The 72089-nt window shown below is 41.7% G+C and overlaps 2 protein-coding genes across 2 annotated transcripts; one reads left to right on the top strand and one right to left on the bottom strand.

The window, feature by feature from the left end:
- The first annotated feature begins 28256 nt into the window (after window positions 1–28256).
- Window positions 28257–41586, top strand: LOC131245771 (nuclear transport factor 2-like). The gene is made up of 9 exons (XM_058245457.1): window positions 28257–28416; window positions 28499–28633; window positions 33063–33369; window positions 34034–34317; window positions 34447–34636; window positions 36421–36542; window positions 36644–36709; window positions 38070–38148; window positions 41042–41586. Exons 1-9 carry the CDS (start codon window positions 28378–28380, stop codon window positions 41248–41250), a joined length of 1431 nt encoding a protein of 476 aa, XP_058101440.1. The 5' UTR covers window positions 28257–28377; the 3' UTR covers window positions 41251–41586.
- A 4822-nt stretch (window positions 41587–46408) lies between these two features.
- Window positions 46409–49835, bottom strand: LOC131245772 (uncharacterized). The gene is made up of 3 exons (XM_058245458.1): window positions 49015–49835; window positions 47150–47322; window positions 46409–46620 (listed from the first exon to the last, which is right to left on the bottom strand). Exons 1-3 carry the CDS (start codon window positions 49789–49791, stop codon window positions 46488–46490), a joined length of 1083 nt encoding a protein of 360 aa, XP_058101441.1. The 5' UTR covers window positions 49792–49835; the 3' UTR covers window positions 46409–46487.
- Between the last annotated feature and the right edge of the window lie 22254 nt (window positions 49836–72089).

A 72089-nucleotide genomic window follows, 5' to 3' on the forward strand; every position in this document is an offset into this window, starting at 1 on the left:
TATTATCAATGAATACCACCACGAACTAATCGAGGAACGGTCGAAAAACCTCGTTCATCAGCTGCATGAATATAGCGGGCGCATTGGTCAGTCCAAATGACATGACAGGAACTCGAAGTGACCATAACATGTTTGGAAAGCTATCATCGGAATGTCCTCCTCTCGGACCCGAATCTGATGGTAACCAGAACGTAAGTCTATCTTGGAAAAATACTGTGCACCCTCCAACTAATCGAACAAGTCATCAATACAGGGAAGCGGGTATCGGTTATTGATGGTGACTCTGTTGAGCTTGCGATAGTCCACACAAAGCCGCAACGAACCATCCTTTTTCTTTACAAATAATACAGGGGCTCCCCAAGGCGAACTGCTGGGATGAATGAAACCTAACTCCCGGAGCTCATCCAACTGCTCCTGCAGTTCTCTCAACTCCAACGGTGCCATTCGGTAGGGGGCCTTTGAGATAAACGCGGTACCGGGTACCAAATTAATCTGGAACACCACCTGCCGACGTGGCGGCAAATCCGGTATCTCCTGAAACACATCCGGGTACTCACAAACAACTGGCAGCTGCTCAATACTCTCTGCCACAGAATCCTCAACGACTGACGCCAAGAAACTAGATAATGGCTCTCCTCTGGGCTCGACAACAAACTGGAACACTGGCAAGCCTGGAATATGAAACGTAACCGTCCTCACGGCACAGTCTAAGACGACACCATACTCTACAAGCCAGTCCATACCCAGAATCACATCAAAACCTGACATCGGCATCACGAACAGATCGACATGAAGGAACATCTCGCCCACTAACACCGGGCAAGAAGGACAGCGACGGGTCAACATCATAGACTTCTCCATAGGAGTCGAAACGGTCAAAGCCTTAGACACGGACTCTGATGGAATACCGATCGATCGGTAAAACTGCTCGGTCACAAAAGAATGAGAGACACCAGAATCAAATAAAACATCAGCAATGCAGGAAGAAACAAGAAGAATACCCTCGACTACTCCACCGGTCGATGACTGCGGGTCCTGGCCTGGCGCCTGCTGCGCAGAATAAAAGCGGCCCTAAGCTGGTAGGGGAAGTAACCCGGAAGACTGAGGGTCCTGAGTCTATGCCTGCTGGGCTGCGATACATACTAGACCCAGGGACCGGACATACGGATATCCCCTCTGCTAGTGCTGCGGCTGCTGCTGCCTCTGCTGTTGTTGTCACTGATGAGGAGGTCTGCCTGGCTACCTCTGCTGCTGAGGAGGAGCCCTAGGAGCGGCGGGTGGAAGCTGAGCTCTCTGCTGCTGCTGAGGAGGACGAGGATGAGGTAACTGTGGTGGCCTCTACTGCTGAATGGGGAGAGGCACTCACGCCTCCGATGCCCGGCCCGTCCACAGCCGAAGCATACACTAAAAAAGGGGCCGAAAGATGGTATTGACGATGATGATGAAACTACTGTCTGAACCGTATGCTGCTAAAATCCTGACCTACCCCTCCATCTCTTCTGACGGTGCTGCCTGAAACTGCCAGCTGGTGCCCTCCTCTTCCAGTTTCCACCGGAACTCTGCTCTATCGACCTCTGGGTCATAGCCCAGTCCTCCTCATAAACCAGTGTCCGATGAACGACCTGGTCAAACGTCTCCAAACAATGCCCTACCACACGACTGCGAAGGGCAGGACGCAAACCAGTCACAAAATGACGAGCCCTCATCTTCTCATCGCTGGTAAGATGAGGAGCAAATCTAGACAAGGCCAAGAAACGGGTCTCATACTGAGATACAGTCATATCACCCTGCACTAGGGTCTCAAACTCGATCGCCCGCTGGACCTGAACGTGCTTAGGGAAGAACTTCTGGTCGAAACGGACCACGGACTCATCCCATGTTCAAACAAACTGAGGTCCAACCATCCTAGATACAGATGACCACCAATGACGGGCCACACCCTGAAGAAGATAGGTCGCAAGGGATACTCTTTGACCCGCAGGATACTGAATAGTGTCAAAAATCCTCTCAACCTCAGTGCACCAAGCCTTGGTGGCAGAAGGGTCAGGGTCACCACTAAACCTCGGGGGATCATGCTGCTGGAACTCTCGAGCTATCGCACTAGCTCGTGGTAAATTGGACTGCCCAGAAACCTCAACGATAGCTAGCTGACGGGTCTGCAATGCGATGGCAACAAGCTGCATGTAACGCCCTGAAATTCGGGGGTCGAGCATAACTCAGCTCCCGAGTTCCAAAACATCACTTATGCAACATAATTAATGAATGATGTATGTTGACTGTATTAGCACATAAACACGGGATAGATTAAGCCAAAACGCAGATATGATTCAGGGGTAAGTGAATAAAGCAAGCGGAAGACTTATAGTAAAATATGTGTACAAGTGTAAGTCCCTGAATTACATATACAACCAGATCGTGTAAAAGTGTTATTTATCAAAATTTATAAGTACAAGTTACATCATTTCAGTTCCCAAAAATAGTAATCCCATAGATCCCGCGCAATAGGATCGAGGCTCGCTAGAACCCGTCAAACCGCATATAGGAGAAGGCGGCCTCGTCGTCATCCGGCTCCCGCTCTCCTCAGACGTCACATCCACATCTGCAACATCAGGGCCTAAGACAGTCTGGTGGGTGTGAAACACCGCCCAAACGTGGGAGTGAGTGATCAACTCGGTGGAACAATAAGGCACTGGTTAACATGTTATCAGAGTTCAATCAAACAGTAATGATAAAGCCGGACAATTAAATAAATCCTAAGTACTCTTGTTAATGCAAGTATGAATGCAATATGATGCGTGCCCTCACGCGTACACCCTCGGCGTCTTCATCTTACGTTACGCATGACATCGCCTCAAAGTGCGCCACATCTACAAAGCACATGCAAATGCGGTGCATGGATATGATTACCAAGTTGTTATTAGTCCAATTCATACAGCAGGATTGGGAAGCTAAGATACCTTCCTCATATCATCATCCAAACAGTGATCCATACTAGGGTTGTCAATCCTAGACATCTCATACGATCATATAGTTGAGGTCGTAGCAAAGGGCTCGTCACCAATCAATGCACGCCTTTCATGCCCTTACTACCACAGATCGGCTCGTCACCTCCTTGCGGTATCCGGGTATGCTCGAGGTCACTACAAAGGGCTCGTCACCAATCAATGTAGGCCGACAGGACGAATATAGTGTCCCATACCACCATAATCGGCTCACGAGTTTAGTTGCTCACTGGTCACTACGGGAGGCTCGTCACCCCAGCGTAGGCCGACGGCTCGACCACGGTGTCCCATACCACCATGTCCGGCTCATGAGTCTTAGCGGATCGGTACCATGGTTATTAGGATTTCACTGGTAAGTTCGGTACCCTAGATTCAAGCAGTAGGCGTCCATACATGGTTAACATACACTGGACAATCGGGTTAGTTGACGAACTCGACTAGCACGAGCGCACGTTGAATTGAACGACATAGAGTGCGCAAACACTCCGCGTGGCCAAACCACGCGCCAACTCTAATACGACTCGGGTTCGTCTAATGCGTCTCACGTGGCGAAAGCAATCTCAACCACGACCAAAGGGTCAATTACCGATTTCTTGGACTAAGGCATAGTCCCAAACATCCTACACTACGACAGATATTCATATGGAATGTAAAACAATAATGGATCAACAACTCAAATCATGTTACATACACATCGAATAATATCAACTTAACATAAATGTAAGCATAGGAGATGCTTGAATTTAAATAACTTGGAATGTAAATGCATAAAGAAATCATGCGCATCCATAGGAGTATTGAGAATCACTTCTCAACGCCCACATTTAGTGTAATCAATTACACTTAGATCATTCATGCATTTCTACAAACACTTAGCATACATGGACCAACATACATGACGCATGTTGAAATACATGCACTTAGACAATTCCTTTTATCAAGGAGTTGTCATACATGCATCTAGCATACATACATGACCAATAATCATGGCAAACATAAGTGCATATTTTATGCGTATACGGTACTTTATAAATACACATAGAATACACAAATCTCAATATAGCACATGCATATCGGAAAGCAATGCAAACATAACATTTGACATGTGAAATCTCATCCATAACAAGAATAAATCACTAATCGGGATTGAAAGCCTTGAAAACCATAACCTATACACTTAAAGTCCGCACCTTAAGCGAAGAAAGAACCGACGAGTTGATTTAGACTTGTCTTCGTCAACGGCGCAAGAATACCCTAAAATAAGGATAGAAATGAGATACAACAACACCAAGTCTAATCTAAGCTCTAACACAAATTAGGGTTAGTTTAACTTACCCCAAAGGAACTCAGAATCGTCAGAGGAACGATTCAAAGTGAAGATTCAAAGGTGAAGAAGAACAAGGAAGAATCAAGATGATTCACCAACCAATCTCTCTCACTAACTCTCTCTTTTCCACTCTCTCCAAGCTAGGGTTAGAGAAAATTCGTATGGAAATGAGAGCTAGGGTTTAAGGACTATATATAGGCCTTAAAATGATGGAAATAACCCAGGGTCAAGGTATACTTAGGTAATAACCAAAGTACGCCTTTCTCGATCCAACGAAGCACTTCGGTGGGCCTATAACCACGAAAGGCTCGGACTTAAGCTCACCGACCATGGATCTAGGTCGCTGAGTTTTCGTACCGACCGGCTCTTCGATCACCGTGGCGGACCACACTCAATTCAACGGTCACGGAAACTCGATCAGTCCACAAGCACTAGGATATGCCTGGGCCAACCATCCCGATCGAGGGTGAAATTGGGTCGAAATCCAACGGTCCGATAGCTTAAAATCGTCGCGCAAGCGCCACGACTCAATTTCATAAAAAGCTTATTAAATTCCAACCGTTCTCACACTCTTCACTCCGAACTCAATCAAATCGACCGAGACATCCGATCGACTTGATTTTTGAGGTGAAGACCAAGCCCAACTCGGTGACCGCAATGCTAAGATCATCGCCATCGGACTTTCGATGCGCGGTCAAGGTCCGATCCACTTCCAAAAATTTCCCCGAACAACTGGATTTAGCGATGGATCCCGGATTCAGAGTGATGTAGCGCTCACTAATCTACACGTTTAGAGCCATGCAGATACAATTTAAAGTGATTGATGCGAATTTCACAAGCAATCAAGTAGCGCTAATTACCCCAAACACAACTACTTAAGGAAAGATTAGCACAGAAATTCCAAGGTCGTTACAATCTACCCCCTTAAAGAAAATTTCGTCCTCGAAATTCATACCTTCATATAAGCCTCAAGGATCAGAGGGTAGGTCTTCCTGACCTCAGCTTCAGATTCCCAAGTAGCCTCTTCTACGCCATGATGCGACCATAACACCTTCACGAGAGGGATAACCTTGCTACGCAGCACCTGCTCCTTTCTATCCAGAATACGTGTTGGTTGCAGTACATAAGTGGCATCCTCACTTAACTGCACTTGCTCCCAACTGATAATATGCGAAGGATCAGGAACGTACTACTTCAACATAGAGATATGAAATACGTTATGCACGCCCGCAAGAGGTGTGGGCAAAGCAAGGCGGTAAGCTACCGCTCCCACTCGATCGAACTTGAAATGGACCAATAAATCTCGGCGTCGGCTTCCCTTCTTACCGAACCGCAAAACTCCCTTCATAGGAGAGACCTTGAGAAAAACATGATCTCCCACTACGAACTCAAGCGGTCGACGCCTCGTATCGGCATAACTCTTCTCTCTGCTCTGCGCTGCTAGAAGTCGACGTCGAATGATGTCAACCTTCTCTGAAGTCACCTGCACCAACTCTGGGCCAAGCAAACTACGCTCACCAATTTCTGCCCAACAATGTGGTGCTCTGCACGGGCGACCATACAACGCCTCGAAGGGAGCCATACCGATACTCGCCTGGAAACTATTATTATACGCGAACTCTGCATACTGAAGACAATCATCCCAACTGTCTTTGAAATTCAAAACACAAGCTCGCAACATATCTTCCAGGACTTGATTCACGCGCTCCGTCTGCCCATCTGTTTGCGGATGAAACGCGGTGCTGAACTTCAGTTTCACACCCATTGCTTCCTGGATACGAGTCCAGAAGATAGATGTAAAACGCGTGTCTCTATCAGACACAATCTCCAGGGGAACTCCATGCAGACGCACTATCTCCTTGATATACAACCTAGCCAACTCGTCTGCAGAGTAAGTGACTCTGATCGGTAAGAAATGCGCCGACTTCGTTAATCGATCGACGATCACCCAAATAGAATCAAATCCCTTTCGCGTTAGTAACCCGAAATAAAATCCATAGAGATGAAATCCCACTTCCATTCAGCTATGGGCATGGGCTGCAGCAACCCAGGAGGTCGGCGATGCTCCGCCTTGACCTGCTGGCACGTGAGACAACGAGAAACAAATTCAGCAATCTGGACCTTCATATTATCCCACCAATATGATCTCCTCATATCCTGATACATCTTCGTGCTACTGGATGCATCGCAAGCTTAGAACTATGGGCTAACTCGAGAACCTCACGTCTCAAGTCGGGGATGTCAGGGAACACATAACCGCCACGCAAAACGTAGGCCCCCATCGTAACTAACACTCCGGTCGGAGTTCCCATCTGTACCAACCCATGCCTCATCTTCACCAAAAGCTCATCATCTGCATGAGCCGCAACGATCCTCTCGTCGATGACGGCTGTACACGAATGTGTGCGATAACCTCATACGGCTCAACCACCGTAAGCTTCGCTCAAAATCGCGCACGAACTCCAACATCTCCCACTCTGCTATCATCGGCGGAGCCGCAAACTCCAAAGCCTTCTTGCGACTCAACGCATCTGCCACAAGGTTCGCCTTACCAGGATGGTAAGAAACATCGAACTTGAAGTCCTTCAATGTTTCCATCCATCTGCTCGCCTCATATTCAAATCACGCTGCGTGAAAATATACTTAAGGCTCTTGTGGTCGCAAAGAGCTCGAACTCCTCACCATAAAGGTAATGTCTCCAAAGCTTTAATGCGAAGATGACAACTGCCAATTCCATGTCGTGCGTAGGGTAATTCTCTTCGTGTTTCCTTAATCGACGCGAAGCATAAGCAATCACCCCTGTCCTTCTGCATAAGGACACAACCTAGGCTAACGCGAGAGGCGTCGGTATATATAATATACTTAACCCCTTGCTCGCAATACTAGCACAGGGGCGGACGTCAACTTGTCCTTCGATTCCTGAAAGCTAACTCCGCCCGCTCACTCCAAGCAAACTTCAAATCCTTCCGTGTCACCGCGACAACGGTCCGGCAATCTTCGAGAAGTCCCGAATAAAGCGTCGATAATACCTGCAAGGCCAAGAAAACTCCTCACCTCGATAACCGAACCAGGTTCAGTCCTGCACTGCACCTACCTTGGCAAGGTCGACGGCTATACCTTCCTTGGACACCACATGTCCCGGGAACTTGACTTCCTCTTTCCGGAAATCACACTTCTTAACTGTGCGAAAAGCCGATGCTCCCTAAGAGTACCCAAAACCGCTCTTAAGTGCTCCTCGTGCTCGCGCTCGCCGAATAAATCAAGATGTCATCAATAAATACAATGACGAATCGAAACAGAAACGGCCGAAACACCCTGTTCATCGATCCATGAACACGGCCGGTGCGTTCGTACCGAACGACATCACAAGGAACTCATAATGACCGGAGCTGGTCCGGTCTTCTGCACCTCCCCATCCTTGACGCGCAATTGATATACCCCGACTGCAGATCAACCTTCGAAAAGTACCGTGCCCCCTTCAACCGATCAAATCAGATCATCAATCCCGGGCAAGGGGTACTTATTCTTCACGATTACCAGAAGTTCAACTGCGATAATCAATACACAATCGCAAGGAACCATCCTTCTTCTTCACAAACAAACAGTGCTCCCCAAGGAGACACACTGGGCCGAATAAAACCCAATTCTAGCAAACCATCTATCTGCTTCCTCAACTCCTCCATTTCACTCGGAGGCATCCGATAGGTGGGTAAAGAAATGGGCGCCGCACTAGGCATAAGATCGATAGCAAAATCAATCTCACGCTGAGGAGGTAATCCAGGAATCGACTCAAACACATCTTCAAACTCCTGAACTAACGGCGTACTAACCAACGCCGACTCGGCCGAACTCTCCAACAGAGAAGAATAAAAATCAATACGAATAGGGTAATTGACCTGAACTGGGAAAGTAACAGTCTCGCCCTCAGGTCCATGGATCGTCACTGATCTAGCTTCACAATCAATCTCAGCCCGCATCCTCGTGAGCCAATCCATACCCATAATAACATCGTAGTGATAAAGCGGTGCGACTAGCAAAACAACACGGATCGATCCACTTCCCGGATCGACCAAACAATCCATACAACGCTTGCCCAAGGCAGGAGGACATCCCCGTAGCGGTAGTAAGCGTCACTCTGTATAGGAACAGATCTCAAACCCAAACGCCTAAGCCGCATAAGAAATAAGAGAAGTAGTGGACCCTGTATCCACTAGACAGAAACGGGAATACCTTCCATATGCGCTGTCACCTCAAAGGACCTCGGCACCAAGTCAGACATAGGCGCTTCTGAAAGCGCATGAACACGAGCTCTGCCGACGATTTGAGGAACCATGGGCCGAGGTGGCTCAAGCCGAGAACGCAGTCCAAGGATGGATGAGCTGGCGCCGATCGAAGAGGAGGAGGAGAAATAACCGAGGCATCGGACGGCTAACCCTCTGCGGTGGAGTAAAACCACTCGCTCGCATACGGAAAACCGAAACGGTCCAAGTGCCCAACCTTCCCACAATAAGAACATCTCAGATCAGCTCTCATCGGCGGGCGGCGCTGAACGCCAAGGAGGAGAATCAACACGCGGCCTCTTGCCAAGGAAAGGTGCACCATGAAATCCGGTCTCGGCCTAGGAGGCATCGGTGCTCGCATGCGGGACGCTCTATCTCCGTCCTGCTCTGCTCGCAAGGACATGCTCACTAGCTCCGCATATGAAGAAATGCTGGGCACAGCAAATCTTCGATCGGATCTCAGGTCGCAGCCCCTCCGAAAAACGCCGCATCCTCATCGGCTGATCACCCAGGATCAAAGGAACATACCGCCCCAACTCAGAAAACCGGTTCTCATACTCCGTAACCGACAACCCTCCCTGGCGGAGGCGAAGGAACTCACTCTCCTTCTCATGTCGATACGTCACCGGGAAATACTTCTCGTGGAAGCGCGCCTCAACGCCTGCCACGACCACACGAAGTCCTCCTCGACAGTGCGAAGCACACTGTCCCACCACAAACCGGCCTCCTTCTCAAACATGAAGGTGGCAAGCTCAACTGCTCGACCTCAGAGCAGTACAGGCCTCGCATCTTAGAGATGCGGTCAATCCAATACTCGGCCTCCTCGGGTCCTGAGAACCCGCAAAGTAGGAGGTCTCAAGCGCTGGAATCGCTCGAATGTGCCGCCGGCACTCGCGCACTGGCACTCCCGGATGGAGGCATAGGTGAAACAGTTGGAGTCGCCCACCGACTGAGCAAAGATGCCGGCCATGGAGGAGAGGAACTCCTGCGGCTGCTGCTGCTGCTGGCCGAAATTAGGAGGAACCGCCATCAACAACATCATCTGCTCAAACCTATCAACAGTGGAGCATAAGAAGGTGCATGGCTCGGCTCAGAACCGAGGGTGTGACTGGAGGAGCCATAGGTGTCGACCCAACACAAAGGCATGAGATGGGCCCGTCTGTGGATCTGACCGGCTATCGCTCAAGGGAGGAACCCCAACAAGTGACTCGAGAAAGACGGGCCGAAGCCTTCGAACCCTTAGGAGGCATCCCTACATTAAATCAAAGGATGCAACCTGTCAGATTCTAAGTCACATAATCCATCCACACAACAACAACACAACAGCACAACACCAAAACAAACCACATGCATTCCATTAATCAAAATCGTCGCAATACAAGTAGTGCAGCAATACATGAATCACGACTAGGAAAGCATGAAAACAACAACATCTAACACTTCAAACAACCACAACAACTACAACCACTAACAGCTGCCACACTACAACAACTCCAACTACAAGCCAACAACGGCTACACACAGAAAGAAAAATACAAACAAAGCAAAGACGGCCACGACGATGCTACTCGTCGAAATCAGGAGATGGAGGCGGAGCACCCTTATCCTGCAAGCAACACAGGATAGACTTCAAAGTCCGGGACATCTTCTTGAACTTGTGCTTAACCAAGCCTCGAAGATCAACCATCTCCTGGCGTAAAGCAGCTTGCCCTTCTTCAAGCCGTGTAAGACGGGCATCTCTGGCAACCTGCTCTGCGCCCTCTGGCACCACAGGAGGAGAGCGATCACTCGAATCCTGTGCCTCAATCTCTTCCTCGTCTTGCTCTGCTTCTTCCTCAGACTCCGCACCACCTTCAGCATAACTCTCATCACCACTCTCAGACCCGGCCTCACCCTCAGAGGCAAGCCGACCAGAACCAACCTCCATCGGCTTAAGGGTCCTCAAGTTGAGATGACGAACAGGGACCGGTTTCTCAGCTCCAAGCCTATAGCCAAACTCATGTGCAATCTTGCAAATGAGGCGGCCAAAGGGAAGAGACTCGGTCCGTCTACTCGAACGAGCGATGAGAATAATCGGACGCAAGACGTACATCGGCACACACAACTTCGCATCCCGCCCCACCCGATATAGAAAATCTACCATCGGGCGCGTACACTCCTGCGGTTGCTCCACCTGGGATACACATTGAACGTAAAGATGTGGTGAAGCAAAGCGGAAGTCGTCCGTCATGTGAGAAGCCAAAAGACTCCTATTCGGCGCCATTCAACCACAGACTACCACACAAGGATCGGGTGCGACGATCCTTCTCGCGCACACTGTCCACATTCTTCTCGCGGGCATGCACTTCCCCAAGTGGCACCTTCAAGAGTCGGGATATCAAAGCAACATTGACAATTCCAACTCGACCGCTACCACAGGAATCTTGAACTGCAGAGGATCCAGTGAAGGCTCCAGAATGTTGGCATAGAAGGCCCGACAGTGCTAGCATTCGCGCGATACTCGCCTTCGAACAAGGGACCCCAACCAGCCCCTTCTAGGCGCTCCAACAAAAGGAACTCTCCAAAGAGCCGCGGATCAACATGAGCCTCAAAAAGGACTCTACGCCCCTCATAGACTCCATGCGACAATTCCGCCAACAAGGTCCTACTGACAGGAGCTCGAGGATCGAGGTCCCGCTTCGTCTGGAACTCGCGCGTGGCGGACGTGCTAGCGGCGGCACCTCTCGGCCTCCGTGCACGGGTTGGGCGGCTCGGCCCGGCTTCATCCACGGGCGCTCTCTTCTTCCCCATCAAGGAAAGAAGGGAAGAAATGGAAAAGATGGCCGTCACAATCTCAAAGAGGGCCATGAGAAATGAGAGAAAGAGAGAAATAGGAAGATGGTGAAGCTTCCACACAACTATGAGCCAAAAAGGGAATGAAAGGGCTCAAATGAGAGGGAAAGATGGAGAAATCAGCAATGGAATGGAAGATTTGAGAATGGGGTGATGGGTTTGCACGAAAATGGAAGGAAGATGAAGATTTGGGAGAGATTTGAGAGAGTTTGGAGAGGTTGTTGAAGAAAAGGAGAGCTTGGAAGAGGGTTTTGTGAAGGAAATAGATGAAAGGAAGGGTTTTAAAATGGAAACCGTGGAGGGGTGGGCCACACAAGCCTCATGGACGATCGGCCCGTGTCGGCCCGGCCCGAGCCCTCGCCGAACCGGCGATGGCATCGCCGGTCTCTGGACATATCGGCGATGCCTCGCCGATTTGGCGAGGTCCTCCTGGTCCTCCTTGGTCCAAATGATGTGGTCCCCCCCTGGGTCCCACAGAAAATGCCCCGATTGGCCCCTTGTGTAATTTGAAGCTTATCGGGTCATTCTGACAGAAATCTGATACAAACAGCGATTTCTGGAAGGTTTAAAAATGAATAATGGGAGGGTAGACCATCTACACTCATTAATAGAGGGTCTAGAACAGGTTTCGTGTCGCTGTGTGTGATCAGGTAAGGGTACAGACTCGATCTCGGTAAAGGTTTTCAGGAAACTTTCGCCGATAGAAACTACGGAGCACAAACACAAAGCGATGATAGACCCGCACCCAATTACACTATAGTGGTGACAACGTGCGGTGTGTGACCATAACCCAGGTCCGGTTTAATCCAGATCATGCTTTGATACCAACTTGTAACGCCCTGAAATTCAGGGGTCGAGCATAACTCAACTCCCGAGTTCCAAAACATCACTTATGCAACATAATTAATGAATGATGTATGTTGACTGTATTAGCACATAAACATGGGATAGATTAAGCCAAAACGCAGATATGATTCAGGGATAAGTGAATAAAGCAAGCGGAAGACTTATAGTAAAATATGTGTACAAGTGTAAGTCCCTGAATTACATATACAACCAGAGATCGTGTAAAAGTGTTATTTATCAAAATTTATAAGTACAAGTTACATCATTTCAGTTCCCAAAATAATAATCCCATAGATCCCGCGCAATGCACGAGGCTCGCTAGAACCCGTCTCAAAACTGCATATAGAGAAGGCAGCCTCGTCGTCATCCGGCTCGCTCTGCCTCAGAAGTCACATCCACATCCGCAACATCAGGAACTAAGACAGTCCGGTGGGTGTGAAACACCGCCCTGAAACGTGGGAGTGAGTGATCAACTCGGGAACAATAAGGCACGGTTAACATGTTATCATTCAATCAAACAATAAAGATAAAGCAGGACAAATAAATAAATCCTAAGTACTCTTGTTAATGCAAGTATGAATGCAATATGATGCGTGCCCTCACGCGTACACCCTCAGCGTCTTCATCTTACGTTACGCATAACATCGCCTCAAAGTGCGCCACATCTACAAAGCACATGCAAATGCGGTGCATGGATATGATTACCAAGTTGTTATTAGTCCAATTCATAGTGCAGGATTGGGAAGCTAAGATACCTTCCTCATATCACCATCCAAACAGTAATCCATACTAGGGTCGTCAATCCTAGACATCTCATACGATCATATAGTTGAGGTCGTAGCAAAGGGCTCGTCACCAATCAATGCACGCCTTTCATGCCCTTACTACCACAGATCGGCTCGTCACCTCCTTGCGGTATCCAGGTATACTCGAGGTCACTACAAAGGGCTCGTCACCAATCAATGTAGGCCGACAGCACGAATATAGTGTCCCATACCACCATAATCGGCTCACGAGTTTAGTTGCTCACTGGTCACTACGGGGAGGCTCGTCACCCCAGCGTAGGCCGACAGCTCGACCACGGTGTCCCATACCACCATGTCCGGCTCATGAGTCTTAGCGGATCGGTACCATGGTTATTAGGATTTCACTGGTAAGTTCGGTACCCTAGATTCAAGCAGGAGCGTCCATACATGGTTAACATACACTGGACAATCTGGTTAGTTGACGAACTCGACTAGCACGAGCTCACTTTGAATTGAACTACATAGAGTGCGCAAACACTCCGCGTGGACAAACCACAGCCGCCAACTCTAATACGACTCGGGTTCGTCTAATGCGTCTCACGTGGCGAAAGCAATCTCAACCACGACCAAAGGGTCAATTACCGATTTCCTGGACTAAGGCATAGTCCCAAACATCCTACACTACGACAGATATTCATATGGAATGTAAAACAGTAATGGATCAACAACTCAAATCATGTTACATACACATCGAATAATATCAACTTAACATAAATGTAAGCATAGGAGATGCTTGAATTTAAATAACTTGGAATGTAACTGCATAAAGGAAATCATGCGCATCCATAGGAGTATTGAGAATCACTTCTCAACGCCCACATTTAGTGTAATCAGTTACACTTAGATCATCCATGCATTTCTACAAACACTTAGCATACATGGAACAACATACATGACGCATGTTGAAATACATGCACTTAGACAATTCCTTTTATCAAGGAGTTGTCATACATGCATCTAGCATACATACATGACCAATAATCATGGCAAACATAAGTGCATATTTTATACGTATACGGTACTTTATAAATACACTTAGAATACACAAATCTCAATATAGCACATGCATATCAGGAAAGCAATGCAAACATAACATTTGACATGTGAAATCTCATCCATAACAAGAATAAATCACTAACTGGGATTGAAAGCCTTGAAAACCATAACCTATACACTTAAAGTCCGCACCTTAAGCAAAGAAAGAACCGCCGAACTGATTTAGACGAGTTGTCTTCGTCAACGGCGCAAGAATACCCTAAAATAAGGATAGAAATGAGATACAACAACACCAAGTCTAATCTAAGCTCTAACACAGGTTAGGGTTAGGTTAACTTACCCCAAAGGAACTCAGAATCGTCAGAGGAACGATTCAAAGTGAAGATTCAAAGGTGAAGAAGAACAAGGAAGAATCAAGATGATTCACCAACCAATCTCTCTCACTAACTCTCTTTTCCACTCTCTCTCCAAGCTAGGGTTAGAGAAAATTCGTATGGAAATGAGAGCTAGGGTTTAAGGACTATATATAGGCCTTAAAATGATGGAAATAACCCCATGGTCAAGGTATACTTAGGTAATAACCAAAGTACGCCTTTCTCGATCCAACGAAGCACTTCGGTGGGCCTATAACCACGAAAGGTCGGACTTAAGCTCACTGACCATGGATCTAGGTCAGCCTGAGTTTTCATCCCCGGCTCTTCAGATCATACGTGGCGGACCACACTCAATTCAACGGTCCCCGAAACTCGATCAAGTCCACAAGCACTAGGATATGCCTGGGCCAACCATCCCGATCGAGGGTGAAATTGGGTCGAAATCCAACGGTGAGATAGCTTAAAATCGTCGCGCAAGCGACACGACTCGATTTCATAAAAAGCTTATTAAATTCCAACCGTTCTCACACTCTTCACTCCGAACTCAATCAAATCGACCCAGAACATCAGATCGACTTGATTTTTGAGGTGAAGACCAAGCCCAACTCAGTGACCGCAACAGCCTAAGATCATCGCCATCGGACTTTCGATGCGCGGTCTAGGTCCGATCCAGATCTTCCAAAAAATCCCCAGAACGACTGGATTTAGCGATGGATCCCAGATTTCAGAGTGATGTAGCGCTCACTAATCTACACGTTTAGAGCCATGCAGATACAATTTAAAGTGATTGATGCGAATTTCACAAGCAATCAAGTAGAGCGCTAATTACCCCAAAAACAACTACTTAAGGAAAGATTAGCACAAAATTCCAAGGTCGTTACACCCTTCTAACCGACCGCGACACAGTGGGAGACACGGCCTAACAGTATACGGCCCTCATGCGCTCATGCATAAACTGGAACATCAGGCTGAGGAGGGGGAATAGGTGGGGGAACCGACGCAACTGGAGGTATGGGCACTACGGGCTCAACTGGAGGAACAGGCCGGATCGAGACCTCAGGAATCGGATCCTTAACAACGGGACCAGGATGTTCTCGAGTAGGATGGATAACTCGGGCGCCTCGTCCACGAGCACAACGACCACGGGAGCCATGACCATGGGCGTCACGTCCACGTGGCATCGTCTACAAAATAATGACGATGTAAGGAATCAGGACAATTATAGGCTCAATACGGAGCGAAAGGAAGAATTTCGGGACACTACTTGTCCTATGTTCTTGACAGACATGCGATGTTATCCTGAGTCATCCCAGAATTACTTGATATGCTTTGCTACCAACTCCTGTCACGCCCCAGACTCGGTAACCAGACTCATAAGGAACCCGATGACCGGTTCTGGCCCCAACAGCCTCCGTAATACCACATTCTCGGCTCCTGAGGTAGGTTCCGATCCTAGGATCCTACAAGGAGGATTTCTATAAAAGTATAATCATTTTCCAATATGATTATACCCAAGATCACAGCAAGTATATCTGAGAATAACAAAGGCACACATTGCAAAATTCACTGTGAATTTGAACTTTTACAATCATCCATAAGGTCCAAAAGGACATACATGAGAATAAAAGGAAAAGAGAGAGAAATTAGCAATACTAGAGTCCTCACTGCTTAATTCTACTCCAAGCTCTGCTGCTACGGCGCCTGCCTAGAATCTCCTGCACGCATCAATCGTGCATAAGCTTATAGAAGCTTAGAGGGTGGTGTAAGTGTGTGACAATGGTGCACAGAAAAATAGTATGAGGTATAAGGAGAGAAGCATGATCAATGAGCATATCACTAGCCTTACCAAGGCTTACTATGAACGCGATGCAATGAGTAATGGGTGTCATACCAAAGCAATGCATGAAGGGGGCTTGTACAGCCAATGCTAGTGCGATGCAAGTAATGTCAGTACTCATATCCAACCCATAAGTCAAGTACATTTCCAATCATAAGGAAATCACCGGGGTCCATTACACTGCTGATTGACTGCTGCTTTGCAGATCCCGCACAGTCAAACGAGCATAAGAGACCTCACTACCCGCCTGTGGACAGTCAATCACCAGCAAGGCCTGACGGCAGCGGACCCATTTACGAGCTGGTCAGACTCAACCTAGCAATGCTTCCTCACACCAGGCATGTAAGGCCACACCTCTATCCAACCGACTACACGAGAGTGGGAGTCACAGCCTAATGGTATAAGGCCCTCGTGCGCTCATATATTCCACTCGGTCATGGCATTGGAGCAAATCCTTGGTACCATGGAAGTTTTAGGAATTTCACCCATGGGCATCCTATGCACCCGGTATGCTCAACTAATATTTTCGGTGTCCACACATACGGCCATCCACGAATACCCCTGTGGAGGTAAGGCCCTGATGAAGTAAGGGCGGATATCCACAAGCTATGCAATGCCAGATGCATGAATCACACAATCACCCATGCATCAATCCCAAGCATCCATCTCTCGGGGAGATACCAACATGTCCTACACAATGGCACAACCATGGCCAATCATACTTCAACCAAGCATGCATATGACGCGTATGAAAGTGGGCCATGAAGATGAATAGCAGTGCCAATGAGGTGAAAATGAACTATTTACCCTAATCATGAAGGGTCTAGGTACTTAACCAATTCCTCATAAGGAATACAACCTCTAGTGGGGGCCCATATATCTGGGGTAGCCCACAAGACTAAGGAGAACAATAGTATGGGCCTACATAAATGAAACGGACCTAGCAAGGGTCTATGGTGGGCCTTTAACCATCCATAAAAGCCTATGGGCCTACCTTAGGGCCACCAATGTGGGCATTCAACCACAATTGGTCTCCAAGAGGTAGCCCATCTGTAATTGATCATGGATCAAGGCCCAAGGTCCACGCAACATCAGAAATAAGAAACGGGCAGCCATAATCATACCACAAACACTCATGTTGGGCTTCAGAAAGACGATCTAAGGCCTATCCAAAACATGGGTCCAAGGGAAACACACATAGCCCAACCCATATATACCACTATGAGCCCATAGGGAAAAGGTTAGGGCCCAACATAAAGGTCACTAATCCCATATATTGTGGTGGCCTAGTGGGCAGCCCATTGCTTAAACCATATGGGCAAATGTCATGCTCTTAGTCAAGTAAGTTGGGCCTACAACCCGACCCAAGTATTAAAGTTAATTTGATGGGCAACCAAGGGCCCATCTACTTATGTAATCCAGCCCACTAACCCAACACAATAGTATGGTAAAAATGGCCAAAGAGTTCAATGGGCCTATTTAGAAAGTTCCAGCCCAATTGGGCCTAAAGATTTCAACAACTAGCTACATTCATGGACCCGATTAAATTCAACTGTGGTGGGCCTCAAAAGTGCATTTATTAAGCCCAACATTTAAGGAACCAAATGTATAAATTATTTCCTCTAAAATCTTCACAATGTGGTGGGCCCCACTCCTCAAAATTTCAGCCCAAAGGCCAAGCATAATAATAACAAGTTGCTGGATTTTTAACCCAACAAGTTTATGGGCCTTTTGGAGTCCAGTAATTGTTTCATTTGATTAAGACATCAGTCCAAGTGATCCAGCTATCAAGTTAGAGGGCCCCACCACATAGGATTACATGATACGACACAAGGGAGTAGGTGGTCCGCATTGCTAGATGAAAGTCCAGCAGGTAGCCCACATGGGGCGTCCCATATGGGCCTGAGCGGTCCAAGGCCTGGACGGCCTGGCCATACATACATCAAGGCGGGCTCCACGTATGCTAAAGTGGGTCTCACAGGGGATGTACACGTAGGGTAGACCCTCCCTACGTGGGCCACCCATGGATGGGACGACTGGGATATACAACACATCAAGGTGGGCCCACGAAGCAGGCTGGACGCCCCAGCCTGGGCGTCCCTGCTTAGCTGGTCACTCCCGGTCGCACCACAGCCAGGTCAAATGTTCGTTGGGTCTAAAATTTTATAGAGTGATACTTCCATAGGTGGGTCACACCCCCACAAAATTTTAAAATTTTTAGACACTTAAAAATATTTTAATTTATTTAAATGAAACAGACTCTTCAGAAAATCAGACTGATCTGGACACCATATTGTAATGAGCCGGTCTATCCACCACCATGGTGTGTACAGGTGTCCATTGGCCCTAAAATTTTGTAGGTGGGTCGCAACATGGGTGGACCACCTCTCTATAAATTTTTTTTATTTTAGGATACCCATTAGTATTTTAATTAATTTGAAGGATAATGAAGATAGAACAACCTCTAAATCAGTCCATAGACTATGCCGAAAACAATCCAAAAACAGTCGAGATTTTTTCTGGACAGCAAGGTATGTCTTAAAATAACTAATAATAACCACTGGTTTAAAGGAAAAAATACCCCATAAGATTAGTGTTATGGTCCACCTCAGTGGGCCCCACAAACTTTCAGACAAAAATCCCTTCACAAAACCCATTGCATGCATCCAAATAGAAGCAAATAGGGTATCAACATCCAATGAATGGATAGCCATGGGCATCCACCTTGCTTAGATGGTCTGGATATTCCAGGGCCCCTAAGTGGGCCACACACATCAGAAATGAAGGATAGATTAAGGGAAAAAAGAAAAGAAAAATTCCGCCACAAGGGAGGGTCTCCGCTACTATTGAGGCCCTCCCTTCATAATCATCACCACAAACAATATTACAAACACATGTACAACCTAGATCTTGTGATGCATGACCTAGATCTTTGAGATGAAGGGTTGGGATGCCATCCCAGCCACAGGCAAGGGTCTAGATGACCCATCATACTTAGGGAAATAGGGAAAATGCCCATGCAAGGGGTCCATCAAGGGAGAAATCCCATGCATGGTCATGCATGCACAAGATGGGCCCATTGGCCACATCTAAAGGGTTAGATGAGATCCCCACCATGAATTAGTGGGTCCCACTTGTTCCTTACATGAAGAAATAAAAGAATTAAGAGAGGGAAGGGAGATTAGCATTTGTGAAAAATACTCACCTTGAAACTTCAAGCTACCACCAACACTAAGTACTCCAAGTTCCAAGCTTTAAGGTTCAATGATCAAGATGACTTTGTGGTGGCTAGATGGAGGAAGAAAGGAAGGAGAAGTTACTGAAAATTAAGAGAGGGAGGGCTAGACATTCCACCATGAAAGAGGAAAATGAGAGAAATGAAGGAGGAGAGAGAGGAAGGGAGGGTTGTAGGAGAGTCATCATTACTCTCCCTCCTTGGTTAGAGAAAGCAATCATGACCTATGGTGACACAAACAATGTTTGCTAGGGTAGGTTAGGTGTGGGTAGTGTTTACGGTGGGTAATGTTTATTCCATGAGAATTGTAGTGTGTGTGGGTGGTGTGCATGAGAACTTGTGTCATGAGAGTGGTCCATATGCTTTTGTACAAAAAGTGGGCCACATGATGAAATGCTCACAACTTTTAATCTATAAATCGGATGAACGCACAAGATACGTCGTTGGAACCGCAACAACGATACGAACAAGATGACATAGGTCTAGGGTCGACCCGAGTCGGGTCTACGTGACCGGACTCAAGGATGATCGCAAATACTATCCGAGGGTCGCGAGTCGCCAAAATTTGATCAATAGGACTGCGGGACCAAAATAAACAAGATGTATACTCACACACACACATGTGTACATGCAAACTCGGGTCGGGTCTCACACTATGTGACCTTATGAGTAGGATAGATGACAAATAAACATCATAGTGGACCATGGGAAGGTTTCAACGGTGGAGGTCGTTATCCCCACTTTTTCTTGTGGTGCGATTCAATTGAGCTTGAGATATAATTAATTTTTTACTTCATTATCTAAAATGATTAGTAAAAATTGATCAACGATGTGGATAATATACATATATCCATGGTGGGCCAAAATTTAAATCAACGAACATCGTCTGTTCGTTGGTAGAAAAGCAAGAAATGACAGAGAAAACTCTCTTCGACTCGAGTCAACCCAGTTTGAAGTGGTTTCCTGCTCTGGGGCCCGCAGGTGCACACCCTGTTATGCACTCATGGTCTAAAAGTGGGGTCCACATGATTATCTAGTAGAATCTATTCCGTTCATCTTGCACTACTTCTCCTGTTAGGACATCAATCTAATTGTCCAGTAAGTCCATCATTAAAGTAGTCATACATTTAACTTTTTGGTCATCTACTTATAGATTTTCATTGATCCAATGACCATATTGCATTCAATATGGTCATCAACGGTTATAAGAGTCCTAGAGTCTGCTAAAATGAAATTCAATGGTTGAATTAGTGGTATGATGGCGTAGGTGTGATGATTGGGTGGTAAATCAATGAATTAGATGTTGTAGATCCAATGAGTGGTGGATCTGATGATTTAAAACCCAAAACTGATAACATATGGTTCAATTTGTCTAATAAGAAAGATAAGGTAGGGTTGGACTGTCATCGCTATTGGTATCCTAGCAATGCAATGAGTTTTTTAAGATAAATATCGATTTTGTGATGGTGTACTTGTTTGTCTTTGATAACCAACGGTTAGATGACATGATATGTGAATGAAGATTATACTAGACGATTAGATTGGTGTATGATTAAGATAATGGGTTGATCTTAAGGTTAATTAATGGAACGGCCTAAATTCAAGATTGGTTGATGGGTCATACATTTTGGTTTAGGGTAGACATTGAGAGACTGGTGCATCTTTGAAATTTGATCAAATTGAAATGTTTGAGTGTGGTATCATAGGTTTCCTTAGATTGATTTAGATCGTGAGTTGAATAAACATTAACGGTGTAAACTTCGTTTTAAAATTAAGGGTCAATTTAAAGCAGCTTGATCCTAATCCTTACAATTGTACTGTGAGTTGTCACTATTTATGATCAGATGGTTAAGATTAGCAAATTAATTGACTATTGGGCGTTAGTGCGTATAATAAATTATGTGTTTCTACACATATTTGTATTAATTAGATTTTGAAAGTAACACCCGAGTACCGAAACGTACGGGGTGTTATAATATAAGACCCTATATTGGAAGTTTTTATGAATTGTAAATTATCTTAAAACATACTGGCATTGGTTCTTGTCCTTAAACGTTGTCAAATTGCTATCTCAATCGAGTCATCCAATAAATCCAACTATTCTCATATATACGAATTGATGGAAGTGTCATCCTCGAAACACACATGAACTTGACCTGTCATTAAGTTTGATGTTAGAAGTGGCTTCGGCGGTGGAATGTCACTTAGATGTATACATTCGTCGCTAATGCTGGAGGATGAAGGCACATGTACTCGCAAAGGCAATGCCATATATTCATATTTCAGGTCAAGGTCAATTGCCCAGTTAACGCCACATTTCTTACATGGATTTCCAATTGCATGGACATCATATTCAACGATGACATCATGTTTAACACCACTCAAACTGACGGGGTCTTCGCATATGGTCTCATTAATGTGTTGCATTGTCTATATGATTAAAGGTATGCATGTATTCAGATGCTTGATTTTGCTATCAAGAACACTCGTACTTTTTCGTCACATTAGATTTCATATGAAGGGATTGATTGATTTGAGCATGGGCATAACACTTTCATCCTAATAGTCATAATCCTTTGATGTGGTCTTAATAATCATGTACATTTTAAACGTAAGTTCCTCATATATAGCCCTGACACTCAAAGTAATACCTTTTGACTTTTCACCATTGTACTTGTATATGTTGTTTTCACATATGTAACTCCCATCAAAAAAGCATATGATGATTATTGCAGCTATTAATTGCAGACAAGTATGTCAAATTATTATCAGTGAATCGTTACACATTAAAGTTTTTTTTTTTCAAAAGAAATTGAAAAATCTCTCATCTGTAGACTTCGCATTGTACTGTGAAATTGACTGAGTTTTCTTTGAATTTTAATGTACTCGGTCAATTTCCCATCATAATATATTGAAAGAGAACGCGGTTAATTTTACAATACATGGTGAAAATGACCGAGTACAGTGATATCTAAAGAGAACTCGATCAATTTCATTTTACTCAATTTTACTATAATCAGTCAATTTCACCAAGTATGGTGATATTTAAAGAGAATTCAGTCAAATTTATTGTGAAAAAACATATTCATTCTTCATTCTTATCTCACACCGTCGTTGTTTTAGTGAAACATGAGTTTAATAAGAAGAAGAAAAGTACGATGAAGTGAAACATACATTCAAAAATATAAAAATCTCATGGATAAAATCTAGAAGATTCCAAGTTTATCAACGCAATCGATTTGAAGCAATGAATAAAATCCTGAGAAAGATTGCAGATGTAAAATGACAATAAGTAGAGATTCAATTGGAGAAGTTAGGAAGAAAAATAAAGAGAATAATATGAGTTTTTAGATATAGCCGAATGAAAGGAATATAACAAAAAAAGAAAGGATGTTTTCATTTGAAAAAAGATAATTAATACAACAGACATTTAGAAATGTAAAGTAAAACTTTGAAAGTTTAGTTAAGTGAGTCAGTTGAAAGAAAAGTTTACATATAAAAGTTTATTTAAAAAAAAAAACTTTGATATGATGGAAATTGATGATAAGCATATACTAAAAAATTACTTATAAGTTGCACATATATAATAGATCGGTTCAAATTAAATTGTCTAATTTATCTTTGTTTACATACATGTATTGGAAACCTAAAATTACTTGTAAATAATTATTTGAATGTTGGATTGAAGGGCATTTAATGAACCGTTAAAAATAAAAAGATGGCATGATCTTATTTAAAAATCAAGTAATCAAAGTTTAATTTTGTTTTTTTAAAAATACGATTTCAATAATATGAATTAAATAAAGCATGTTATACAATTTAGTTGATTTACTTTTACATGATTTCAAGAATATGAATTAAAAAAAAACATGTTATACAATTTAGTTGATTTAATTTTAACTAATATATGTAAAGCAAACAAATTTTGGAGTGCATGCATATGAAGCACCAATGCTTTTTGAGTCCCCATGTCCCCTAAAATAGATTCCCTATTAAGGGTACAGAGTAAATTCTACGGGTCCACCACAATGGATGTCTTATCCATGTCGTCCATTAGTTTTACAATTTCATTATAAAATTTATTATGTCATGATACCAAAATTTAAGTATATAAAAATCTCAAGTGGTCCACACCACAAGAAACAATGTGAACCATTGAAAAATTCTTGCAAGCCACGGAAGTTTTGGATCAAGTGGACAGTTGTTTTTCCCTTATACATGTATGTGTGACCTTGTGAACAGGATGTATGACAAATAAACATCACGGTGGACCGTGAAAAGGTTTCAAACGGTAGAGGTTGTTATCCCCACTTTTTGTTGTTCCGGTCGAATTGCACCCGAGATATAATTAATTTTTTGCTCGATGACTTAAAGTAATCACTAAAGATCGATTGATGGCGTGGATAAGATACATCCTCGATGGGCCAGAGAGTTTACCCAGTACCCAGACGTCGAATTCCTACATAGAGTTGGGCATTGGACCGAGTCGAATCAGATTGGGTCCAACTCGACTCAGTCCGAAATTTACATGGCCTGACCTGAACTCGATCCGATCTGGGACCAAGTCCGGGTCATCTGACTCGAACCGATCCGAACCACCACTGGCCTGATCCGATCCAAGTTCGACTCAGTGTTCACACTCCAAGTATAGGGTTGTGATGTAGTAATAAATTCGGTAAGACCGAGGTCCAATCCACGAGGACTGAAATCTGTACGTATTCTGAAACTAAGTAAAACCATAACTAGATTAAGATAAAATCTAAATTGTATGAAATTGAGAGAATAATGATGACATATTTATCTAAAACTTAGAGAATTCAAAAGTAGGGAACTAGGGTGCCAAGGATCTACTTGTAGCAATTGGGAAGATACCTTGCATTGATTTAAGGACATAACTGGAATCAGAGTTCTATTTTATTCAATTGATAGGAAGAGATTTGTCAGATCTCTGAACTTCTCATGGATCTAATCATCAATAGATAAGAATGATGAAGATTTGGAAGTGATTTCGCCACCTAATCATGCCCAGGAGACTATGACAAACAACAGTAATTTACCAATCTCACGGCCAATCATAAGAGAATTGTGAATGTTAGGAAGGTTTCATCACCTAACCATGCCCATGAGACGATGGTGAACAACAGGGTTCCCAAGTTCACAATCTCAATACATGAAAAGAGAATATCTCAAGCGATCGCAGATCTATCGTAATTTGAGTCACAACAAACCATTCAAACTAAAAACATTCCTTATAATAAAACTAAAATTCATGAGAGTTCAATAAACATAAATTAAAGCAAAGCTAACACCCCAATCACGCTACAAGCTTCACCTCTTAGCCCTAGCAACATGATTATGCTAAATCCCTTAAACAAAAATAAAATAACTCATTAAAAAGAAGAATCGAAAAAAAAGAAAACAAGAGGGAATGAAAAAAAAAAAAAAGAAAAGAAGAAAGAACTCTACTCTTTCCCCTAGTTTTGGGCTTCACGTCCGGCCCAAGATGATTTTCTCTCTCTCTCGTCTTCTATAGAGGGAGGTCGGTGAGAAGCTACACGCACAAGAGGCGGTTCACGTGCGCAGCAGCAAAAAAACACAAGCGGAGTTGCGTTTGAATGGGATTTTTGGATGGTACACGACCAAGAAATCCATTATGGCTCATCGTTGGGGTAAAGACCCCCTGCCTGATCTTTTAGACGATTCAGATCATCCAACCGACCATCATATGGGCCGTACAACACCCACAACGGCCGGTTTTCTCGGACGCGGGCTTCCTGCGAATTTTCTTGCGCTGACATCCTTGGTGGGGCCCATATTAATGTTTTATGATAAATCCACCCCATTAATTGGATTTCAGGCGAAATTTCAGCCAGAAAAGAGTAGTTTTTATCGGGTTTTGATGCGATATAGTATATAAAATCAATTAGCCATTAATCTTGCATTTTTCAAAGATCCACGTGCATATACTTGTATTGGGTCAAAAGTCCACCTAGGCAATAATGCATACCCCAGAGATGCAATGGACGGCTCGGATCATCACAATGGATGATGGGTGGGCCCTATTACTGAAAATCGATGGACCAGCGTCCGTCGGTCTGTTTTTACGCAGAGAGAGGTGGAAGGAGAGGGGTCAGCGCATGCTGACCCCTTACTTTTGGTGCACGGCGAGTGCACAACGTCTGTGCACTCCACTTACGTAAAGTGGGACCGACATTGATGTATATGCAAAATCCAATCCGTCCATCTGTTTTTCAACTCATTTAAGATGTTGAGGCCAAAATTTAAGCATATTCAGATATCAGGTAGGCCCCAATTCAGGATTTGAGGGGCTGATCTGTCTTTTGAGCCACTTTCAGAGGGATCCAAGGGCTGAATTTCGACGTGTATGATTAATTTATGGTCCTCAGGCCATATATAAATTTTTGAGCTGAACGGATGGTGGGAACCCTTTAATCTTGCATTTTAGATGATTTTTGGGCTCGTTTAACGTGATTGGCCTGATTTTTTGGAATTTATGACGTGAAATTTCTTCGATCTTGGTCCCATGGGGTTCGTCCCTTGCTTTGGTGTTTCTTGAGTGTTAAATTCATGTCTTTAGCATTCTTTTCAGTCCAGGCTCCTAAATACACCTTGCATCACAAACATAATCAAAATGGGCCGTTAAACCGTATCATGTTTGTAAAATCAAATAATAACTAGAGTTTAATATGTAATATTTGACCCTCAACACTCAGTTAGAAAAACAAAGTCGGATCGACTTCGGCAAGGTTCATTTTCGATGAAAATCATTATCCTCGCTGCTATTTTCGATGTGGTCAATTTGAGCTTTAGATATGATTCATTTTTTGTTCAAATGCTCTAAAACCATCATGAAAAATGAAAAAAACGGTATGGATATAATAAATACATCATTGGAGAGCCCATGTAATCTTGATATCATTTGAGTCGTTCGTACAACTCAGAGCTCGAGGTGTATCTCTGATCGTCTTTGCACGACACATTACTACGTTAACATGCTGTGCACAAAACTACATTGCGTGTGGGCGCGGATTAGATACTGATTAGGTTAGTACCAAATTCCTAATGTCACCAAGCTCTATGGACCCCGCCATGATACGTGTGTTGTATTCATACTGTCCAACCATTTGTAGAGATGGTTTTATGGTAGAGAAAAAAAGCGAGATAGATCTAAAGTTCAAGTGGACCCACTATAGAAAACCATGGGATCAGTCACACACACCCGTTGAAACATTTATAGGGCCCACCATGATGTATTTTTTAGATCCATAAGTTAACATAGAGATAGATGAAGTGAAAACAAAAATATAAGCTTGATTGGAAACTTCTGTGGCAGCTAAGAACTTTTGAACGGTGGATGTCACTGTCCCCACTGTTTTCTATGGTGGGGTCCACTTGAACTTTAAATCCATCTCATTATTTTTCTCATGCCATAAAACAATCTCGCCAAATGGATGGCCCCACTGTTTTCTATGGTGGGGTCCACTTGAACTTTAAACCTAACTCATTATTTTTCTCATGCCATAAAACAATCTCTTCAAATGGATGAAGAGATTGTCTCCACTTAGTCTGCCAGTTGAACTATGGATCTGAGTGTGATATGGATACAACACATGCATCATAGTGGGGACCACAAAACTTGGTGACGTCACTACTGAACACATACCTACGGGCTAAGGCTACATGCTACACTGTCAGTGGTGGTGAGGGAAATCATAAAAAGCAGGGAAGAAACTAAATTTATGCCTGCTAGTTATAGCTCTGATTAGATCCATGTTAATTTTACACCATTAAGGAAATGGTGGTGATTATCCGGAGCTTAGCCAAGTGAACACACTTGTGCAACAAAACTCATCCCATATGTGCTAGCATGGCATGATAACTCCAAGATCCAGTCCATTCATTGGAAAGGTACTGCTATATTGATGCTCTGGGCTAAAAATCAGCTTGAGCCAATAATCAGTTGGGCCACGGATTGCAAAGCAAAGATTGCGTGATATATAAGCAAGGCTTTGGCAGGAAATCCGCGTCCCGCTACAGCGTCGAAGCGGATTGCGTACTGAGTAACTCAGTACGCTAAACGCACTGAGTAAACTCTGTGGGGTCCACCGTGATTTATGTACTTTATCCACTCTGTCCATCCATTTTATCAGATAATTTTAGTGTTTGAGATCAAAAATTAAGTATATCCAAACCTCAATTGGACCACACCACAGGAAACAGTGTGAATTGAACATCTACCATTGAAAATTTCTTGGGGGCCTCAAAAGTCTCCGATCAAGTTTGTATTTATGATATCCCTTCATCCATGTTTGTGTGATCTTATGAACAGGTTGGATGAGAAATAAACATCACTGTGGACCCTATAAAGGTTTCAACGGTGGAAATCATTATTCCAACTGTTTCCTGTGGTATGGCCCACTTGATCTTTGGATATGCTTAAATTTTTGTCTAAAAGCATAAAATAAGATGGAAAAATTGATGGACGGTGTGGATAGACCAGATACATTCACGCTGGGCCCAACAGAGTTTACTCAGTACGATAAGAGCGTACCGAGTAACTCAGTACGCAATCCGACTTCCTGAGTTAGTACGCAATCCGCTTCCGTCACGGACCACGCTATCCTGTGCACGTGCAAACGTGCGCGCGAGCGACTGATATCTTTAATAAATCTCGCACGGATTTCAGTCACTAACCCTAGGACACTCTACTTATTTCACAGTTAGATCTTGAAGAGCATTGCAGATCTAGGGCTCGGGATGAAGGTTATAGCGTAAGGGTTTTAAGATCGCTTTCGTTACAGGCTTTTGTAGCAGTGCGACAATGGCGGCTCCGTTTCCTGCTTCCGTGAGTGCTGTTCAGGTGATTACATCTAAAAAAAACCATCTTTTCTTCCTATTTTTAAGTTTCAATGGCGGTGAAATATATATATTTTTGGGTGCAGGTTGGATCGTATTTCGTTGGGCAGTACTATCACATTCTTCAACAGCAGCCGGATTTCGTTCATCAGTTCTACACGGAATCGAGCACGATGCTCCGTGTCAATGGGAGCAAGACCGAAACTGCCACTGCAATGATGGTAATTCTGCAGTGTGCGTGTGTGTGTGTGTGTGTGTATAAATTTTGCTTTCGTGCATGTTATTCAAATTCATAATTAAAAAATTGTAAATTCGCATTCATGTGTTAGTTATTGGAATTTCAGTTTCTTGCACGTGATTTTAGAGGAATGGTGCTATGTAGATAGACATTGTTTGGAATGTAGCTTCATATAAGTATGCTATGATTTTGTAGGACACACGGGCATGCCATTATGTTACGAAGAGTGGCCACCACTGTAGATTGCTTGCTTGCATTTATTCGTTTGGGCTGATCCCTGATATTTAAGTAAACAGAATAATGTAAACCCCAAAGGGGATGAAAATAGAGATAAAAGAAAAGAAGAAAGAGATTGTGGAAAGAACCCAACAATCCTCTAGCTGAATGCTAGTGACCTTAGAAAAAATCCCTATCCAAATCTTCTACCAAATAAAGAAACAACATACCAAAGAAGTTAGAAGTTTTATTTAGATCATCATAACAATGCATTAGACCTCCATAACATACCCTTTTGTAGCCTTGAAGTAAAAAAGAGAAACCCTAATAATAGAAAATGACCAAAATGCCCCTAAACACAATCACTACAATATGGGCCTTATGTAAGGCCATATCTCACCCAAACTGCCTCAAAATTACATGATCTTGGGCTCATTTGAAACCTCACTCAGTAGGCTATCAAACAGGATGATTTTTAGGTCGTTCATGCATCTTTTGGTGCCCCCAAGAAGGGTCCACCAAGAACGTGAAGAAAATAAAAAAGAGAATATATTAACTAAATCACGACTAAATCTCACCCTAAAAACTAATTAAATAAATAAAACTTATGAAATTAATGACCATATGATCGATTCCATAGGCAACACAATTCAATTTGACTGTCGATCCCATTCAATTGATCATCAAACCATTGATTTGGTCCAGATCATCAATCAAGACAATCTAACTCGTAGGATTGATCAAATCTTACATCAACTAGCTTTTGGGCCATTGGGTTACATCAATTTCACCCAACTCCAAAAGAAATTGTCTTTAAAAAAAAGTAATAAGGATAAGAGGTGTTAAGCTTTTTATCATCCTAGCATTGTCCTATTTTTCCATAGGACCTCCCCTACAGTATCGTCACTACATGATCCATTTGCAACTCCTTTGGAAACATGACTCGAATGGTACTTCTATTGTGTATTTCAAGTATAGTAATTTCAAGTATAGTACCCAATAAGTTATTGAGTGCCTCTAGTTTAAATTGGTAGTCTTAATTTCCTGTAAAGATTGTCATTCGTAGCGTGTTTTATTTGACTTCGATGACAGTTGATGGTGGAGACACATGCAACTTGTGCATAAATATGGTGTAGAAATATGTCCATCTTTTCTTTTGCCTCTTGGTGGTCCTCCATGTTCTAGATGTTGATTGTGGTCTCTTCGTCACTGTTGGCTTTCGATCGGTGGGCCTTGATTGACATTGAGAGGCTTCATGGTGATCATGAAACTATCAATCTCTTCAACCTTCAAATCATCCATTCTTGTTAATCTCCTCTAACATGTCATTTGCTGGTTGATCATCCATTTTCACTGGCGCTTCCTTCGATCGAGCTGGTGATCCATCGGTAGGTGTATCCATGGATCCATCGGGTGAGCCAATAGTGGATTCCTCTCTAGTCACCACACTCGCAAACATTTTGTTCTTAGGAACTCTAGTGAAAAATGCATTGAAGTTCATAGCATTTTCTTGTTCAATCAATGGCTCAAAACAAGCTCTTGTCTCCTCCTTGAATTCCTTGATTTTTTTTTTGCAGTATCTTCCTTGAACATGCTAATCTCCTTCTTGAGTTCCCATAGATTCTCCTTCTGCGTCTCTTCAATATTCTTAGTCATCTTTGACAATGTTGTGAGCAATGGGAGGCTTTTGAATAATTGACATGTGGCTGCCATTGTTGATAACACTGAGAGAGGTGTTAAAAGAAATCGTCGGAAGGCACATATGAAGATAGCTATAACTTGAGGTGATGCGAAGGACTATCTTGATCATGAAGGTAACTTGATAAGAATAGCATCGTGGATATGAAAGGGCATGGGAGTCCGAATAGGAATATTTGTATGAGGCATATGAACGTCTTCCTCAACATGAAATAATGTAGGTTGAAGTAACTCGGATAAGAATAACATGATGGATATGAAAGGGCATAAGAGCTTGAATATGGATAATTGTACGAGGCAGATGGACATCTTTCTATCCATAACTTCTCTAACAAAGAACATGAAATAATCCAGGTTGAACTTTAGGCTTGAGTTCTAGATATAAGGGTTTTGGGGGTTTGGGATGGGTTTTAGGGAAGGGAAAAAAAGGCAAGGGAATTGATGGGTTGGAACGGGAGTAGGATTTGGTAGGGTTGGAAATGGGTACAATCAGGGTTTGATGGTTTTATTTTATTTTATTATATTGGGTATGGTTGGGGTTCAAAGGATTTGGTAATTTGAGGAAGTAAGGGAAAATGAAAAGAAAAGAAAAGGGAAGAGATTGAGAAAAAGATGAGGAAATTAACTTATTTCAGTTTTTCAAAGAAGTAACTTGCTCTAATACCAATTAAATGCAAACCCCAAAAGGAGATGCAAATAGATTAAAGAAAAGAAGAAAGAGAGATTATGGGAAAGGATCCAGCAATCCTTTAGTTGAATGCTAGAGATTGTGAAAAAAAACTCCTTCTCCAAATCGTCTACCGAATAAAGAAACAACAAACCAAGGAAGTTTTAATTTTATTTAGATCATCATTATAATGCAGCCTCCATAACATAGCCTTATATATGCTTAAAACAAAAAATAGAAGCCCTAATAATTGAAAATGAACAAATTGCCCCTAAATCTTGTCACTGCCACATGAGCCTTACGTAAATGAGCCATTTCCCAAAAGGGCCGACCAAGAAAGTGATGAAAATAGAAAAGAGAATTTGTTAACTAATTCATGACTCAATCTCACACTAGAAAGTAATTAAATAGATAATACCTATGAAATTGAAGATCATATGATTGAACCGTAGGCCCCACAATTTAAGTAGACAATTGGTCCCATCCAATTCATAATCATACAATTGATTTGGTCCAGATCATCAATCAAGACAATTTGATCGGTAGTATTGATTAGATCTTAGATCAACTAGCTTGCATGGCCATTTGGTTGCATCTTAGAGGAATGCACTTCTCTTTACAAAAAAATAGTTGCTTGAGTCAATTGAATTTCCTTTACTATCAAATCAGGGAAAAAAGTTGAATGAAATATCATAGTGGATTTTTGCTGAACTTTGATGATTTGATCAATGGATATCACAGTGGATTGGAATGATACCATCTTTTCAAATGATGTGAATTGGTTCAATGTAACAAGGATGGCACTCCCTGACACGATTGTGTGAGCCAAGTGTTTTACTGAGAGCTTGTGCACTCATATCTCCCACCATCCATAAATGGTGGGTGGGAATCTTAGCACACATTTCAAAATGGATTTTTGAACATTTGAATTTTGAAATGCTGAATAGAGAATTGCTGCTAGTTAACCACCGACCGTCATTAAACAGTGAGAGATGATGACTTCATTACTCACCATGAATCCTATGTGCATTGAAATCATGCCCTTAATTGTGATTACATATTATACACATTTTATTTCTGTAATATTCTTTACATACAAATAATTGATTTTGTTAGGTTATTATTACCGTTATCACTTTTAGGATTTTTTTTTACTCACAAATAACTACAGAATACTATTAAAATAAAATCTTTTTTCAGACGTGTCAGTAACTTGGCTTCATGCAGTCTATGACGCTGCATGGTTTGTGTGTGTGGAAGAAGGGAATTCTCATGAGCATTCTTAATTTTTTGTACAACTTTGCATGTCTGTGCCCAAACAAGCCCGTTTGAATTTGTATTTTACTTCGATGAGCAAGTAAGTCAATGTTATTGACTGGACTTATGATAGCAACAAGTTGGCCGATAATGTGAAACTGTTAAAAAAAAAACTTCTGATTTCATGTTTGGTGTTATCTGGTTTGATGGCCTGCAGGTATTTGTCTGTCTGGTCTCTCCTGGCAGTTTGATCCAACTTCAACCACTTTATTGTTTTGCTAGTCATTTATTATTTTTATTGATAGGAACTTGAACTGATACAGTTGTTGGAATTTGATAGGAGTCAGCAAAATATGCTGTTAATGTTGTTCGTTTTATTTACTTCTTATTTCATTTCACTTAGTACCCTTTTCGGGTGCGTCGCAAAGACCTAGCTGAAAAGGCTAGAAGCTATTTCAGTATTGCTGATAGTACATTCCAAGCATTCATTTATGTTCTGTTCGGCGTTATTTTGAGCATCATTACATGGATTCCATATGCATGAATAATATCTCCCGTGGTTTTACCTCTGCAGCAAATTCATTCACTTATCATGTCCCTGAATTTTACCGGAATTGAGATCAAAACAGCACATTCTCTGGAATCCTGGAATGGTGGTGTTCTAGTGATGGTTTCTGGTTCTGTGCAAACCAAGGATTTCAATGGCAGGAGGAATTTTGTGCAGAGCTTTTTTCTTGCTCCCCAGGAGAAAGGTTATTTTGTTCTCAATGACATCTTTCACTTCCTCGACGATGAAAATATTCATCAACACCCAGCAGCTACATTGGCCCATGGTGATTTTGAAACGAAACTAAGTGCACCCAATCCAGCTCCCGAGCCAGGTATGTTGGATGAATGCTACCAATTTAGGATTTGTATGGATATGTGTGAATATGTTAAGTTATTCTAGAAGAGAAGAGGCTTTGTACTTATTCAACAAATTTCTTTTAAGTTTTTAGTCACCTCCTTATTTTTTAAATGTTTTAAAGTGATTTTTTTTTTCCCTGCTGACTGAGTGAGCCTTTGGCATATTTATGCAACTCTGATGAAATCCACACTTGAAATACTTGTTAATTTGAACTATGACATTTTTCAATCACACTATTCATTTGCAGGTAGGATTAAGAACCATTATTTAGTTTGATTGATGCTTATATCTTAAAAGTTCTATAGTATGAAGAAAAGCTATGGAAGTTACGGCTGATCCTGTGTCATGATGATTATGAAACTTCTATAGAAGTTTCTCATTTTTTCTTCTTCTAAAGATGCATACGTGGAAGATTTCCTATTCCTTTTTAATGCTTAAAAGGTTGAGAAGTATAGTGAATGGATAGTACTAGGTGCAGAATTGGTCGGGATCCACAACTTTCCTGTAAAAAATTTAATTCTACCTTTTTGCTGCTTGTTCCTTGTTTTTTTTTTTTTTTTTAATCAATTAGTTTGTTGGTACCTTGCCTTTTGTGATTTACCCCCTCTTGAGAATGAGATTGTTTTGTGTCACTATAGAGAAGAAAATTGCTTTTGAAGTTTCGGAGTATTCGCTGGGAGCAGAAGTTCAGGCTATGGAGTTCACGGCTTCAGATCATGTGGATGAAAATGACACTGTCGACAAGTACAGTATACCCGAGCCACCTCAACAACTTTCTGAAGCTGATAACATAGTGGAAGAAACTCCTGCAGAAGAGCCTGCAGCTTCATATCCGGTGGCAGTGAACACTGTGCGGGATCCCCCACCTGTCCCTGTCGAAGAACCTGTTGGAGAACCCCCAAAACACACATATGCCTCTATTGTATGCACCACTCTTAAGCTACTAGCCTGTTACTGTCATATTATTTCCATCTGGAACTGATTATTCCTCTTTATTATTATTATTATTAATTTTTTTTCTTTTTAAATCTTTTGCTGCAAAAAATTGAAGCTACGGGCTGCAAAAGGACAATCTGCGCATTCTGTAACTCGTCCTGCTTCTTTAAACAAGAGTGCTCCAGTTGCTTCAGAGCGGTATCATGGTCTGGAGCCTAGTCAGCATTCCTATCCTCTATTGTCAGTGGGACCTGATAGCTCTGGTGCAGAAGCAGCAGATGAAATTACAGCACCAGAAGAAGAAGGTTAAATTTCCTCACCTAGACTCTCTAATAGCGAAGATGGTACCTTTCCCTGTAAATGTTCCTTGAAAGTTACAGGAGTAGTAGGATAAACAGTAAAGAAAGAAAAAAAAGAAAGAGTTAGAACTTTAGAGATAAGGTGCAGGAGGACATTGGTTTTCTGGGAGCAGCCAAAACCGCCTTGACTACTCAGACACATAGCATTGTTTGCACCTTATCCTTTTGAAAAACACAAACATTCACGAATCTCAAGTTGCCATGCACCTCCTTTTAAGTAATGAAGTACATGGCCACTTAACTGTTTGGTGTGTTTACCACTGCGAATGTACGACATGTTACCTACTTGATATATTTGTCTTGCCCGACTTGAAAACTCAAGAAGAAAGTACCATCTTCTTTAAACAACTATATGTCTACATTTATATACACGTACAGCGGTACAGGCATGACTTGACACTTGCTGTAAACTAAGCTATTCTCAGCCATCTGACATCCTGTTCAAGGAATTCTGTACCGTCTGTAATACAGTGCTCTTTTCCTCTCTCCACCAACATGCACGCACAAACAATTACAAATCCTTTTCAAAGGAAAATTGTTTGCCAGCAAAAATTCTTGAAACTCATTCTATTTTCTTTAAACAACTACATGTCTACAGGCACGCACAGACATGATTTGACACTTTGCAGTAATCTAAACTTTTCTCATCCATTTGAGATCCTGTTCAAGGAATTCTGTAGCTCCTGTAGTGCAGTGCTCCTTTCCTCTCCATTTTTTTTTTTGAAACGATGATAACAAATTGTATTAGAGAAAGAGCCAAAAGGCTAAAAAGTACAAAAGGGAGAAAAATAGAAAGAGAGAAGATTTTACAACTTGATCCAAAAAACCAGAAATTGCTCAGCAGCTAAAATATTCGCTGCATGCACCCATTCGACAACATTTTGCCTTACCCTATCGAGAACTTTTGCTGGATCACACCTATCATTTTTAAAGCATCGGCTATTTCTTTCTAGCGAAATGCTCCACAGCCTTGCTAATAAATGTTAAGGACCAAACTCGATTCCCAACCTTACATTTGCCCCCTCCGTGCCAAGCCAGAAGAAGCTGGTCAACTGAACCTGGGAAAACCCATGAGACTCTGAACATGGAAAGAAAGCCACTCCAAATCATATATGTGAAAGGACAGTGAATGAATAAATGATGAACAGATTCCTCATTGTTATAGCATAACAAGCACACATGTGGAATTATCATTTCACTGCTTCGCAAGTTATCAATGGTAAGGACCTCCTTTCTGCCCACCAACCACACAAAGGCCTTGTAAAGAGACTTTATGGAAAACTTTCCAGATTTGTCGATGAGCCACATGGAGGTATCTTCCTCCGAAGAGACTGGATGTATAGATGACAAGACATCCAAAAGCCTTAGAAACTCCTCCATCTCTTCGTTGTTAAGATTTCTTCTGCATCGAGGGGCGCAAATTGTTACTTCACCTTGATTGGACAGACATTTTTCTTCCAACACATTCACGTCAATGGCAATACTTGCCAGATGAGGGAATAACACATTATTTAGACTCTAATTCCCGACCCACACATCTGGCCAAAACTGTTTGTCAGTCCTCTTCAAAGGAAAACTGTTTTACAGTAAAAATCCTGGAAACTCATTTTCTTCTCTGCTGGAGGTCTGGCCTGTTTTATTTGTTACAAAAATTCAGGATGGTGATCCTTCTTTCTAAGCCTTGTTATGTTGCAGTGTTTGTTCTGATGCCTAATCGCAAATCTTCTCAGGTGAAGGGAGATCTGTTTATGTAAGAAACCTGCCCTCTACAGTGTCAGCTTCTGATGTTGAGCAGGAGTTCAAGAACTTCGGTAGAATCAAGCTTGACGGTGTTGTCATCAGGAACCGCAAGGTACCATCCATGGCTGTTTTTTTACTGGTTACTGCTTCCCACCTCAGAAATTAATCAAATATTTAGCTTCTGACTTCTGAGTGTACACTCTGGATCTGCAGGATATTGGTGTCTGCTATGCGTTTGTTGAATTTGAAGATGCTGCTGGTGTCCAAAATGCAATTAAGGTTTGTTTTTCTTTCAAGAATTATAAAGAACTTCAGGTTTATCATTCCATGCCGTCTTCTTTCCTCAGTTTGGTTGGGCCATTACCTCTATAATTTCTCCGTATGGATTTCTGTGTATCCCAAATACCCTATCTGTGTTAATCCAACTGTAACATCCCTGCACAAGTGGAGGGAGTCAGTTGGATGTAACCGCTACCCGTGGCCATACAGCTTGATCTGATTGCTCAGGCTACCTGGAGAAGTCCCATTCATGCCATTCCACGATGTGTCATAATGATTTCTATGCGAACAGCCCATGTCCAAGCGGAATTCAGGAGGCATCAATATTGGGACCTATTTGGTTACTGAAAAAGTTAAATTTGGACAGCCTTGTCCATACAGGGCACATTTGCATTGTTTGTAAACAACCATTATTTGTGGGTCCGGTTCCATGGCTCAGTGGTAGACAGATTGCATTTCAACACTGAGGTCATGGATTCAAGTGCCTGTGTGGTGTGGGTGTGTGTATGAAATCCGGACATGAAGCTAGTTTTAGCCCATATTTCATAGAATACATAAATGAATAGCTATCTTTTTTGCATGTATGGCACATGTGCCACATGTCTACATGAGACACTTACGAATAGCCATGTGAAGGTATGCTGCATGTACCACAAGTGTCACTGTGCATGTTCAAGCAACCGACATGTGCCGCCGTGCATCACTGCATCTTCAAATAGCCCATGTCTGCCACATGTGCCCATATTAATATACAAATGCATTTCATGTCTACATGCGCCAATTTACCTAATGTGTACAAGTGCCACAAATGCTTGTCTAGACGGTGTTTGAAAAACAACATTCTGCACAACAAAATAATCTATCTGTACAAGTCTATTAAGAGAGGCAATATCTGGACAGATGTGTTCAAAAAGTTCTGATCAGATAGAACTTTGATGGTAACCAAACGTGCCCTTAGGTTTTCTCAAATCTATTTTTTTTCTTGGCCGCACATGTGAAGCTTGTTGCTCCTATCAAAATGAGGAATCTCATTCTTGGCAATGGGAATTTCATGGGAGATGTTTGACTTTGGTTTTTATCAGCATACAATTGGTAAAATCTTGCAGCAAATTGAACAACTTAGAATATGAAAATAGGTGGACAAAGAAATAATTGATAACAAACAAATTAGTAAAGCGATAAGTATGCTTATTGTAAAAAAATAAGAGAGCATATTGTGATATTATCAATTTTTATTTTTTATTTTTTGGTTGCAAAATATTGGTGACATTTGTTATCATGCCTTGACCAAGTGACCGACACGTTAGTGCAGTTTCTGGTGCACTCTAGCTATCCGCTTAATCTCTCTGGCTTATTGCAGGCATCTCCAATCCAGTTTGGTGGACGGCAAGTGCACATTGAAGAGCGGAGAGCAAACAGCAGCTCATCTAGAGGAGGAAGTATGTCATTCTTTCATGCTGCTGCTTTTTATTTTACTCCAGCTGCTATTATTATTGTTGCCTGAATGCTCTATTTGGGAATCTTTGTCAGCTTTTGGATATTGGCTCGTACATTTGAATAACTCAAATGTACTTGGATTTGTGAGGACCTAAATGCATTGATGCAGACCAATCTAGGTTTAGAAAGAAACCTGATTAGTCCCAAGATCCAATTGGTATGGGAATAGATCCATAATGATTTCTACCTCTGGAATATGTCAATTGCAGGTTTTGAATATGTAATCATCAGTTCCATTAAATTCCAAATATCAATCAATATAGGTAAAATGATAGCACCGTAGTAGCATCCACGGGGGGTGCAAACAGAATCATCAGTAGGATTTCATTTTCTGCAGCCAAACTAAATTCTAATACTTGAAAATCAAACCCAGCGGCTGTTTTCTAATTCCCAGCAACTTGTTAAACCCAGTAGTCAAACAATAATTCCAGCACACCCTGGACAATTTTTCAGTCAAAACAGTATAACTAAAAATTATACCAGATTCGTGCACTGGAGAGAAGTACTTCAACTTTCATAAAATGGTTCAAAAAGGAACCAAAGAATTCTAAAACATCGTCAAATTTTGCTTTCAAAGAAAAGATGCAACCAGTTCCGGAATCTGCCTCCTATGGTGGGGCAAACAGCTTTATATTACCCCTAAACCAACCCTAAATCATCAATCATAGCACTATGCTCGGCAGTAGGTAATCTCAACTCTTAGCATCACTTCAATATGACCCCAAGAAGAAATTATCTGTTAGAGAAACCCCTAAACAAAACTAAACATTAAGACATAAGTGGGTATGCCTAGACAAATAGGAGAGCTGTGAAAGCCTTGCAAACCATTCCTTAGAATGAAACCTATCTGCATGAGTCGATATTGACATCAGCATAATGGTTGCATCATCCCTTATTCTTTTCCTCCAAACTGCATGTCCAATCATTTTATGGTTGCTGGTGCTGTTGGGCTCAGTATCAGTATGGTGGCCTCCTTCAGCTTCTGACTTCCTATTTGATCAGCTTTCTCTTTTTAGTTTTTTTGAATGGTTTCTTCTTTTCTTCTTCTTCTTCCAATCAGCATCAATCTCTTTCGGTTGGAGAGGTTTCCCACTTGATTTCCAAACTTTCTGGTCACCTTTGTCATCTGGATGCTCCTGCATAGACTTCAGAATAGTTCTTGCAACTTTTTGTAGTACTTGAAGGAGAGCTGTAAGACTAGCTATTTTTTATTGGACATAATGTTGGGCAGTTAAAGCACAAATGCTCACAGGAAGAACGTAGCTGAAATGAGGATGTTGAGATGGATGAATTTCATGATGGGGAAGGATAGTATTTGAGAGAACTTGGGAGTTGCACCAATAGGGCAATAATGTGAGGGAAAGTAGACTTGGATGGTTTGGCTGTGCACAACATGGACCAAGAACTGCATCAGTTAATGAGCAAAGGGCAAGGGGAAGGCCTAAAAGGACACCAGTGGAGTTAGTAAGAAAAATATCTTAGGACCTACAGTTTAACTGAGGATATGGTCTGTGATAGAGTGGAATAGTGAAACTGGATTCGTGTAGCTGACCCCAATTAGTCTTTGATAAGGCTTAGATGATGATGAAGAAAAAGAACAAGGATTCAACTGGAGCATGATCCTCCTTCAGTACATGAAGGAACAAGTATTGCTCCTCCCTTGGAGCAGTATCCCTGTCCTGTAGCTGTGTCCTCACCAGAAGTATTTTCCTACACCCCATTGGATCAATGTTGCACCACACCCTTACCAGAACATGTTCCCAACAGAGTACGGCACTAGTACCTTCAGGTAACTGGCTGGTGACTTTATTTACCTAAATCCATGCATTTATGGAGCTGTGGATTTGGAGAATCCATGGATTTGGCAAATCCCCAACAAAAACAAGAAGGGAGATTTGAAATCCATGGATTTTGCAGAATCCTTTCCCTAAATCCCTCGCCCCAAACAGCCCTTAATAACAGCATAAGATGGCGAACCCTGAACCCAGTACAAGCCAAATCAGCGTGCCAGCATCTCTATTTTCAACCCCTTGTTTTTGCGGGCAATATTCTAATTCCCCTTTATAACTTGTATATTGCACCATACAGACTGACTGAGCACGTTCCCAGGGCTGGACACCTGTTCCTTTCTAGTCTACTAAAAACCATTTGTATTAATATAGCCTCTATATGGAAGGATGGAACATATGTTGGAGGGAAGGATGAGCTGCCTCTTACTGCAGGAGAGATTTTTATTTTTTTATTTTTATTTTAGTGAAAAGCCATCTTGTGCTATCCATCTCATGCAACTACTATCCATCTCATGCAACTATTGTGCAGTACAGTAGTGTACTTCTGTGTCAGCAATGTTGTAAAATATTTTCCAGATTGTTTCTTGAAACAGCTGAATTTCTGCTCAGTTATTCAAGATCCGAATTTTCTAGATTTGGCAAAATGCAGAATTCAGATTGGTTGGCACTTCATCATTCTGAGAATTACCTGTTCCCCCCTATGAAGTACAAACACTGTTTGAAACACATTATTACAAGTCGATATCTTGGTGCAATCACATGCACTGACACATTTTGAAACAAGTTTATTCTTCATGAAAGTTTGATTGAAATAATTGCAAGCAAGGTTGATGAACTGAACTCATCTCTTTCAAAAGAGGCAGGGGCGAGGGGCATCAGTTTGCAATGGCATTCGGGGGCTCCCTTTGCCTTCATACAATGTTTTCATCTCGTGTGCTATTTTTCATATTTTTCCAAATGATTTTATTTTCTTTAATTATATGTATATACATAAAAAGGAAACCTCTGTTTTCATTCAACTGCTACTTGGAACTGTTTTGGGCAGGAAGGGGTCGTGGCAGGGGCGGCTATCAGTCCGAGGCCCCCAGGGGGCGTTTTGGTGGTCGGACATTTGGTAGGGGAAGTGGGCAAGACGGTGTTGACAGGGACTACAGCAACAGGCCAAGGGGGAATGGTTTCCATCAGAGGGCCCCACGGGGTAGCCAGGTCTCAAGGAATGATGGTTCCAACCTATCAGAGGCCTCAGCTTCTTAGATGATTTCTAGAGAGAGATTTCAGGTGTAGTCTGCCCTCCTCGAGTACGTTCTTTTTGGTTTTGAGGAAATATATATTCATATATATGTTTTTTTGGGAGTGTCAACTCATTCTATTGAATTAGCTGGTGTTGAGAGGCAGCACCCTTTTGGTGCGATCATCATCGTTGTTTCACCCCTCCCCTCCTCCCTCATCAATTTGAGGGTTGGTGGTTTTTCGCAATTACCAGATACCCTGTTAAGTGTGTTTTCAGAGCCCTGAGGTAGAGGCGCTGGCTCCCTTTATTATTATTATTATTATTATTTTTAAATCTTTTAAATGAATTAGTTTCTCTGAGATGACCATGATGAGGTGGTGCAAATGTCAGCAACTAATGGTATTGACTCATATTTTTCTCGATAGTCACATGGGGCTCTCTTTTCTGTTGTGTCACATGGGGGGAGGGATGTAGGACCCATGCCAAAGGTGGGCCAGGTAATCTTTAAGTGCACCCCACCTGATGAGTCGATTGGCCTCACATTAGGCCCTACAATGTTCATGCTGTGATATTTGCATTGACGGGAAGGATTTCGGCTCTATATGGGAGTATCTCATTTTTATGCTTCTGGATTTATTTATTTATTTATTTTTCTACATCTGCTCTCGAAAATATCACGTCTTGTGACGACTGATTACCTTACAGGTGGTCATATGGTAAGGCCCATTTTCTTCTATCTTCCAAAATGTCGTCTCCAAACCTAAAATATTGGGATATCTTTGGAGGGTAAAATGGCTGGTAAAAATGGGTCGTCGGTTTACTTGTACCTCAAAAGCAAACAGTTCCTAAAAAATAGTTTTGCAGGTTTAACCTAGTTAATGTTGTTGGACCGTCCAGTTCGTATCATCCGACTGTATTTGTTACGACTTTATTAGGCCCACCTTAATGCATGTATCTTTTTGAAGTAAGGGGTGCACTACCATTTCTCTTGAGTCGATGGGGTTTTATATCCCTTGTGTTTGTAGCCTGGGTTGAACTCTTCAGAGTCGAGAATTCCATGTCCCACTGTTTTGTTTAGATGCGTTGTAGTGGACATGGCGTGGCCCACTCAACAAATAGGACACTTGCAAGAAGAAAAAAAGGGCGGTGAAGAATCTACGATATGGATCCATGTTCAACCTTCACATTGGTCTTCTCAACGTTTGGAATGTAAGCTTTCTTTGAATGGACCCACATGATGAATGGCCTTGGATCTCACATACGCCTCAATCTCAAGCATCAGATGGTCTATTGTCGTCACAACCACCTACCTTTGTGCGCTATCAACGAATCAGTGTTTACCTTTTGGTCTATTTTCATATTAGCGTCCACTTAAGATTTGGATCTGCTTCATTTTTGGGCTCATGCCCTAATCATCCTTCCAAATGGAAGAGAATGCGTAGATGTGGGATACACTAAAGTGGGCCTAATAGTAAGGCCGACTTTAATGTTTGTATTGTATATACACAGTCTATCATCCCCTTTTAACTGCTCATTTTAGGGCATGGGACAGAAAAAAAAATTGAAGCAGATCCGAATCTCACGTGGACCATACATACGAAGCAGTGGTGATTGAATGCCCACCATTGAAAACTCCCAAGGGCTCCCCTAATACACACCGTATTGTTTATTGAAACGCCCACAATAAGTTTTTAATGGTAAATCATCAATTTTCCTGTGGTGTGGTCCACCGGAGATATGGATTTGCTTCATTTTTAGAAATCATGGCATAAAACGAACCAGAAAAATGGATGGAAGGTGTGGATATACAATACATGCATCAAGTTGGCCCCCACAGTCACGACAGCACCATGTTGGGTGAGCCCGGGCGTACCTAATAAGCTGGTAAACGTTTTCAAAAAAAGGAATGGAAAGAAGAAAAGTGATTTTAAGTGGCCGTGACGATTATACAAAATACAATCCACCCATGAGGTCGCTTACTAAAATTGATTTAACGGCAAAAAATAAGGCCCGACCATGATTTAGGTGGGCCACAAGAATAGAAACCGTTTTGAGGATGAGCATTGTCCCATACTCTTTTCAATCACGTGGCAAGAAATTTGGTTTTGGGCCTACTGTAGGGGTGTCTGAGTGGTGGTCGAGGTTATATTTCACGTACACATGACGGTGGGCTACCACAAAGTTTGATGGCTTGCCAAAGTAGGCTGGTTGCAATCTGTCCTTGAGGACTCTGCAGCACGGATGGTGCTCTGTCGGCACCACCATGATTTATGTGTTTCATCCATGACGTTCATCCATTTTGGATCATTAATTTAGCAATGAGCCAAAAATTGAGGAAGATCCAAATCTCAAGTGGACCATACCACTGGAAATAGTGGTGATTGAATGCCTACCGTTGAAACCTTTTTGAGGCCCACCATGATGTTTATTTGCAATCCAACCTGTTGATTAGGTCACTCAGACCTGGAAAAATTGAAAACCCCCCCCCCCCCAAGGAAGTTTTCAATGGTAGGCGTTCAATCCCCACTAACCTACGTGATCTTTGTATGTGCTTTATTTTTGGGCTCATGCCCTAAAACGAGATAGAAAAATGGATGAATGGCTTAGATAAAATGTATAGTCATGGTGGGGCCCATAGATTCCACCAGCACCACATCCAGTAGCTAGAGCGCTGCGAGCTGTTTGTTAAAACTTAAATACTTATTATTGAAAATTGTCATTTTTAGTGATTTTTATAATTTATAAATGCTCTAAAAATGTATTAGGTGAAGAGTATAATGCCAGGATACACGTGTTATATCTACACCATCCATCCATTTTGCTAGATCATTTTAGGCATGAGCCAAAAAAAAATCAAACATCCAAAGCACAAGTGGATCACAGAAAAAAATAAAAAAAGAAAAAAACAATGGGAAGAATGATGTCTACCGTTGAAATCTTCCTAGGTCCATAGCTGTTTATTTGCCATCCAACCTTGAATAGATTACATGGAGCTAGATGAACGGAAAACACAAATATTATCTTGATCCAAAACTTGTGGGCCAACGAAAATTTCAACGGTAGGTGTTTGATCTCCACTGTTTTTTGTGGTGTGGTCCATTTGAGCTTTGGATCTAATTCATTTTTGGTTACATGACCTATAATGATCTGAAAAAATGGATGGACGGTGTGGATATACCACACACATCATGATGGGGCTCACATGCCTTTCCCACACCGTGCCGTGTTATGCTCTACACAATCCCGAGTCACGAAGCAAATTAGGTGTTTCCGGGTAACACGTGGGTTGCCCTCACTATGGGGCCGTATGTTCTATATATCCAAGCCGTCCATCAGTTTTTCAAGATCATTCTAGGGCACGATAAAAGAAAGAACTAAATCCATATCTCAGGTGTACAGGAAAAAAGTGGTGATTGAATGCCCACCATTAAAAACTTCATATGGCCCATGATAATATTTATTTGCCATCCAACCTTTTGATTAGGTCACACAGATCTGGAAGAATAAAAAACACAAATATCAACTTCATCCAAAACTTTTGTGGCCCCCAATGAGTTTTTAATGCTCGGTGTTCAATTACCACATTTTCCTATGGTGTGGTCCGCCTGAGATTTGGATCTGCCTCATTTTTGGGCTCATGCCCTAAAACATGTTGGTAAAACGGTGGGACAGCGTGGATTTTACATAAATATCAAGGTAGGCTACCTCTTATTTTTTGGCCCAGGACCTTATGTGGATAATCCAATCCATTTCATGAATTACCATGCAAAACCACATTTATTGGATGATCCAATCCATCCATTATTTGACCTTATTTTCTATGGACATTTCCTTTCCAAGCCATCGATGAGTTGGTTGAAATGGCCTTAAAAAGTGATTCTTTAGAATCATCAGTCATCCATGATGGGCCCTAACTAATAGATAGATCAAATTGTTACTTGCACTTTTAAATTATATTTTTTTAAAATTTTATTTTTAACAATAGGAACCGTCCATGTTAAAGACCATTGATCAAACAATTAATATTTGTCAGATTTGATGGCTCATGAAATGCGCATCAGATCTGATATACGGTTTGGATCAATGCATTGTGTTGTCTTAATGGGCAACCAAATTTCAAATCTAGCAATTATGATTATAAATTCAGATCTGGCCTACAAAAAATCTGAACTACATTTTGTATGCTTGTTCAAACCATCCAAGCTCTGGGACTCACTGTAAATGAATCATAACCTCAAAATCAAAGTCATCTACAAATCTAATAATTCAATTCGGGTTATCAAATAGATGGCTAAAACTAATTAGTTTAGGGTATATTAATGGGACAATTTGAATGGATTAAAATGATCCAATCAATATGATATTTGAGTTATTTCTCCATCTACAATGGAGTCCATTGATAACGTGGCCCGTCTCACAAATGTGGTTTAACTTCGGAACTAGGCCACACATGTAGAAATTGAAAATTTGAACATACAATGCATATCCTTGGGACGGGTCATCTACTTGATTCGTGGCAAACGTTAAAGATCTAGACCATTCATCTACTTTGCTTTATTTGGTGGGAAAAGTATTAACATTTTATTGGAATGGACATAGATGTGCCCAATTTTCAGACAATACGGGTAAATATAATAAATTGTCAATTTTCAGACATTTGTAATTTGTGTTTACCAAACGAGTTTTTTGAAAAAATTGCTTATTTTTAAATATTAAAATTTTTTCACCACTTTTTTAAGACAAATTACCAAATAGATTTTTCAATACTTATTTACGTATTAAAATTCAGAATTTAAATTAATTTTCAGACCTTATTTTTCAGTTTGCTAAATAGCATCTGACATGGAAATATTCTAAAAGCAGGCACTAATTTGTCAATAGCACAAAAAGTAAGCAACTGCATGGCAATAACTCTTACCTTAACCACCCATTTTGTATGCTCTTAATTGTAAGGATCACTGTTAATTTTAATCACATGCAATCAATGGTGGATAAGAAGTTTGTTGATCACAGGTGGACCACATGGGACCCACATGGATATTGGCATGGTAGGTTTAGGTACTAAGAATCAGTTCACAGCTCTTTATTGAAAAAACATGTAAATAGATAGTGACTTAGCATTCAATAGTTATTACAAAGATCCCCTGTAAGGCTGTAACAGAGAGAGAGAGAGAGAGGAGAAAAAAAAAACAAAAAAAAAAAACACTAACATGCCACCTTCCCACCCGTACATGTCAAAGGTTAGCCATGGAAGCCATGATCAAGCAGCACTCGCAGAAGCTATTGCACCATGTGAAAGTGGTACACCTACAAACTGGCTTCCTTCTTCTTCTTCTTCTTCTTCACTGCCTTCTGTTTGCCAAAGAAAACTAGCATATGCCGCAAGAACATGGCTGCACACAAGAAAATTTCAATTTCTCAAAAGATCCTTAAACTCAATAATGCAATTGAATGCGCGCCTGTTCCATCTACACTGTCCATTTGATCCAAACTGTTAACTGATAGTCTGCCTCTTAGGCAATTGCCCATGGGTTCCCAAAATTGGGTGATTGAGCTACATCTGTGGCCTGTGAAGAGGTAGTCCAGTGATCGTCTGGGTTGGATGTGGGTGAGTTTATAAATTAAATTTTGATGCATAATAAGGCCACTGGTAGTGTTTGGATTGAGAGAATACTTTGGAAATGAGTTGAATTTCCATGGAAATCGAGTTTGCGCTGTTTGTGTAGAAGAAATAACTGTGGCATTTGATTTCCAAGGTCATGAGAGTTAGGTCTTGGCATTTGCGTCATTTCCTTGGAAAAACACATTCCAAACCAAACAATGGGATTATCGTAAGATTTTATAGGGATTCGGCATCTACATTTTGGATTGACTATCCAAAGAGAAGGATATATAGAACATATAATGATTTGGGAGACATACCTATTGTCGGAAGCAGCTTGAATGGCCTGTTCGAAGTAGCTCAAAGCTCTTTGATGGTCGTGATGACGCTCCCAAATTAGCTGAGCATACTCTGACAAGATCCCACCGTCTCCAGGTTCTGCAAGTATGGCACGTGAGTAGTAGTCCTCAGCTCTCTCTAAGTCGCCCTTGGACTGTCAATGGAACCCGGAATTTACATTATTACTGATGAAAGCAAAGCACACATGTACAAAATCCAGACTATTCAATAGGACCCACTGTGGATGAGTGGTATGCAGAAAGCCTCACTTGAGGGTTGTGATTTTTGGAGCCACAAATTTCGGCCTCTCTCATCCTTTACGAACAGAATAAGTTGGTCACTGCCCAAAGATGAACTAGGCCTAAGGTTACAATATCGCCCATCGATATCCCATTTTAATTTTGTGTTGGGTTCTTCTTGCATATCGCAGTTCCTACATATAATGTGCATGGGTCTAGTTTTCAGCTTGTTCTAACTAAAAATCTTCTTTCGTGCTCAACCATAATTCAAAAACCCAAAGACTCAACTCAATCTCTTGTAGAGCCATTTGGCTTAAAGACTCAAGCGACCCGTTAAAACTTGAATTGGTACCTTTTAGGGCTCCCCTTCTTAAGGACCCCTAAAGAGCCCCTAGTGGTATATGAGACTAACCAATCCGTCTTGAGGAAAAAAACAAGTTGGAATAGAGGTAGAGAACAGATAGTGTTCAGCAAATAGCCAATCAAAATACAAGGGAGTGGGAGTTCAGCAGTGCTAGGCAAAAGCAGCAGTCTTCGTTAGGTCGATAGGGATCCCAAAACTAGTAGATTGGACAATTTTCTATCTACCTCCATTGTGGTGGAAAGAGTTATAGAGAGATATAGTTGTTGTCGTCACCATCATCTAAGCCTTATTTCGACTAATTGGGGCCGGCTACACAAAACCTGTTCTACCATTCCACTCTATCAAGGACTCAAAATGTTAGATTTGTAAGATTTGAAGGAGTAGTTGTGATGGGTTGATCTACTCCAGTGCCCTCTTCTATAAATTTATGTCTTGGTCCTCAAACCTACAGGAGCGAAAACTCAAGTTTCATTGAAAATGTTTTCAGAAAGGGTGTGAGGTGTGGAAGGCCATGTACAGAAGGCTAAGTTAATCAATCCAATATCTAAGCAATTTAATGCCCATCAGGTACGAATCTAAGATTCAATTATTTAGTTTATAATCTCCATAATTGATGGATAGATGATCCATTATTCCACATTTACTCTAACAAGATTGTCAGGATTCATGAGGAAAGGTAGCCATGTTCAAATGTATTAAATGGCTGAAATGAACAAATGAACGGTTCGCGATTCGCAGCGATTTCTTGGTTGAGGCCAGGAGTTTGAAACTCAAAGTGTCTTTTTGCTTTTCACCAAGCAAGCAAAGTTGCATTCTAGCCGAGCCGAGCCGACCAACTCAGTGAACTGACTTTAGAAGTCTTTTGGAAATGAGACCAAGCCACGCTTGCAAGCGAGTTTTCTAGTGACTCAGCTTGAAATCTAGCAGACTCGGCGCTGAGTTTCGAGTTGAGTCACTGAAAGGTTAGGACGCCCCAACCAGGCATCGAGATCAAAATTCAGTGGACCCATGATATAAAAACCTGCGTTTGATTGCATTTCACATGTGTTTTTATGATTCAATCTCCCAATTTTAATTCAAAAAACGATTTTCCCGAGGAAAAAACCAAATTTACAGAATCTAATAATGAGTTTGATAAGGGCGTGTTTGGTTGCACCAAATATCATGATATTTGGTGCAACCAAACACACCCTAATGCAGAAAACTAATTAAAAAGAAAAGGGGTTAGATGGGCGGAGCTCACCTGAAACAGGAATTGAGCATAGTTCCTCAAGTACAGAGGATTGCATGGATCTTCTTCTATCATCCTTCTGTAGTAATTGTCGATGTCAGACTCATCTCCGCCGCCACTCAAATCTTCGATTGGAAAAGCACTTGCAGCGCCATCCGTTGTAGCGGAACCACCCACATCAATTGCAAGCCCTCTTGCAAGAAAGAGAGGTAGTCTCTCCATCCCTTCATCGTTCTCTTCAATTTCTTCAATTCCCTCAGCAAAGCTGATGGTTTTCCCATCAGAGAAGCTGAAATCTCCGCCTGGCGAACCAATACTCTCTCCGATTGTAATCGACCGCTCCAACCCGTCTTCCCCACCAACTCCCTCCTTCACCTCTTCCACAACATCTCTTGAATTATACACCGAAAACGACGGAATCGATACCAACGGTGAATTGGGTTGTCGCAGGTACCTCTGCGGGTTTGAATTATGGAATTCGCCGGTGACGTTGGTGGTGAGGCCTTCTAATTTCCCATCCGATTGGACCCGTCTGAAGCCGCTCGGAACCACATCGCCGTGTTCTTGAACGGATTCGGGGATTCCGGTAAGGGAGTGAGACATGGCAGAGGAATTGCAAGAGAATGAATGAAAATTGGGTGGCCGACTGTGATTGAGGAAGGAGATCTTCTTGAGATAGTGAGGAGTTGGGTGTGATCTGCTGCTGCTGTGATCGACGGTGATGGGAGAGTCTGAGATTGAGGAGAGGAAGGATCCGAGAAGAGGAAGAGAGGAGCTTCTAAGCAACATCTCACAGCTAATGGGAGTTGGGTTTGTTTATAGAAGAAGTTCCCTGGGAAGGTGGTCCATGAAAGGAGTCTGACTTCTTTTGAAATTGAGAAACCAACGGTTGATAAACAAGGATGGATACTCGGGTTTTGAAAGCAGGGCCCGCCAACATATTTCTCACCAGCCTGACGAATGGGCATACCTGAAATTTTTGTCAGAGCATGCTCATGGTAGGCATCAGGTGATGAACGTGAGGGATCTCTCACACGTGTTCCATGTTGCCACATGTGCAGCGAAAGCCTTCGTGTATCTCACGCCAGACGAAGTGCATGTAAATACCGGAAGCGCATTGCGTTGACGCGGATTGGATGCTGACAGGTTGATCAGCGAGTCGGCTACTGAAGCGACGTTAAGAACTTGTATGGCCCCACTACTATGATGTATGCGTTGTATCCACACCATCCATCAATTTTGAGATATCATTCTGTGGCTTTAGCCAAATCAATTTCGTGATGTCATTTTGAAAAATTTACACTGTGGACCCCACCTTTTATCCAGTGGTTTTTTGGAAACAATACAAACTTAGAATACGCAGTTCGACCTCCTCTTACGGAGTCGGAATTTCAGGAGGAAAATAACCCCACCTTCCTTTCGAAGACGAGCGCTGACGCTCCTCCAACCGAGAGTTGTACGGCTCAAAAGATATCAAAGTTACATGGCCCCACAGCCATGTATTTATTATATCCACAACGTTCATCCATATTTCGAGATCATTTCGGAGCATTATCCCAAAAAAGAAAATCATATCCAAAGATCAACTGGACCACACCACAGAGAGCAGCGGGAAATTTGATTTTCACCGTTAAAAATTTTGTAGGGCCCACCATGACATTTATTTTCCATCATAAGGCCACAAAGGTCTTTATGAAGAGGAAAAACAAATTTCATAATGATCCAAAATTCTGTAACCCCTAAAAGGGTTTCAATGGTAGACGTTCAATTCCCCACTGCTTTTTACAGTGTGGTCCACTTGATAGTTAGATCTATCTTATTTTTCGTCTCAAGCTTTAATATGAGCTCCCCAAATAGATGGACGGTTTGTATATAACACAGACCTTATGATGGGACCTACAAAAGTAACGTTGTAAAAAAAAAAAAAAATCATCACAGAAAGGCCGCGGCACCACCGCCGTTTTGGCGGCAGGTTCGGCGGCAGTGCCACTTTTTTTTTTTTTTTTTTTACATGGGGAACTTTTTCTCCCTTACATTTTTCTCTAATACATAATTAAGTAAATATGTATATATAAGTGTATAAAAATATTTGCTATCTTTCAATTCATTTCTTTGTCTATTTATTTAACAAGCATATCTCCTAAACTAGAATGATTTACTTAATGTACCACATATGATTTCGGGGCAGGAGAAGCTAATTAAGCCAAGCAACCTAGTTATTTTCTAAGATTCCATTAGGTCGATGGTCGAAAATCCATTTCATTCAGTTCGTGGTCAATTTCAATCACTTCGCGGTCAAACTGGAAATTCAGCGGGGCAAACATGAAATTGAGCGAAGCAAACATGAAATTGAGTGGGGAAAACTAGAAATTTAGCGGGTAAAACATGAAATTGAGCAGGGCAAACATGAAATTAGGGTTGAAAGTCGGGCCGGTTGGTTCGGGTTGGTGCTCAACCCTAACCCAACCCAAGGTTCCTATATCTAAACCTTGACCTAACCCAACCCAATCTTGAGTTGGGAATTCTCAACCCAAGCCCAACCCAAGAGAGCTCGACGGGTTAATTAGGTTGGTCGAGTGTATACATGTCTATTTGGGAGAGAGAAATCCGATATATCTTATTAGCTTAAGTCCTTGGAAATGACGTGGACAAATGAGACCCGACATCACTAGTGTACCTTCTACACATACAATCCACACTCAATTATAATTTATAAGTAACTAATATATTGATTGGGTTCAGGTTGGGTCAGGCAACCTGGGACCTCAACCCAAACCCAACCTAAGTTTTATTTTGGTGTTTGTATAGCCCAAGCTTGAGATTAGACCTGATATATCCTGCCCGAGTTTAACCCAATGTTGGGTCGGTCACAGGTTGGTCGGGTTGAACCCGCCCAACTTTCAGTCGTACATGAAATTGAGGGGGGCAAACTAGAAATTCAGAGGGGCAAGCATGAAATTGAGCGGAGGAAACTAAAAAATCAGCAGGGCAAACTAAAAAAATCAACGGGGCAAACTAGAAAATCAGCAGGGCAAACTATGAAATCAGCGGGGCAAACTATGAAATCAGCGAGGCAAACTAGAAAATCAGCGGGGCAAACTAGAAAATCAGCGGGGCAAATTATGAAATCAACGGGGCAAACTATGAAATCAGCGAGATAAACTAGAAAATCAGTAGGGTAAACTAGAAAATCAGCGGGGCAAACTAGAAAATCAGCGGGGTAAACTATAAAATCAGTGAGGCAAACTAGGAAATCAGCGGGGCAAACATGAAATTGAGCAGGGCAAACATGAAATTCAACGGGGCAAACTAGACAATTAGCGGGGCGAACTTAACAGATATTTTCATTGCTTAAGCCGATAAATCTAAACTTATTCAATGTTCAAATGGACCACACGAAATGAAATTTTTAATTGAACTTCTATTGTTGATCATTTCTTAGGGGCTATAGAAGTTTTGGATCAAGCTTGTAATTGTTTTTTCTATTAATCCATGTCTGTATGATCTTATGAATAGGTTTGATAACAAATAAACATCACTATTGGGCCCATTATGGTTTCAACGGTGGAAATCATTATGCCCATTGTTTCTCATGGTGTGATCCCTTGGAAATGACATAGACAAATGAGACCCGACATCACTAGTGTACCTTCTACACAAACAATCCACACTCAATTATAATTTATAAGTAACTAATATATTGATCGAGTTCGGGTTAGGTCGGATAACTTGAGACCTCAACCCAAGCCCAACCTAAGTTTTATCGGGTTGGTGTTTGTATAGCCCAAGCTTGAGATCAGACCCGATATATCCTACCCAAGCCCAATCCAATGCAGTGGGGAATTGAACATCTACCATTAAAACCCTTTTAGGGATTACAGAAGTTTTGTATCATTATGAAATTTGTTTTTCCTCTTCATCAGGTCTTTGCGACCCTATGAATGAACTCAGATGAGGAGGATTTTTCACAAACATCACAGTTGGCCCCACCTGAGTTTCTAATGGTTGACGCTCATTCAACACTGTTTCCTGTAATGTGGTATAGTTGAGATTTGGATATACCTCATTTGTGGTATCATACCATAAAATGATCTGGAAAAATATATGGACAGCATGGTTGAAAATCATACATCATGATGGGGCCCACAGACCGGCGACGATCCGCCATTGGCGGGTGGCAGGAGGAGTACCCAATCCGTTTCTGTGAAAAGGAGGGGTATTTCCGTGAAAAACAGTGGGGCAAATTAGAAAAACGGCGGGGCAAATTGAAATATGAGTGGGGCAAGCTAGAAAAACAGCAGGGCAAACTGAAGTATGAGCGGGGCAAACTAGAAAAACACTGGGGCAAACTAGAAAAGTAGCGGGGAAACATGAAAAGCAATGGGGCAAACTGAAAAACAGCTGGGGACACATGAAAAATAGCGGGAGAAACATGAAGAACAGTGGAAAAAATCAACGGGGGAAACATAAAAAACAACGGAGAAAACAAGAAAAACAGCGGGACATGCCAACGAGAAAAATATGAAAAACATGAAAAATAAGAAAAACAACGGAAAGATAGAAAGAGGCATTCCGCAAAAAGCAGGGGAAACATAAAAAACAGCGGGAGAAACATGAAAAACTCTATGGGCCCATCATGATAGATGTGCTTTATCCATGTTAGGTGGTTGTCCATTTTACCAGCTCATTTTAGAGTATGAGCACGAAAGTGATGCAGGTCTAAACAAGTGCAGCTCAACATTTTTGGGGGCCTTAGGCAAGTCATAAAAATAAGGCTTAGAATTTAATTTTTTAAGAACTTAATTAGCAATAAAGTAGGTAGTTGTGGTCCTAGGTTTTAGGAGAAGAATTTATTGAGAATGATGTTATTATTTTGAAAAGAGACGCTCGTGTTGGACTATTATTTTGATAGTGCTAGTTTTAGGATTTATTTTTTAGGAGTTGGAAACATGAGCTCAGCTATTTTATGTTTCCCCTGTTGTTTTTCATATTTCCTCCACTTTTTCATGTTTTCATTTTATCAGTTTTTCCCATTGTTTTTCTAGTTTACCCCTTAGTTTTTCCCGCTACTTTTCATGTTTCCCTCGTTGTTTTTCATGTTTCCCGGTTTTTGTTTTTTTTTCATGTTTTTTTTATTTTCTAGTTTCCCTCGTTGTTTTTCATGTTTTCTCCGTTGTTTTTCTAGTTTGCCCCGCTGTTTTTCATGTTTCCCCCACCGCTTTTCTAGTTGCCCCGTTGTTTTTTTAGTTTGCCCCGCTCATACTTCAGTTTGCTCTGCTGTTTTTCTAGTTTGCCCCGCTCATATTTCATGCTTACCTTGCTCATTTTTATGTTTGCCCCGCTCTTTTTCATGCTTGCCCCGCTCTTAGGATCGATACCAAGACCTCAAGTGTTGAAACGAGGTATTTCCACTCAGTCTGCCAGTTGAGCTATGGATCTACGTGATAGCTAGATCTGTCTTATTTTTCGTCTCAAGCCTTAATACGAGCTTGTCAAATAGATGGACGGTTTGCATATAACACATACCTTATAATGGGACCCACAAAATGCCGTAGGAATTATAACGAAAAAAGAAAAAGAAAAAGAAGTTAGTGAATTAGGGTCAGTGGGACCCTATAGCTAATGGTGAAAATAAGTGTTTTGACCTGATAGAGGGAGGTGGTTTCACACATACTGCATAGTGGGCTATATAGAGCATGAGTGTAGTCCTATTTTAGTTTGCCCCGCTGTTTTTCTAGTTTGCCCCACTCATATTTCAGTTTGCCCCGCTGTTCTTGTTTGCCCCACTCATATTTTAGCTTGCCCCGCTGTTTTTCTACTTTGCCCCGCTCATATTTTAGTTTGCCCCGCTGTTTTTCTTATTTGCCCCGCTGTTTTTCTAGTTTGCCCCGCTAGATTTTTAACCATCGACCCGAGAAAATCTTGGAAAATAACTAGGTTGGTTGGCTAAATTAGCTTCTCCTACCCCCAAAATCATATGTGGTACGTTAAGTAAATCATTCTAGTTTGGATCCTTACTCTTGCTCGAGTGGTAGACTCTTACGAGTTTCAACACCCGGTCAAGCGTTTGAGTATCCATAGGTGGTGAAATTCCACTAGTGTGAGTGTGTGGGGGTGTGTGTGCGTGTGTAAAAAAAAAATCATTCTAATTTAGGAGATATGCTTGTTAAATACATAGATAAAGAAATGAATTAAAAGATAAAAAAATATTTTTATATACTTATATATACATATTTACATAATTATGTATTAGAGAAAAATGTAAAGGAGAAAAAGTTCTCCCCTAAAAAAAAAATAAAATTGCCAGACTTCTGCGGCTTGTTTGTTTTTTTTTTTTTTTTTTGCTGTTCTTCTTATGTGGGTCCCATCATGAGGTCTGTGTTATATCCAAACCGTCCATCTATTTGGCGAGCTCATATTGAGGATTGAGACGAAAAATAAGATAGATCTAACTATCCAGTGGACCACACTCTAAAAGGCAGTGGGGAATTGAATGTTTACCATTGAAACCCTTTTAGGGGTTACAAAAGTTTTGGATCATTATGAAATTTGTTTTTCTTCTTCATCCAAGTCTTTGTGACCCTATGAATGAACTTAGATGGGGAGGATTTCTCACAAACATCACAGTGGGCCCCAACTTAGACGGGGGAGGATTTCTAATGTTTGACGCTCATTCAACACTATTTCCAGTAATGTGGTACACTAAGATTTGGATATACTCATTTTTTGCCTCATACCATAAAATGATCCGTAAAAATATATGGACGGCATGGATGAAAAGCATACATCATGGTGGGGCTCACAGACCACCGAAGATCCGCCATTGGCGGGTGGCAGGCGGAGTAGCGAATCTATTTCTGTGAAAAGGAGGGGTATTTTCATCCAGAGATTCCGACTCCGTACGAGGAGGTCCAAGTGCGTATTCTAAGTTTGTATTGCCACTAAAAAACCGCTGGATAAAAAAAATGAGCGGGGCAGGCATGAAAATGAGCGGGGCAAACTGAAATATGAGTGGGGCAAACTGAAATATGAGCGGGGCAAACTAGAAAATCAACGGGACAAACTTGAAAATGAGAGAAAATTCACCCAGAGAGAGAGAGAGAAAAGGGTTTCATCAGCCGAAAATCGAAGATAGTGAAGAAAAATCCCTCAATTTCAAGAGAAAATGAAAACAAATCAAAGCTCATGTAAAGAAAATACCTGGAAAACGCCAACAGAGACAGAGAGAGAGAGAGAGAAGAGGTATTTTCTTTACATGAACTTTTTCTCCCTTACATTTTTCTCTAATACATAATTAAGTAAATATGTATATATAAGTATATAAAAATATTTTTCTATCTTTCAATTCATTTCTTTATCTATTTATTTAACAAGCATATCTCCTAAACTAGAATGATTTACTTAACGTACCACATATGATTTTGGGGTAGGAGAAGCTAATTTAGCCAACCAACCTAGTTATTTTCCAAGATTCCATCGGGTCGATGGTCAAAAATTCATTTCATTCAGTTCGTGGTCAATTTCAATCACTTCGCGGTCAAATTGGAAATTCAACGGGGCAAACATGAAATTAAGTGAGGCAAACATGAAATTGAGTGGGTAAAACTAGAAATTTAGCGGGTAAAACATGAAATTGAGTAAGGCAAACATGAAATTAGGGCTGAAAGTCGGGCCAGTTGGTTCGGGTTGGTGCTCAACCCTAACCCAACCCAAGGTTCCTATACCTAAACCTTGACCTAACCCAACCCAATCTTGGGTTGGAAATTCTCAACCCAAGCCCAACACAAGAGGGCTTGACGGGTTGATTGGGTTGGTCGGGTGTATGCATGCTAATATTTTTATTATTATATTAGTTTATTATATTTCAATATAGGACTTATTTTTTGTATCTATGATTTTATTAATTATATACGTGATTATTCATCATAAAGAACTTCATTTTTTTCCTTTAAAAAACCAAGCTAAAATATAGGACTACCCCTTTAAAAAGTCATGTAGCATAGCACGCAATCTATTTGGGAGAGAGAAATCCGACATATCTTGTTAGCTTGAGTCCTTAGAAATGACGTGGACAAATGAGACCCAACGTCACTAGTGTACGTTCTACACAAACAATCCACACTCAATCTATTTGCCCGCTGCTTTTCATGTTTCCTCCGTTGATTTTCTAGTTTGCCCCGCTCATATTTCAGTTTGCCCCGCTGCGTTTCATGTTTCCCCCGCTGATTTTCTAGTTTGCCCCGCTCATATTTCAGTTTGCCCCGCTGTTTTTCTAGTTTGCCCCGCTGCTTTTCATGTTTCCCCCGCTGATTTTCTAGTTTGCCCCGCTACTTTTCATGTTTCCCCCGCTGATTTTCTAGTTTGCCCCGCTGTTTTTCTAGTTTGCCCCGCTCATATTTCAGTTTGCCCCGCTGCTTTTCATGTTTCCCCCGCTGATTTTCTAGTTTGCCCCGCTGCTTTTCATGTTTCCCCCGCTGATTTTCTAGTTTGCCCCGCTGCATTTCATGTTTCCCCCGCTGATTTTCATGTTTCCCCCGCTGATTTTCTAGTTTGCCCCGCTCATATTTTAGTTTGCCCCGCTGTTTTTCTAGTTTGCCCCATTGCTTTTCATGTTTCCCCCGCTGATTTTCTAGTTTACCCCGCTCTTTTTCATGTTTGCCCTGCTCTTTTTCATGCTTGCCTCGCTCATTTTCATGTTTGGCCCTCTCATTTTCATGTTTGCCCCGCTAATTTTCATGCTTGCCCTCTCATTTTCATGTTTGCCCCGTTGAATTTCATGTTTGCCCCGCTGAATTTCATGCTTGCCCCGCTAAATTAACTTCTCCTACCCCAAAATCATATATAGTACGTTAAGCATATCATTCTAGTTTGGATCCTTACTCTCCCTCGGGTGGTAGACTCTTAGGAGTTTCAACACCCGGTCAAGCGTTTGAGTATCCATAGGTGGTAAAATTCCACTAGTGTGAGTGTGTGGGGGTGTGTGTGCGTGTGTAAAAAAAAAAAAACAAATCATTTTAATTTAGGAGATATGCTTGTTGAATACATGGACAAAGAAATGAATTAAAAGATAAAAAAATATTTTTATATACTTATATATACATATTTATATAATTATGTATTAGAGAAAAATGTAAGGGAGAAAAAGTTCTCCCAGTAAAAAAAAAATAAAAAATAAAAAATAAAAAAAATCTGCCAGACTGTCGCGGCACTACCGTCGGTTCGGCGGCACTGCCGGGGCAGTCTGTGGTTTTTTTTTTTTTTAACTGTGTTGCATGTGAGTGTCCAATCATGAGGTTTGTGTTATATCTGAACCGTTCATCTATTTGGCGAGCTCATATTAAGGCTTGAGACGAAAAATAAGATAGATCTAGCTATCAAGTGGACCACACTGTAAAAGGCAGTGGGGAATTAAACGTCTACCATTGAAACCCTTTCAGGGGTTACAAAAGTTTTTGATCATTCCGAAATTTGTTTTTCCTCTTCATCCAGGTCTTTGTGACCCTATGAATGAACTTAGATGGGGAGGATTTCTCGCAAACATCATAGTGGGCTCCACCTGAGTTTCCAATGGTTGACGCTCATTCAACACTGTTTCTGTAATGTGGTACACTTGAGACTTGGATATACCTCATTTGTGGTCTCATACCATAAAATGATCTGAAAAAATATATGGACGGCATGGATGAAAAGCAAACATCATGGTGAGGCCCACATACCACTGACTATCCGCCATGGGCGGGTGGCAGGAGGCGTACACAATCCGTTTCCGTGAAAAGGAGGGGTATTTTCGTCCTGGAATTTGTTGTCCATACGAAGAGGTCCAAGTGCGTATGTTAAGTTTGTATTGTTTCAAGAATATCCAATGGATAAAAGGTGGGGTCCACAGTCGTAAATTTCTCTATCATTTTATGGCTTGAGCCAAAGAATTTGACAGATAAAAATCTGTAGTGCACCACCGTACCATAGAAAAGAGTGGGGAGAGTGATTCCCACCGTTGAAACTATCCTGAGGCTCACCATAATGGTTATTTGAAATCCAACCTATTCAAAAGTTAAAAAAGACATGGAAAGATGGGAAAACACAAAAATCAGCTTGATCTAAAACTTTTATAGTCAATAAAAGTGTTTAATGGTGGGTGTGGCTGTCCGACACTGTTTTATGTGGTGGGTCCACCAGAACTTTGGATTTAACTCATCCTTTGGATATTGCCTAATCTCGCCGAATGAATGGAAAGTGTTTATACAAAACATACATCATGGTGCGCCCACAAAACTTGATGACGTCACTTCATCCATAATATATCTAGGCCCATCATAATATATGTGTTTCATCCATGTTGCCTATATATTTTTAGAGATCATTTTATAGTATGAGACCAAAAATGAGGTATATTCCAATCTCAAGTTGACCACATTACAAGATACAGTGTTGAATGGTTGTCCACCATTAAAAACATTTTAGGAGCTGTAAAAGCTTCAGAGTAAGCTGATTTTTTTTTTTTTTCCATTCAACAGATTATATATCAAATAAACAATACAGTGGGCCTCAGGAGGATTTTAATGGTGGATATTCAAACACTGTTATTTGCATGTGGTGTGGACCATGTGAGATTTATATACATCTAATTTCTCAGATAAAACCTAAAATGATCTTAAAAAATGGACAGAAACACATACATCATGGTAGGGCCCACGGAGTTTTGAAAATATACAGATTAATGTATTTCTATATAATGTGGAAACCGAAAAGTGCAAAATAATTAGAAATCAGGACAGACTGAAGGACGTCTGAAACGCTGTCCTTAAAGCGTTATTTGCCCATACTCAAGTGAATTGAGTATGCTGGTAGGTTGCAAGCAAATAGCTTCTAGGATACGACGAGCCTGGTGTGGTTCTGCGTTCAGCAAACACGAAGGCCCACCAAATGGAACTCAATTACACACTTTTTTGCAGTATTACAGTATAAAGGAAAAAATCCCAAAAGAAGAAGAAAAGAAGAGAAAAACTTTTGCACAGGTCAGTTCAAATCTTCAGCCACTGGTTCAGTTGAACCGTTCTAGACCACACCGTCGGTTTGTTCTTCAAGCTAAGGTTTAAGCATAACCCCCACAATGTTTTTTAACTTTGATACCAAGAATTGTATCAACTTGTCCAAGATCCTTCATTTTAAATACGGAAGATAGAAATTTTTTTGTTTCAGTTACACCTTCCATTTTATTACTTATTATTAACATATCATCAACATACAGACAAATAATAACGATGTAACTACCATCTACTTTAGAATATATGCATTTGTCAGCTACATTATGCATGAAACTATGAGAAAGTATTTTAGAATCAAACTTCTCATGCCACTGTTTTGGTGCTTGTTTTAATCCATACAATGATTTGACTAATCTACATACTTTGTTTTCATTTCCTGGTAGAACGAATCCTTAAGGTTGTTCCATATATACCTCCTCGTTGAGGTCACCATTCAGGAATGCAGTCTTTACATTCATTTGGTGGATGTGAAGATGATGTATGGAAGCTAGCGCAACTAATATCCTAATGGATGTTATCCTAGCTACAGGAGAGTATGTGTCAAAATAATCTATCCCTTCTTTTTGTCTAAAACCCTTAGCTACTAGTCGAGCTTTAAAGGTTTGGATAGTCCCATCAGTGTGATATTTCTTCCTAAATACCCACTTACAACCTATGAGTCTAGAACCTGGAGGTAAGTTAACTAGTTCCCATGTTTGATTTGATAGTATAGATTTCATTTCATCGTTTATAGCTTCTTTCCAGAAAGTTGAGTCTCTAGAGGATATGGCCTCTTTATATATTTTAGGATCATCTTCTATAGTCATTACTATAGGTATTTTTCTTATAACATTTTCTCTATCTCCTTCTACAGATGGAAAATGACACGTTGTGAGTCTATATAGTCATCTCCTAGACTCTTCTCTATTCTTGTCTTTTGACTTCTACGAGGCTCAATAGGAGCTTCCACCATCTGTGGAGCTGTGCTATCTGGTTCTCTATTAGGAGTTTGGATTTCATTATCCTTTGACTCCAAGGATAGTGAGTTCTCGAAAATCTCAACATCTCTTGATTCTATTATTGTATTAGACTCTATATCTAGAAGTCTATAAGCTTTACTATTTTGTGCATACCCTACGAAGGCGCACTTAATAGCTCTTGGTCCTAACTTAGTTCTTTTTGGATCAGGGGTTCTGCAATATGCAAGACACCCCCACACTTTTAGATATCCTAAGTTAGGTTTTCTACCTCTCCATGTTTCATATGGAGATATTTTATATTTTTTAGATGGAATTCTGTTTATTATATGGCATGCTGCAAGCAGTGCCTCTCCCCATAGACTTAGTGGTAACTTTGCTCTGATCAGCATTGAGTTGACCATTTCTACTAATTTTCTATTCTTCCTTTCAGCTATACTATTTTGTTGAGGTGTGTATGGCGCTGAACATTGATGTATCAGTCCATGTTCTTCATCGAAGTTATCAAATTCATTGAAGAAGTATTCTCCTCCTCTATCGCTATGGAGAATTTTTATTTTCTTATTCAGTTGATTCTCTACTTCTGCTTTATATATTTTAAACATGTTTAATGCTTCATCTTTGCTCTTTAATAGGTACACATACACATACCTAGAGTAATCATCTATAAAGGTTATGAAGTACCGTTTACCTCCATGAGTAAGAATGCCGTTTAACTCACAGATATCACTGTGCACAAGATCCAATACTTGAGACGATCTTTCAACACTTGGAAAATATTTCTTTGTCATTTTGGATCTTATGCACACTTTACATTTTTCGGTTTCATTATCTGTGTATGAGATTAAACTATTCTTAGCCATGAACTTCAAGGTACTATACCCTATATGGGCTAGTTTATCATACCACAGTCCAGCGGATTCAACCATATACGCAGAAGTGCTACTTTTATTTAGAGAAAACTTAACCATTTTGTTACAAGCATATCCCTTTCCGACAAAATTTCTATTTTTGGACAGAATCAGTTTACCTGACTCATAAACCACCCGTATGCCTGGTTTTCCCAGAAGATCCCTAGAAACTAAGTTTCGCCTCATGTCTGGGATGTGCAGTACATTAGTTAAAATCACTTTCTTTCCAAAGGTGAATATCAGTTCGACAGTCCCTTTGCCGACGACCTTCGATCGGACTTCATTACCCATTTTGACTTCTTGACCATCGGTCAATTCCTCATCGGTTTTGAAGGCTGATTTGTCGTAGTACACATGTACAGTAGCGGCAGTATTATACCACCAACCTGGAACTTTGCCTTGGATGGTATTCACCTCAGTGATCATAGTTACGATATCGCCTTCTTCTACTGCACTTGCCTCTTTTTTAGATTTGCGATAGCAGCATACTCGAGCATAGTGCCCGATTTTTTCACAGACATGGCATGGGCCCTTGAACTTTTCGTGCTTTTTTTGGGTGTTCTTCTTGAATTTCCCTTTATTAGGTTTCAGGGAATCGTCCTTCTCGGGATGTTTGTTATTAGTGTTTTCTACAGCATGTACCTTGGACGAGGTATTCCCATTATCATTTTTTCTATCGCGGTTACGGGATTCTTTCTCAATCCTGAGGTGTTTCTGGATTTGTTCCAGTGTATAGTTCTTGATTTTATGCAGCAACTTCTTTCTATAGTTTTTCCACATCGGTGACAATTTGGCGATTATAGCCCCGACTTAGAATGATTTAGGAAGATCGGTTTTTTTCGCTTTGATTTTGTTTACTATTAGTTGTAGTTCTTGGATTTGGGGCAGCAGCGGTTTATTATCTACCATGCTGAAGTCAAAATACCTGGCGATGAGAAACTTGTTGGTACCTTCTTCTTCAACCTTGTATTTGAATTCTAGAGCGGCCCAGATCTCCTTTGTTGATGACTTCTGTTGGTACAGATCGTACAGGCGGTCGAAGAGAGCGTTCAGAATGTGTCCTCGACACAAGAGTTCGTCTTCGGCTCTTTTGGTGCGGGCAGCTACTTGTTCAGGTGTGTCGTTGTCAGATGCTTTAGGCAGTGCTTGCAAATTTGGATCTAATATGTAATAGATCTTCAGCGCCGTCAGGAGAAATTTCAGCTTGTCTTGCCATCTTGTAAAATTGGTTCCATCGAACCGATCAAGACGTATCAAGTCTTGATTCATCAACTTGATAGATGAAATACTATCGGCTTCCATCAGTAAAATAACGCTTTAAGATTTTTGGAAATATACAGATTAATGTATTTTTGTATAATGTGGAAACCGAAAAGTGAAAAATAATTAGAAATCAGGACAGGCTGAAGCACGTCTGAAACGCTGTCCTTAAAGCGTTATTTGCCCCTACTCAAGTGAATTAAGTATGCTGGTAGGTTACAGGCAAATAGCTTCTAGGATAAGACGAGCCTGGTGTGGGTCTGCGTTCAGCAAACACGAAGGCCCATCAAATGGAACTCAATTACACACTTTCTGGCAGTATTACAGTATAAAGGAAAAAATCCCAAAAGAAGAAGAAAAGAAGAGAAAAATAGTTTTGACTTCTGCACAGGTTAGTTCAAATCTTCAGCCACTGGTTCAGTTGAACCATTCTATACCACACCGCTGGTCTGTTCTTCAAGCTAAGGTTTAAGCCTTATTATGTTGCTGGAAACACTAGATTATATGAGAGGGGCTGGCTGTCTCAGTTCGCATGAGTTTCCTGGAGTGAGTTGAGATGGTTTGGAAACCCATCCAGGTCCTCCTTTTATAGGTTATGGTGGCTAGGGGTTATGGTCCAGAGACTTAAATTCCATTAAGTCATTTCTGGCTGTTGGAAAATTAGCCGTTTTATGGCCGTTTTCTGACTGTTGTGCATGGATCATTAAGCTGCTGCATGCTGACTGTTGTAAGACAACAGCTAGCTGTTGGGCTAGCCATGCAGCAGTTACAGCTGGACCCTGCACTAATGGCTCGGCTGTTATAGTTTCTGCTGCAACAGTTCTTTTCAGTCCTTCTATTTATACTGAGAGATTTCTCTCTCAGTCCTTTAGTCTCTCTGCTAACCAGCTACCCGCCACGTCTCGCTTCGGTTCGCTCAAGGTCGCAAAGGAGCGACACGATGCGGACGCGCGAAGTGCAAAGTGCACCACTAGCGCCTCTACAGCCACACTGCCTCACATGCCCACGTTCTCGTACCGAGCCCGTAACCGAGACCGAGCCCGAGCCCGAGCGCGAGCGCGAGCCCGGGTGTGCAAGGTCCATAGTCCACGGACTAGGTAGGTAAATATTATAATACTTCACATCTTTCATATAAACCACAGGTTTTTCTCTTCTCTTTTTCATGTGGGACTATTCTCTAAAAACCCACAGAAAAGTGTTTTTTCAAAATAATTTTTTATATTATATATTATTTTATTATTAAAATATTTTTTATTAAAATCAATATTTTTTGCAACACGGAGCACCAATTGGCTGGTGGCAGGAGTAGCCAGTTCGTTTCCATCATAACAAAGAAGGCAAATCAAGGCGGGAGTAGACCACCATATAAACCAAGGGGGAGAGCGATGACCACCATTGAAACCCTATGAAGGTCCACGGTGATGTTTATTTGAGAGCCAAGTTAATCATGTGTTAACGAAGCCATGAAAGAAGGGAAACATAAATATAAGGTTCATCTAAAACTTTCTTGGCCTTTAGGAATTTTTAATGGTAGCGTTACTCTCCCCACTGTTTTCTATGGTGGGGTCCACTGGAGCTTTGGATATAGCTCATTCTTTAGATCATATCCTAATATGATCTCTCCAAATATACGGATGGTTCGGATAAATAACAAACATACATCATAGTGGGGCCCACTGAACTTGGTGACGTCACTTCAATAGCGCGTCTTGCTACTCAACCTGTCAGTAACTAATCCGCGTCGGACCCCGCCTGTCCCTGGCTCGGCAGGGACAGATCTATGTGGGGCCCACCGTGATGTATCCGTCCAGCCCTTTTCTCAGTTGCCCCAAAAATGAGGCAGATCCAACGCTAAGGTAGATCACACCAAAAAGTAAGCAAGATTGCATTAAATGCAAGTCGCATTAAATGTGGTGTGGTCCACTTTACAGTTGGATGTGCCTATTTTTGTTTCATACCTTTCAAAATGATCCGAAAAAAGGGATGGACGGCGTGGATAAACAGATACATCGCGGGTGGGCCCCACACAGATCTGACCGTTCCGTGCTAGACACGGCAGGTCGGACGCAATCCACCTCCATAAATACGGCACTTTAGGATCCACCATTAGATGATTTATGCTCCGCTTTTAGGTTATGCCATGATTCAGCTGATCACACCGTTGGCCTGTTGGGCCCCACCGCTGATTGATCATACCAGAAAACGCTTGATACGTTCAGTGTGTGGCTAGGATCTTCCACTAAGGGAGATTTTTGTGGGTCAAACCATTCACACCAGGTCACATCGTACCAATGGCCTGGATTACTGGATGATGGACCCCACTCGTGCATGCTGAAAAGCCGAGCATGATGTGCATATCTTCTGCTCAAGGATTACGTAATTCCGCGTGGAAACAAGGACGCGGATTGCATGCGAAAGCCTTTCATTGTCAATCCGCGTCCCTAGATAAAAATCAGACTGCACGTGCCGGGTCATCTGACGTGGATGAACTCATGGAGGCATTACACGATCTCATTTTCGACAAGTGGGGCCACTGTTCGTTGATCCAAGCCATGGAATTATAGCCCCATTGAGTGATACGTGCAACAAAAATCTCCAGATGGGGTAATCCCAAACACTTAAATAGGTGGCCAAAAAGGCAACGGCTAAGAAAGAAGATACATCAACGTTTCCTCTTTTTAACCAAAAGAAGGCCAAATGTTCTAGGATTAGGATCTTTCAGTGTCGGTGATTTTCGGTATGTCGGTGATCCATGGTGTGTACCATCATTTCAACGTTTTAGATCATCTAAATGTGGCCCCTGTCTCTAGAAACTAAAAGTGCAAGCGTACTATAAATCTATAGGCACCAGCACTGTATAACAATACCTCTTTAGTCATTAAAACGTCTGGGTCTGATCTTATCTCTGTCAGATCCTCGCGCATTGAATCCAACGGTCCTTGCTATGGGAACGGATTGGCTACTCCCCCTGCCACCCGCCAATGGCTGGTGGTCGGTGCTCTGTGGGCCCCACCATAATGTATGTGTTTCATCCATGACGTCCCTCTATTTTTATAGATCATCTTATGGTATGAGACCAAAAATGAGATATATCTCAATCTCAAGTGGACCACATTACAAGAAATAGTGTTGAATGAGTGTAGACCATTAAAAACTTTTTGGGGGCCATAAAATTTTTGGATCAAGCTGATCTTTGTTTTTTTCCCTTCATCTAGGTCTGTATGACATCATCAACAGATTGGATGTCAAATAAACAGTACAGTGGGCCTTAGGAGGATTTTAATGGTGGATATCCAATCACTATTGTTTTACTGTGGTGTGGTCCACCTGAGACTTATATCCTTTAATTTTTTAGATAAAGCCCTAAAATGATCTTTAAAAATGAATGAACGGAATGGATGAAACACATACATCATAGTCAGCCCACGGAGAATCGAACACCAGCCACGGGGCTGGTGGCAGGGGAGTAGCCAATCGTTTCCCCTTCCTATTTTGCTCCGGAGGTAGACTCTCAAGGGTTCCAGCATACATAGGTGGTGAAATTCCACTACGGTGAGTGTTTGTACGTGCGAGCGTTAAAATAAAAAAAAAAAAAATCCAAAGAAAACAACTTTGATACTCGGGCCGAGGATGATACGCGGAACCTAATTTTAGGGGAAACGGATTGGCTACTCTCCCTCCTACTACCCAATAGCTGATGGTCGATGCTCTGTGGGCCCCACCATGATGTATGTGTTTCATCCATACCTTCCATATATTTTTACAGATCATTTTATCATATGAGAGTAAAAATTATGTATATACAAATCTCAAGTAGACAACATTATAAGAAACAGTGTTGAATGAGCATAAACCATTAAAAACCTTTTTGGGGCAATAAAAGTTTTGGATCAAGACAATCTTTGTTTTTTCCCTTCATCTGGTCCTTGACCTAATCAACAAATTGGATGTCAAACAAACAGCACAGTAGGCTTTAGGATGATTTTAATGGTGGATATCTAATCACTATTATTTTCCTGTGGTGTGATCCACCTGAGATTTATCTCTCTCATTTTTTATATAAAGCCCTAAAATGATGTGTAAAAATGGATTAACAGTATAGATGAAACAAATACATCATAGTAGTGCCCACAGTGCACCGACCACCAGCCATGGCCCTCGTGGCAGGGGGAGTAGCCAATCCGTTTCCAATTTTAGGTGGAAATTGCATACGTGGCATACAGGTAACGGGAGCGGATTAGGTACTACCCCCGCCTGTTCCGAGCTCGGGACAGGCGGACGCTCCGAGGGCTAGTGAGGGGCCAAAATGACTTATAAAATTTATCCAAACTGTCCATCAATTTTTAAATATGAATTTAAAAATCGAACTGAAAATTAAAATAGATCCAAGCTCATATGGATCATAAAGTGGGGATTAAATTCCCACCGTTTAAAATTTCTTGGGGCCATAGGAGTTTGGATCAAGATGATATTTATTTATTTTTATTTCATCAAGTTTCATATGACCATATCAAGAGGTTGGATGGAAAATAAACAACACGGTGGACCCTAAAAAGGTTTCAATGGTAGCCATCCTTAGCACTGCTGCTTCATGTGGTGTGGTCCACTTAAGACTTGGATCTAGCATATTTTTGGTCCCGCACTCTAAAATGATATGAAAAACTGTATGGACGGTGTGGATAAAATTCATACATCAGAGTGGCCCATCAGTAGCCTGTCCCGAGCTCGGAACAGGTGGGAATAGTACCTAATCCGCCCCAAAATAATAGCAAGACGCGTGTGATTTCGGAACGGATTGGCTACTCCGCCTGCCATTAGCCAATGGCTGGTAGTTGGTGCTCCTTGGGCCCCACCATGGTGTATGTGTTTCATCCATACCGTCCATCTATTTTTAAGATCATTTTATAGTATTCTACAAAAAATGAGGCATTTCAAAATCTCAAGTGGACCACATTATAGGAAACAGTGTTGAATGAACGTCAACCGTTAAAAACTTTTTGGGGCCATAAAAGTTTTGGATCGAGCTGATCTTTGTTTCTTCTATTCATCTGGGTCTGCATGACCTAATCAACAGACTGGATGTCAAATAAACAATAAAGTGGACCTTAGGAGGATTTTAATGGTGGATATCCAATCAATATTGTTTTCACGTGGTGTGGTGCACCTGAGATATATATCCCTCTAATATTTGGTATCAGTCACTAAAATGATATTTAAAAATGGATGAAACACATACATCATAGTGGGGCCCACTGAGCACCGACCATCAGCCACGTGGCTGGTGGCAGGGGAGTAGCCAATCCGTTCCCTGTAATTTCCTCATTAAAACACACCGTCAGTTCTAAGGACGCGGATTTCCCTTTAGCAGAAAGTTCCTGCGCAAGGATGCTGGGTGGGGCCCACCGAGATGTTCGTGAGAAATCCTTACCGTTCATCCGCTTCTAGAGATCATTTTAGAAAAAGTGACTAAAAATTATGTGTATCCAAATCTAAAGTCGGTCACACGAGAGGAAACAGTGGGAATTCAGTGTGAATCGTTGAAACATTCTTAGGGCCATAAAATTTATGTATAAGTCAATTTTTTTGGTATTTTCACTTCATCCCAGTGGTAATGACCTTATAAACGGTTTGGATGGCATATAAACATCAAGGTGTAACCCAGGATGATTTCAACGGTAGGAATTTATTTTCCCTCACGTGTGACACACTTGAGTATTTGATCCACCTCATTTTTGGTCTCTTTTCCGAAAATGATCACTCAAAACGGATGGACGGGGTGGATTTCTCAAAAACTTCCTTGTGGGCCCCACCCAGCATCCTTACGTAGGAACTTCCTGTTTCGCAGGAAATCCGCGTCCGAGTTCAAATTGACCACTGTAACGCCACCTTTTACCCAGCGTCTTTTCCAAGCGCTGGCAAACTTATTTTCCCAGTCTAAACCTTTTATGTACGGACAGCCTAATTGAGAACGAAAATAACCTCAGCTTTTCAAAGCTATTTTTAGAGGTGGGCATCGAGTAGAGTTGAGGTGGGCCAAGCTTGGCTTGGCTTGTCCATGATGTACTCGAGCTAGAGCTCGAGCTTGGCCTCGAGCTCAACATTGAAGCTTGGCTTGTTTACCAAAGTTGTCGAGTTGAGCTAGTAGTTCGAGTCGAGTTGAGTTTACCTCAAGTTGAGCTCGAGCTTGTTGGGTGAGAGAGTAATGGATTCTGTTATTGATCCTCCTCCATTGATGAAAAATTTAAAAATCTTAAGAGAATAAAGCAAAACCCGATGAAAAAACCAAACAAAGCTTCGAATCGGATGAGGAAACCTGTAAGAATCGATCTATTCTTGATCTTCTTCCACTAGCAGAAATCTAAATACTAGAAAAGAAACAGAGCAGAATACAGATTAGAAATCTAAGTAAAGAGCTCTAGCCAATCAGATCATTGGATTTCCTTGAAGCTTTAACAAATCTGAGAAGAACCTATCTTGAATTTCTTGGGTTTCTCGCCTAAGAAGTAGATCTCAAGATATTGAAATCATACTATTGTGGAGCTAAAATGAAAACTGGTGGTGGTGGTCGGGGCGGGCGTGTAGCTGGCAGTGGGCAGATAAAGAGAAGAAAGGGAAAGGGAAGGGGGTGTGTGCAGTCAGGTAGAGACTTCAGGGTTTATTTTTTATTTTTTATTTTTTTAATTTTTAAGTTTAAACTTAAAACTTATATTTATATAATACATATATATATATAATATTTAATATATTCATTAATCGAGCCGAGTCGAGCTCGAGTTCGAGTCAAGTCAAGTTGAAATGCCCCCTGGTCGAACTTGGCTTGAACTCAACTCGAGCTTCAAATAATTAGCTTGGCTCGACTCGAAGCGGCCATTCAAGCCAAGTCAATCCGAGCTGGCTCGAGCTGAGTCGAGCGAGCTTTTCGAGCTAGCTTGACTCGTGAACAGCCCTAACTATTTTTATTTTTTTTAAAGCAAGGGTATTTTCGTCTTCAAATAGTCTGTTCGTACATGAGAGGTTTAGACTGAGAATGTAAGTTTGAGATGTCTCGGAAAAGACGCTAGCTAAAAGGTGACATATACAGTGGTCAATTTCTTCTGTTCGTAATACGAAACTCTTACTTTACAACGAAGATGCTGGATATAGACTATACATTGCAATTGGGTGTAAAAAATATATGTTCCATCCACCGTTACACGTGTGACCAATCTCGACTGTCCAATACCATTTGAAGTTCCAGAGGGCCAACAAGAGGCATAACCTACCGGCCATTAGTCGGATGGCTAGGATTATTTAATTAGCATGGTTGGGGCTATTTACAATTAGAGGGATTAGATTGATTGTTCTCAACCTTTCAACATATAATCTATGCGCCTGAGCTTTGATTAGATATAAGATTCGAAACTTATAACATAGTACAGGGACGTTGGAAGAGGAAAAAGCCAGGTACCTTATCACAAAGAGAAAAATCGAAAGAGAACCATCGTAGAATGAGAGAGGGAGCATGGTATCGGATAGAGGGTGTCACACCCCAAACCCAAAAATTGGATTCACAGGAATTCTGATCACCAAATCCGGTGCTGACAGCTTCCGTAGTACCCCATTATCGGCTCTCAGCGCTCATACGCCAGATTTTCGATCCTGGGATCCTACAAGGAAAATTTTCAATATGAATTTGTCTCATAAGAAGTATAACCATAAGTATACCTAAATCATAAAAACAACATCATCACCACATATCCACTAATATAATCATTTGAGTACAATACTGAAAAGAAAATACATGTGTAAAAATCAAAGCTCCAGAAGTTAGTTACATGCTCTAAGCTCCACGCTGCTGCAACTTAACATCACCTGCATGCATCTATCGTGTATAAGCTTATAAAAAGCTTAGAGAGCGGTGTATGTGTGTGCACAAGGTAAGTACCAAATATTCAATATAATGCCATAATCCTACAATATCAGAAATATTAGTAAGATCATGAATCATACGATATTAGAGTAAGCAGAGATACTGACAAGTCCATGAGTCAAAAAAATTAGAGTATGCAATACAGATCAGCCACGTAAATGGGGAGTCATAAAGAGCTAAATATCAGATGCCGATGATGCAATGCAATATACAATTCCTGATGAGTTCACGAATACCGTCAGCCGTATCTAGATATATAAATGCAGAAACACGGAAACCCAAAATGTCAAATGCCGCAGATTGTAATGTAATATGCGGTGCGAATGGAATGACCATGATGGAGTGTGAAGTCGGGATGATAGTACGTAGTATCGTAAGCTACGGGGTCCACCACAAGGACTTCTATCCAAACCAGTCCCATACCTAAATTTGGGTAGTCAGACTCAATGTGGTAAACTCCTGATCTCAGGTTAGTCGCGCGCTCCAACCGAAATCTTGGCCATTGTGAAGGTACACGTAACAAATAATTGCGCACCACCAGCCCGAGTGGATAGTGAATGAGTGAATGAGTATGCAACTCCTGCTCCACAAATCAGTATTGTACAACTTCAGGATCATCACCGGGGTCTAGTACACTCTACATGCGAATCGCCGCCCATTGACGCACGACCATGCAGGTGGAAGAGACCTCACTATCCGCCTGACCAGTAGTCAGCCAATATCTACCCGGCACGTCGATAGCGGACCCATTCACGAGCTGGTCAAACTCAGCCTAGCTATGCCCCCTACGCTTGGGCGGGTAAGGCTACACCCCCTCCCAACTGACCACAATACAGTAGGAGACGCGGCCTCCTGGTATTCGGCACTCGGGCACTCATGTATCCACTCGGTCTCAACGTTGGGGCGTCTCTTGGCCTTGGAGGTTTAGGAACTTTCACCCATGGACATCCAAAGTACCCAGATGCTCGAATCAAACATTTTCGGTGTCCCATCAAGCCATTCACGA

This window comes from Magnolia sinica, chromosome 5, assembly GCF_029962835.1.
Source record: "Magnolia sinica isolate HGM2019 chromosome 5, MsV1, whole genome shotgun sequence".
Lineage (NCBI taxonomy): Eukaryota > Viridiplantae > Streptophyta > Magnoliopsida > Magnoliales > Magnoliaceae > Magnolia > Magnolia sinica.

What these genes read in the sequence shown, in the direction of transcription:
- LOC131245771 (XM_058245457.1), top strand. Translation starts at nt 28,378, where the DNA reads ATGGCGGCTCCGTTTCCTGCTTCCGTGAGTGCTGTTCAG. An exon ending in TTGTCATCAGGAACCGCAAG is followed by an intron (nt 36,543 to 36,643) that starts GTACCATCCATG and finishes CTGGATCTGCAG; the next exon opens with GATATTGGTGTCTGCTATGC. An exon ending in GTGTCCAAAATGCAATTAAG is followed by an intron (nt 36,710 to 38,069) that starts GTTTGTTTTTCT and finishes GGCTTATTGCAG; the next exon opens with GCATCTCCAATCCAGTTTGG.
- LOC131245772 (XM_058245458.1), bottom strand. Translation starts at nt 49,791, where the DNA reads ATGTTGCTTAGAAGCTCCTCTCTTCCTCTTCTCGGATCCTTCCTCTCC. An exon ending in ATGCTCAATTCCTGTTTCAG is followed by an intron (nt 47,323 to 49,014) that starts GTGAGCTCCGCC and finishes TTCCATTGACAG; the next exon opens with TCCAAGGGCGACTTAGAGAG. An exon ending in CAAGCTGCTTCCGACAATAG is followed by an intron (nt 46,621 to 47,149) that starts GTATGTCTCCCA and finishes TCTTGTGTGCAG; the next exon opens with CCATGTTCTTGCGGCATATG.